Raw genomic sequence first — 64,408 nt, 5'->3', positions numbered from 1 at the left:
TGCATATAAAATTTGCTTTAATTTCTTAGTTTAAAACATGCATATTTATGATAGCACTTGTGAGGATCATGAGGATCACTTTCTAATGGAAGAATTTTTAAAATGCTTAATAAATTAGATTTAGTGGGATTCAAAGGTCTCAGATAATGCTTTTTTTGCATTGAATTTAGCATTTCTTTAATGCAATTCTTCGTGCATTATTTATTTGTTTGATTAGTGACTCAGAAAGAGTGGAGAATCATTCATTTTTATTCCATGTGCATCAATTTTTTTTATTGAACATTTTATTTGCAACTATTTTTGCAAGAATTGCAATTGCTAAAATATTTGCCATCAGTTTAAGATTTATGTGTTGGAATTGCACATAAAATTTGCTTTAATTTCTTAGTTTAAAACATGCATATTTATGATATCACTTGTGAGGATCATAAACTAAGAAAGAATTTTTAAAATTCTTAATAAATTAGATTTAGTGGGATTCAGAGGTCTCAGACAATTTTTTTTTGCATTGAATTTAGCATTTCTTGAACGCAATTTTTCATGCATTATTCATTTGTTTGATTAGTGACTCAGAAAGAGTGGAGAATCATTAATTTTTTTTCCCGTGTGCATCAGTTTTTTTATTGAACATTTTATTTGCAGCTATTTTAAAGAATTGCAATTGCTGAAATATTTGGCATCAGTTTAAGATTTATGTGTTTGAATTGCACATAAAATTTCCATGCATTTGGATTATAAACAAGTCAGATTTCTGCACTCTAAAAATCACGGTATAGTTTATGCAAGTATATGCATTTATTTATTTAATTAAATAATCAAATGTTTAAGATGCATCTATTTAAATTGCTTAGAATAAGCATAAATCTGTTGAATCAGCATAAATCTGCAAAATTGCAAGACATAAACTCAGAATTATTATTAAGACCTGATATATGTGTCAGGGCCGTGTGCAGGAATGAGCCGTAGGGATGAGGAAATAATACAAACGTGCTTTAATGGAATAATCCAACAAGGGAACAGGAACAAACAGGAAGAGCAGGGAAACCACACGCCAACACAACGTAACTAACATTAAGAATGGACCACAAACAAGGAAAAGAACCAAACTTATATAGGACAGCTAATATGACAAAGACAGGCGTGAGTGATTAACCAATGACGACATAAGAAACAGGACAGGAAAGACCAAATAAGGGCACAAGAGGGCAAAACCAACAAAACAGTCCACAGGGGTGTGACAATATGTAAGCATGTATCCACAGAATAAAAATAATAATAAGAAAGTTAATTATGACTTTTTACGTAACAATTTTGACAACTTCTTGCAATTCAGTTTATATTACACAATTCTGACTTTTTTCTTGCAATTTTGAGAAAAAAGTCAGAATTGTGAAATATAAACTGAATTGCAAGAAGGAATTGCAAGATGATTAATTTGCTAATTGCAAGATATAAACTTGCAATTCTGAAAAAAAGTGCATTTTAAGAACTAAACAAAAAATCTCAAAACTGAGTTGCAATTACAGTTGCAAAAAAAGTTGCAATTACAATTTTCAAAAAAGTTGTTTCAACTTAAAAAAGTAAGTGTTCGTGCTGCCTTAAAATTTTACGTTTAGTCAACATGAAATGTTAAGTTGTACAACATGAAAACGTGGATATTTGAGTTGAGTAAACTTAAAATTTTAGTTTTAAGTTACAGTATGTGAGAGAAACGAAAGAACATAATTGTGAGATGCAAACACAAAATTGCAAGAAAAAATTATTAAATGCATAAAAAATCTGGTGGCGAAATTAATCTTCCGTACTGCACAGAAATCTGTGTTTACAGAGCTTGTATTTGGTCCTGCTTTAGCGCGCAAGAGAGGCCTTTTGTTCTGCTGCTGTCAGTCTTGGCACAATGTGGAGCTCAGAGAGAACTGCTTTGGCACAGACTGCACTTCCAGCCTAACAATTAGCGCAGTGATAGTCTGGAGAGCGATTCACGTGCCCTGCCACTGCCATCCTCCGCTCCGGTTCACATGAGCCGGGTCTCCGGAGGGTCGAGATGTGAGATCCACACCTACAGCCCTGGACAGAAGCCAGAGACTCGATGACGCAAGTTCAGACGACTTCCTGCACGACTGTTTCCTAACTTAAGGACGCTTAATCAGGCGTCAGGAGATCCTCCCACAAACACAGCTAAATGAGCTAATTAGGTCTCTTCAAAGCTGCTGCATTTATTTAATTAAAAATACTGTAAAAATTCTAAAACATTTTTAGAATTCAAAATAATAGTTTATATTTGAATATTTGCTAAAATGTAATTTATTTCTGTGATCAAAGTTGAATTTTCAACATCATTACTCCAGTCTTCAGTGTCACATGATACTTCAGAAATCATTCTAATATGCTGATTTGCTGCTAAAAAAACATTTCTGCACATTTCTATTTGTTCATTGAATATTCTTGATGAATCCTGAAAATGAAAATTATTAAGCAGCATGACCTATTTTTTAACATCAATAATAATACCAACTATTAACAATTTAGCACCAATAACAATTTATAATATTTGAGCAGCAAATCAGCATATTAGAATGATTTCTGAAGGATCACGTGACACTGGAGACTGAAGTAATGATGCTGAAAATTCAGCATTGCATCACAAAAATAAATTACATTTTACAATATATTAAAATAGAAGACTGTTATTTTAAATTGTAATAATATTTCACTGAAAAAAATGTAATCTGGTCTCTCAGTTTATGTATGGGAAGCTTCTTACACATCGTGGTTTAATAAAGCTAAAAATAAATGAATAAATAAATCACTTATTACCTGCAATTACACTGTCTTTGTAGGATCAAGCAGAAAAAAGATTAAGGAAATATCCTTTAATTCCTTTATTGACTTAATCATCAGGATTACAGTCTGACTCATAATTCCCCGTCCGAGCCTTTATCTTCTTCTTCCAGTAATGAAGTATTTCCTACTGTCATCTTACACCACTCCTGTTTTCTTGTTAGTTTAAGTACGGAAAAGTTTGCTTTTTACTACCTCACGTTTTCAATAACATCAAGTGTCCCATTCTTTAAATGTAAATGTGTGAATTGTAACAATATATTCCTATTGCTCAAACAGAAAAAGCAGGAACTGATAAAAATGTATCATTTAAATGCAAAGTCACTTTGGATAAAAGTGTCATATATATTTTTATCAATAACTAAGTCAAATTCAAATATTATACAAAATCACTGCTTTATTTTTGTTTCATAACAACATGTTTCATACAGTATACAGCAACAGTACTGTGAACAATGATAGACCCGTTTAACAATTCAAATAAATTACACACAAACCCAGAGGCATGAAAAAACAACACAAAAACAATGGCAAATATGCTAAAAAAAGCAAGAAGAAAATGCAAGAAAAACAGAAAGGACAAATTTAAATATAGTGCAATTAAAATGTAAACAGGTGAAATATAAAAACATTCCTATTTTAAATAAAAAACATAATTTTTTAAAGTATAATCAACTTGGTTGTACAATATAAGACATTTCAGCATAAATTACATTAAACCAACTTTAAAAATTAAGTTGAATTTCAAATAACTTCTAAGTAGAAATTGCTCAATTTATTTTGATTAGTTAAATTAATGTAAAAACATAAGTCGATGTGACTTACTAATCGTATAATTTTTTCTAATTTCATTTATTTTCACAAAAAAACGTAGCTGTTATAAATTCACTGTAAACCATGGCTTCACAGGGCTTATTGCTTTTATAAAACGGTTATTCCATATACTTAGTAAGGTTTTACAAAATACAGAGCAAATCAAGTGTAATGATATTTATAAAACAATATTCTTCCGCCAAACAATGTAGTTCCTCAGAAACAGTTGTGGTCGCAAGAAAGTAGTTGCCGAGCAACACACAAACGTAAACAAAGGTGTATTCATTTTAGCTGTTATAAATTCACTGTAAACCACGGCTTTACAGGGTTTATTGCTTTTAACGGTTATTCCATATACATAGTAAAGTTTCACAAATAAAACAGAGCAAATCAAGTGTAATGATATTTATAAAACAATATTCTTCCGCCAAACAATGTAGTTCCTCAGAAACAGTTGTGGTCGCAACAAAGTAGTTGCCGAGCAACACACAAACGTAAACAAAGGTGTATGTTTGTAGAGTAATTTACAACAGCTTAGAATGTGGATAATTTCACTCATTTTAACAAAAAACATAGCTGTTATAAATTCACTGTAAACCATGGCTTCACAGGGCTTATTGCTTTTATAAAACGGTTATTCCATATACTTAGTAAGGTTTTACAAAATACAGAAAATCAGCAAATATTTATAAAACAATATTCTTCCGCCAAACAATGTAGTTCCTCAGAAACAGTTGTGGTCGCAAGAAAGTAGTTGCCGAGCAACACACAAACGTAAACAAAGGTGTATGTTTGTAGAGTAATTTACAACAGCTTAGAATGTGGATAATTTCACTCATTTTAACAAAAAACATAGCTGTTATAAATTCACTGTAAACCACGGCTTTACAGGGTTTATTGCTTTTATAAGACGGTTATTCCATATACATAGTAAAGTTTCACAAAATAAAACAGAGCAAATCAAGTGTAATGATATTTATAAAACAATATTCTTCCGCCAAACAATGTAGTTCCTCAGAAACAGTTGTGGTCGCAACAAAGTAGTTGCCGAGCAACACACAAACGTAAACAAAAGTGTAAGTTTGTAGTGCAATTTACAACAGCTTAGAATGCAGCTCAACCAATCAGAATCAAGGAACTATCCGTTTTTTAAAATTCTATTTTCAATTCCTCTCGTGTTCTGAATAGCGCTATATTTAAAGGATTTGTTGTGGACTGAGAGGAAAATGCGTTTATAGCATTTATAATGTTTGTAAATGTTTCGTTTTATTTACCGGTAGGCCTATTTTACATGATTTCTAATGGAATAAAATGTGACTATACACAGATGTGACTTACTGCATTCTTTTTCGCTCAACAATACGGTTTTGATGCAGTGCCACATAAGATCTAGTCAAATTTACCGATTTTACAAGGTGGCTAATTCGTAGGAATTTGTACGAATGACCACCCCCAAACCCGCCCCTCAGAGAAAACATACAAAATGTGAGGTTGTATGAATTTGTGCGAAATAGCCACCTCATAATATACACACGAATTGGTCGTGAAATAGCGTTGAGAGCTTCGTATTTCGCTACACTTAACATAAACGCTGCTCGGTTTGAAAATGACTTCTGCGTGAGCGGAACTATTAATAATAGACAATTAACTTTTTTGCACGCAAAATTCTGCTTAAATTTCGCCATGTGAATACAAATTGTAGTCCATTACTGACTACAAATTACATAACAGAAATTGTAGTTATTGGATTACACATATAAGGTAATGTATTCTGACTACTTCTTGATTACTCTTAGATTACTTTTGACCTAACTCGTAAAAACAGTTTCCATTCTTTGTTATCAACATCATAAAGTGCATTAAACATCACATACACTATGGTTTCTCAAACTGGGGTTCCTGAAAGAACTGCAAACATTTTGTAAGGGGATGAAAGCTTATTTTACATCATAAAAATATTGGCCTCACGTATGCTGTTCTATAACTGATTATGTAATCTAGATTACAGTGTATTTATAATACTTCATACAATTAGCTAATTCTGAGATTGAGGAGTGTTTGAACAGTTACACCAATGTTACATGAAGGGCCTCCAGGGGAACGCAGAAAAAGAACGCAGCATCCTAATTACTGATGGTGTACAGCATCACAAACTCACATCCGTCCTGAAAACAGTCTCACATGTCTTACTATGCACTTTGGAAAGCTGGATTGTCAGTTCCCTGTTGGCTTACATATGTTCCAGATGGATTTTCTCCAGGCCAAGATGGCCTCACTTTGGGCTCCAGTATGACTGGGACCCTGTAGGACAGAAAAACCAACCCGCTAAAAACCAGCAGGATGGATGCAAAAATCCCCACGATGATACCGGGTCCAACAAACTGGTTTACAGGAGCGGATGGCATGAGAAACTCTGTCGGGAACGATATAGTCTGATTATTCACGACAGAATTGAGATTCCAGCACACGGGAACTAGTGTAGAAGTTCCAGTGAGAATAAGCAAAACCCCACCTGAAGAAAACGCTAGTTTGATGGGTTTAATCTTGTTTAATCCGAAGTAAACGTTTCTGAGGGCGTAAACGACGCTGGCGTTTCCCGCCAATCCGAGAATCAGAGCCACGAGCATTAGCACCTGCGCCGCGGCGATTTCCGGTGGCGTGGATGACTCTGACAAACGAATCCTTTGACAGAACATGATCTGATTGCCAGATAAAATCGGAGCGTGGCTATAAAAACACACTCTCCAGATGCCAATCCATGCCAGTCCGGAGGTGACGACCGATAGATCGGACACTTCCCAAACTCTCCACTCCACCAGTCCCACGGTCACGATGACGAGCGTCCATCCGACCGTACCGAGCCAGAGCCCCACGAACTGTGCGTGAGCCGTGTGGACGAGGTAAGGCATGACGTCTGGTCTCAGACTGCGGTTTCCTGCTGGAAAAGGTCCATCCTGTAGAGCCTCGACCTTATTTCTGAAGCGGTTGAATGTGACTGCAGTTCTTTATGGAGTTAATTGCTTGTTGTGGGTTTAACTAACCAATGCTGTCGCCAAGAAACCTGGCAAACAAAGCTCTCAGACATCCCTCTGAGAGAAAGAGACAGAGAGAGATTTAGTTTAGAGATCACTAACTTCCTGTTGCTTATGTTATCTTATCTAAGTTGGTAAGATTTTACCAACATTTTGTCTCCTCTCTCTGGTGAAAAAAAAACAGCATATGCTGGTTAGGTATGTTTTGATGCTGGTTTATGCTGGTCTTTTGCTGGTTTAAGCTGGTCATGTTGCTGGTAAAGGACCATCTTAAACCAGCATCAAAACGTACCTAACCAGCATATGCTGGTTTTTTGTGAATCTGTGTTAAAATGTAATTTATTTCTTTGATCAAAGCTGAATTTTAGTCTCCACTGTCACATGATTCTTCAGAAATCATTCTAATATGCTGATTTGCTAATCAAGAAACATTTATGATTATTAATGTTAAAAACAGTTGTGCTGCTCAATATTTTTGTGGAAACTAAGATACATTTTTTTTTTAAGATTCTTTGATGAATAGAAAGTTTAAGTAAACATCTTTTGTAACATCATAAATGTATTTGCTGTCACTTTTGATAAATTTAATGAGTGTATGCCGGATTAAAAGTATTAAACGAGGGAACAAATTAGAACAATGCGGCTTCAATTCACTAAAACAAAGGAACGAATTAGTACAATATGGCTATGAATCACTAAAACGAGGAAACAAATTAGTACAATGCAGCTATGATTCGCTAAAACAAGGGAATGAATCAGTACAATGCGGCCACAATTTACTAACCTAAGAACCGAATTGGTACTTTGTGGCTACAATTTGCTAAAATGAGGGAAAAAATTACTACAACGTGGCTACGATTCACTAAAACAAGGGAACGAATTACAATGCGGCTACGATTCACTAAAGCGAGGGAACAAATTAGTACAACGTAGCCATCATTCATTAAACGAGGGAACGAATTGGTACTTTGTAGCTACAATTTGCTAAAGCGAGGGAACAAATTACTACAATGCGGCTACGACTTACTAAATCAAGGAAACGAATTGGTACTTTGTGGCTACGATTTGCTAAAACGAGGGAACGAATTACAATGCGGCTACGATTCACTAAAACGAGGGAACAAATTAGTACAACATAGCTACGATTCGTTAAACGAGGGAACGAATTGGTACTTTGTGGCTACAATTTGCTAAAACAAGGGAACAAATTAGTACAACGCAGCTACGACTTACTAAATCAAGGAAACAAATTAGTATTTTATGGCTACAATTTGCTAAAACGAGGGAATGAATTACAATGCGGCTACGATTCACTAAAACGAGGGAACAAATTAGTACAAAGTAGCTATGATTCATTAAACGAGGGAACGAATTGGTACTTTGTGGCTAAAATTTGCTAAAGCGAGGGAACAAATTACTACAATGCAGCTACAATTCACTAAAACAAGGGAACAAATTAGTACAACGCAGCTACGACTTACTAAATCAAGGAAACAAATTAGTATTTTATGGCTACAATTTGCTAAAGCGAGGGCATGAATTAGTACAACGCAGCTACGACTTACTAAATCAAAGAAACTAATTAGTATTTTGTGGCTACAATTTGCTAAAACGAGGGAACGAATTAGTACAACGCAGCTACGATTTACTAAATCAAGGAAACAAATAGGTTCACAAAGAGGGAACAAATTAGTATATTTTATTTACATTTTTTTAAATAAAAATTGTACTGACCCCAAACTTTTAAACAATATATTTGAGGGTGATGTGAAATGCTTTACAGATTATGGCTTGATTCATCAATGATATATGCCACTTACTACGGCAAACTGAGGTCAAACTCTTTTAGGAAGTAGACCGGCTATAAAATGTTGAAATTGAAGTATATAAACAAATAAAAATGGCTTTGTGCCTGGAAAACAAATCTGGGGCAGAATGTCTTGTGTAGATGTCATATATTTATTCTGCTTCTATAAAGAGCAGAGGAAACATTTTAGCAAATAAGACAGAATCAAGTCGCTGGGAAGAAGTTTTCAAGAAGCATTTCTGATTACTATCAGTGTTAAAAGAAACAGCTGTGCTGCTTCACATTTTTGTGAAAACTGTGATACATTATTTTTTCAGGATTCACAGATGAATAGAAAGTTCAAAAGAACAACATTCATTTGAAATAGAAATATTTTTCAACATTATAAATGTCTTTACTGTCATTTTAAATCAATTAAATATGTCCTTGATGAATTAAAGCATGAATATGATTGTTTTACATAAGCATAAGCATCACATAACTATCATATATTATAATGAGATGAGATACTTGATTGTTTTGCTTTTTATATTTACAGATCCGAAAGAAACGCAAACTGACACTACATAAAACTGACTAAAACATTGTCATTCTATTCTCAAGCTCCTGCATCAGTCAATATGCATCACATCTTAAAGTTACAAACAAATTATAATTTAAAAGTACAAAATGAAGGCATTACCACATCAGCACCAATTCCAGTGATCCGTAAAGTGAATATTCTCTCAGCGTTTCCTTCATCTTAAGCGCTTAGCGTTGGACTGGAAGCTGTCTGAAACTTGACTTCCTGCTCAGAAAAATTCAGTGTAAATGAAGCTGGTGAACATGTTTTAGTGAATGATTGACCACGGCTCATGAGCACTGTCAACATCATAAAATCAAACAATGAAGAATCTGAGATCACCTTATATTGGAAAAACAGTGTCACTCACGGTGACTCATAAAGATCATAAAGTGGGTGAGGCTTCAGAACAAGTCGTGAGATAATTTATTACTTGTATACCGTAATATTCTTGTTTACAGCTAAATGTTAATTCATTATTTCCTTACAGCAAGTGTGATATCAGACAGTCCAATGAATTGCATCCCATCCATAACTATGAAGAGCTACAACAGAAGTTGCACAATATTTTATTTTTATTCCAATTTATTGCAGAAGTGCACTGCAAGCATGTTTATGAACAGTATATCAAATTATTTTTCTGGTTCACAGGACCATATTTTAGATACAAGATGAGTTATTTTGAACTATATGGTTATTTCATGAAGTTAAAAAAACAGGAAAGTTTAAAACATTTACATCAAAATGAGTAAAACAGCTTTCAGTGTGGATCTAGTCAAGAATAAGCAGATCTAACCTTTCAGTAAATAGCACCGTTAGCTTTCAGCAGCAAAATAAATTAGCTGAACATGTATATACAGGTAGAAAAAACTTCCTTTAAAAGATCCTTTAAAAAACAGGAGAGAGTTTTATACAGCACATCCCTGAAAACGTGAGCGGATTCAAAGCATGAATGAATTCACTAAAATACTTTAAACTGGAATCAATGGAAAGCTCAAAACTGATATAAGAATGATTGTGTGTTGATTGTAATAAATCTATCCAATGCACGCAAGCAATACTTAGAGTCTAGTTTAGTCCAGTCTAGTGAAAACCAGTTCAGAGTTCAGTATAGTTCAGTACATCAGTCTCTGGTCCAGCGGCAGACTGTCCTTCAGACATTTGAGCTGCTCTTCACCCAGTTTGATCTTATCCTCCAGTTTGCGCTGCTCAATGATGAGCGCTGACTTCATTTTGACGAAGTGCCGGTAGTCTGCGAGACACTCTTCGCTGAGGTGACTGGCCAGAATCTCATAAACCAGACGTTCCCTTCGGTCCAAGTTCTCCTTCAGCTCTTTGGCGTCTTCGTGCTGGCGAATCAGCAGTTTGCGTTTCTCAATCAAAGTGTGCTGAAAGTACGACACACAAGTGTTGTTTATTGTACAGAACAAATTACTGAATTAGGACTAATTCAGTCAAACATCTCCAAGCTTTTAACTAAAATGATAAAGTTGAATTTAAACACATTAATATCAAGTTCTTTGACAATATGGCCACAATTTACTAAAATGAGGAAACAAATTAGTACAACATGGCAAAAATTTACAAAAACGAAGGAACAAATGTATTCTATGCGACTACGATTTACTGAAATGAGAGAACAAATTGGTTCAACGCAGCTGCAGTTCACTAAAACGAGAGAGCGAATTGGTACAATGCGGCTGTGATTCGTTAAAAGGAGAGAGTGAATTGGTACAAACGCAGCTGCGATTCGTTAAAACGAGAGAGCAAATTGGTACAACGCGGCTGCGGTTCGCTAAAACGAGAGAGCGAATTGGTACAATTCGGCTGTGATTCGTTAAAAGGAGAGAGTGAATTGGTACAAACGCAGCTGCGGTTCGCTAAAACGAGAGAGCGAATTGGTACAATTCGGCTGTGATTCGTTAAAAGGAGAGAGTGAATTGGTACAAACGCAGCTGCGATTCGTTAAAATGAGAGAGCGAGTTGGTACAACGCGGCTGCGATTCGTTAAAATGAGAGAGCGAATTGGTACAACGCGGCTGCGATTCGTTAAAACGAGAGAGCGAATTGGTACAAAGCGGCTGCGATTCGCTAACACGTCTACAATTTACTAAATCAAGGGAACTAATTAGTACAGCGCATATGCAATTCACTAAAATGAGAGAATAAATTAGTACAACACGGCTGCGGTTCGGTAAAACGAGAGAACGAATTGGTACAACGTGGCTGCGATTCACTAAAACAAGAGCGCGAATTGGTACAACGCAGCTGCAATTTGCTAACACATCTACGATTTACTAAATCAAGGGAACTAATTAGTTCTATGTGGCTACAATTTGCTAAAACGAGGGAACGAATTAGTACAACTCATATACAATTCGCATCTGCAGATGCATCTCATTCATACCTTCTCATCCGCTGATGTTCCCTCCTCCAGGTTGTTCAGGGCGTTTTCCACGCGTGCCAGTCGGCCGGACAGTGACAGCAGCAGACTGACCACTTTGTCCAGGTCGCCCACAAACATGCGAAACTTCTCCATCTCATTGGGTTTGCAGACGGTCTGTACGGTGGCCTCCACTTCCTCTCCCAGAACGTTATTGTCTTGCATGTCCTCCTGCAGGCTTTCACGCGCCTCTCGCAGCACCTGCAGCTTCTTACTTAAGCTGTCAATCAACTCTTGCTACAAAGAGACAGAAATGACAAAGACACACTTTAAGAATTAAAAACATATGTAACAGATATATAACAATCCTGACAGAATATGTTATTAATGCAGGGATGCTTGACTGAATAAATGTAATTATTTTCCAAATTAACAGATTTATGCAGATTTTAAGCAATGAGAATAAATAGATGCACATAATTATTTATATACTATGCCATGATTTCAAGCCTTTTTAAAGATATTTTTAGTCATATACAGTTATATACAGATTATGATCTGCACTGAAATGTAAACAGTGTAAGTGTTTGTAAATGTTGTAAATAATGTAAAATGTTTGTAAAATGAAAACAGTGTAAAATGTTTGTAAATGCTGTAAATAGCATAGAATGTTTGTAAAACATATATATATATAAGGTAAAATGTTTGTAAGACGTTGTAAATAGTGCAAAATGTTTGTAAAATGTAAATGGTGTAAAATATTTGTAAATGTTTGTAAAATGTTGTAAATGGCTTAAAATACTCAAAATGTAAAAAGCATAAAATGTTTGTTAAAAGGTAAAATGTTGCAAATAGCGTAAGCTTTGTAAAACGTAATGTAAAATCTTTGAAAATGTTGTAAATAGCATAAAATTTTTGTAAAATGTAAAATGTTGTTAATAGTGTAAACATTTTGTAAAATGTTAGTAAATGTTGTAAATGTTTGTAAAATGTGAATAATGTAAATTGTTAGTAAATGTAAATTTGTGTAAACAGTGAAAAAAGTTTGTAAAATGTAGTGTAAACTCTTTGTAGAATTTTGTAAAATGTTGTAAAATGTAAATAGCGTAAAATTGTTGTAAATTGCTGTAAATAGTTCAAAATCTTTGTAAAATGTTGTAAAATGTAAATGGCGTAAAATGTTAATGTAGTAAAGTGTTGTAAATAGTTAAAAATGTTTGTAAAATGTTAGTGTAACATGTTTGTGAAATGTTGTAAATAGTGTAAAATGTTTGTAAAATGTTGTTAAATGTAAATAGCGTAAAATGTTAGTAAATGTCGTAAATTGTTGTAAATAGTGTAAAATATTTGTAAAATTTTGTAAATAGTCTAAAATGTTAGTAAATGTTGTAAAATGTAAATACTGTAAAATGTTTGAAAAAATGTTGTAAATAGTGTAAAATGATTTAACTCAAACACCTTGAGAGCAAAAAACTTGCCTGTTTCATTTATGACTGATTATACTATATATGCAGATCATTACCAAATCAACTAATCTTTAACTATTTTTTTTCTGTTCTCACTGAATGCAAAAATTCTGAACAAAGCAACAAAGTTACAACCGAATATGTAATATGTGGAGCAGCCAATGAGAACATCTATGGGAGGGGTAACAAGAACAACACAAAGTCAAAACAAAGCAACAAAATGGACATAATCCTTGTACCTTCTTGCTGGACAGGTCATAATCGAGTTCATCCTCTGAATCCTGTTCCTCCATGTGCTCCTGCATGTCCTTCATTTTTATTAGCAGCTCTGCTTTGGGTGCAGATGTGCTATAATACGACGAACTGCTCACTAATGACACTGATGACGCCATATTGTCCTCCACCCTGCAGAAATCAAACATTCGTGTGTCAGTAAAAAGGAAAAATCTGGAGGGAAAATCAGTAGGTCAATATAGTTTAATCATTCTCAAATACGACGGTTTCAGATTTAAGGTCAAGTATGCTGTACTAGTTGTGTGTGTGTGGTGTGTATCAGTAGAGGGCAGTGGTGTATAGGTTTTCAGTCTAAAGCTGAGTAAAACAGATAACTGAACTAGGTTACGACTCCAATTGCTGTTGATGAAGAAGAAATGAGAAATGACATAACAGAAAATGTCACATAAATATCACAAATCATAATCTGGCATATACTTTAATACTCAATACCAAAAATGCAAAATAATGTCATCTATATAATATGAAGACTGAACATGTATTTGAGAGATTCTCAGGCAGTGTACCTCTGCTGTGTATTTTTGGGAGAAGTCTGTTTGGAGGATGCTTTCCTCCTCTGCTGCGCTCCCTCCAGGAGCTGCTCCCCCTGTGGAAATATTCCCTCCATCAGATCCATGGTAGTCATCATTTTACTCTGATCCAAGATGTCCACTAGACTCTTGTCCTTCCCCATGATATCCCTGGCCAGCTCCTCTCGTTTCAGATCCTCCTCAGAGTGTTCGCCCACACCATTGCTCCTCACCCGCTCTTTATTGTCTTGTACCAACTCGTCAGCCTGATGTTCTGCATTTCTGCTTGGATCCGGGCGGGTGTAGGCAATAAACGGTGACTTTGATTGCTCTGGAGAATCTAGTTTTTTTAGCTGGCCAGTTTTAGGCACCTCAGAGCATCCAGATGATTCACCCTGTGGCAGATAGTTGCGATTTTCTCTCTCTGAACCATTTTCGGTACAAACGATCTGTATGGGGACCTTCCGCCCAACAGTGTTTGGCTCTGATGTTTCCTCCTTCTTACTACTGCAAAAGGAAAAAAATGGCAATAATGATCACCTTAAAATGATCATCTTAAAAAGTATCTAAAACTCTACTTACTTCTGCACAGCTGCAGGAGGTTCATCTGTGAGCCTCTGTGGAAAGAACTGAGGAGATGGAGAACGTGTTCTGTTGGCTGAGGTTACCGTCAGATCAACGTTCTGCTTCGGAGAAATGAAGGGACCACCCAGAAGATGTGGTTTGTGAGATAATGTCCCCTCAGTGTCTGATTTCTGATTGTCCTCTGGTGCAGCGAGCTGGCTTTTGTCTTTCTCCAGATGTTCTGATGGACATGGTCCTTGAGTTGGCTCAGGGGAAGACGTCTGAACCCTAGCTTCCTGGGAGGCTCTGAAAGGGCATGTGGTTTCTGGTTGTTTGGGTTGAGCAGACCTCTGCGGTTCAGGACTTTTGTTTTTAGGAAGCAGTTGCTCTGACACGGGAACCTGGAGATGATGCGAGGAGAAAGGTGGCGGATGCCTCGTATCAAGTCTGGGATTCTGGTTGGGGGAAAGAGCCTCCATGTCACTTATCAGAACGTTCAGTGTGATGGACTCTAGAGGTTCGGAGATGTTGAGCAGACCATGCTCTCTTTCAGATACACTGTGATGTTGAAATTACAATGAAACATACATATCATTAGTCTTTACATGAACAGATCACTGAAAATATAGACCAGGGGTGCCCAAACTCGGTCCTGGAGGGCCGGTGTCCTGCAGAGTTTACACAATACAACTGCCGGGAAGTTTCTAGTATGCCTAGTAAGCTTGATTAGCTAGTTCAAGTGCGTCTAAATGGGGAGCTAAACTCTGCAGGACACCGGCCCTCTAGGAATGAGTTTCACTCCTGATACAGATGGATTGATCACCAAGATAAGGCAAAAAATCCTTACCTACTGATACGGGCCTCTTGTTGGTCCTTGGGTTCAGGTGGAGATTCCACAGGAGACTTTCTGGTTGGCAGAGGAATTTTCTGAAAGAAATGTGGATCTGTTAACACAGATGCCAAAGATTCTTCTACCTGAAGGACAGACCTATCTTCATCCACTTTGTCAGTAGCACTGACTCTTTACAGCTGTTTCCGAACAATACAACCCAATCATCTGCTTCCGCAGAGAAAACAGTGTATCTAATGAAATGTAGATACACTGTTCTTTATGAAGTTGGTACCATGTTTTGGCACCAAAGACATTATCAGTATCATGACAAAGCAAAGGATCCTCTTACCTGTCCGTAGAAGTCAGCAGAAGGAGAAGAACGGGATCTTTCATGAACACAAACTGTGCTGCTTGATTCCTCCAAGCCTGAGTCGAGGATATTTTCAGCTGAATGATATCTGCCTGTGGTTCTTCTTTCCACTGGCTTCTTCTGCATGTTCCATGTAGCTTCATATTCTGCAAATGTACCAAGTCGTTGTTGCTCCTCAGTATGAAGATCAGAATGGCTTGATTTACTCTGTTTTAAGGGAGATTGATGGATGCTTTCAGTTTCTCCAGTTAATCTAGTCTTCCTCTCATCTTGGTCTTCAGTGGGACTGAGCAGGGATTGCTTTGCAATGGGCCTTTGGTGAACTGGTTTGCAGGAACTTTCAAAGAACTTATATCGGTCCACAAAGGACCCAGCTGCCTTATCCTCTACTCCTACTTCATTGATCTTGTCTGGTTCGGAGAAGGAGTGTATCTTTTTATCCATGGGAAACCTTTTACGCCCCCCAATGCGAGTGACTTGTCCATGGACAGTCCCAGGTTTTTTAGGAGGTTGACCCAGTGCAATTTCATTCCCAGGAAGCTCCAGGTCCCTCCTCATAAATGACGTGGCCTTCAGAACTTTGGCTTGGGCTTCCTTTAGATGATCCTTGTAAGTGTTGGAGAAGGAGCCATCAGAAGATGATGTGGAGTTCTCATTGGACTTCCAAATGTCAGAGTCCTCCTCAATTTCACTTGAGCAGGTCAAGGTAGCTGCACTTCTGCTTTTCTGAAGCTGGGCCCTCTTCTGTTGGATCTCGTTGCGTAGAGTCGTGGCATAGCGGTCACTCCGTCTTCCCTGTTTGCCACCAATGGCATCAGTTGATTCTTGACTTCCTCCTTTGGCTGCCACTGATTTTTCTGCCATCTTCTTGCTCTCTTGGGCCAAAGAATGCAACAAAGGTGTCTTGTATGGACAGATCTTCTGATCCTGCTTGCTGATCCACGGATTGTCCTGGTGGTAAGTGGATGCAGAGTGCTTCTGCTCCATCTGGTGATTTGATACATGCCTGAAAGGCTGTGACTTAACTCCATCTTTCTTCTTTGGAGTCTCTCTTTCCCCAGAGCTGGACTTTGAAGTCAGATGATTTGGGGATGTAGCTTGAGATGAAGGAGGACTGATGGTCTGTTTGTTGTAACTGTTGGAGCTCTTGTTCTCAGGTACACTGAGGTACAGTTGGGGATACTTAGTCTTCACAACCTTTTGAGAACCAGCAAAGCTTCTGTCTGAGGCACCTTGGGTGGTTCCCACTTCAGACCTTCGTTCATCTTTCATCCAACCCTGCGTAGGTGATTCCAAGGATGGCTGCTGGGCAGTGATGCAGTAGTAGCGGAAATGAGCCTGGCCCTCATGGTTAGGGTCAAAGGCCATGGAGGTTCTGGCTTGGTTTCGACTGCCAGTGTTGGTGGGCAAATCTTGAAGGCTTCGGTAGTAGCTCCCAACGCTCTGGATCTTTGGTGAACATGTGGCGTTGGGGTGTGCAGAAAAGGTACTATCATCGCTGTGTTGTCTCTGATGCTGAAGTTCATATGTAAACGGGTTCTGGCCTTGTCTAACATCAGTGCTTGACTTGGAAAAGAGTTTGGTAGGGTTTAGCTGATTTGGGTAGTCCTCAACCGAAAGATATGGCTGAAGAAAGTCCTTCTTTGGAGGTGGGTTGTAGCTGTGTCTCACTTCATGCCCTCGTTCACCGTCCAACTGTTGGTCCACAGCTCTGCAGTGAGGTTTCTGTGGTGGATACACAGAAAGTCCTTCAGGGAATGATCCCACCAAGCTCTTCTCATGAACTCTGGTGGCCGTGAAACTATCACTACGCAAGGGTGGAGAAGGAGCTTGAGTAGTGGACATCTTGTTCTCAGGAATATGCCACACGGGTCTATGATTGGATCTCCCAGTGGAGGAGAATTTGGAGCTAGCTTGCTCCTCCACACTGGGACTCACTCGTCCACCGTTGCCCATAGGGATCTGCAGGTATCTATGGCAGTCAGTGGGAACTCCTAGATCACTGGGAATGCCTCTATAAAACATCCCTTCTGTATTAATGACACACCGAGGTGCACCGTGGTCAGCTGTGCCTGATAAAATCGTGTTGCATGCAGAAGTAGGTTTGCTGTTGGCGCTCTCAAGCACTGGGTGATCTGCTCCACCGTTGGGTTTGCTCGATAACGGTTGCTCTTTGGAGAAAGCGTGAGATGGGGGCTCTACACTTTCCATATTTCCCACCGAGCTGAACTGGCAGGATACTTGTCGCAGATTGGTCTGTCCCCAACAGCTAGTGAAGTCTTTCGAGGGTGACCTGATAAACGAAGCAAATTAATGATGCTGATTGAGTTGAATTTATATTACATATAAACCCTTAGAATCTCACCCTGCATCATAGTTTGTCTGCCAAGTGGGGTCAGGTACAGGGTTGGGTTCAGATTTTGGAGTGTCGCTGGTAGGGTTATCCGTGGATTTAGCGGAGTGCCACGAATGGGGTCTACATGATGATTCATTCCTCCTGAAATAAAAATAGAGTACTCTACTACTTAAAACCAATTATCTCACCATATTCAAATGCACAATAGCATCCAAGAGATCGGTTTTCTTTTTAAATATCATGAATTGTGAATAACAGTGCAATCCTTTCGTATAATAAAAGTTTCATGGTAATTACTCATTTAGCAGCAAGTGACATACCCTTTGAAGCGGTTTTTCCTGAAATGCATGTGAGGTGGAAAAGGAGGGGGAAAAATCATCAACACACGAAACACAAACGGAATATCTGTTTATTTTTGACATATGATCAACACTAAACAACAATACAGCAGGAAACACTGAAGAGGCTCACTGGATCACAGGTTCTATAGAAGCCAGTGAAAATGACACACGATAATCATCTTAAGCGTATAATCCCAGTCTTGCACGTGAACAGCACAGCTACAGCTAAGACGCCACATGGCAAAGGATGTGATATGGGGGTCCGGGCCGGGATGGACGGACTGATGGGTGATAACTACAGGGTTGTGAGGGGCTGGGGTCACGAGACAAATGTCAACAGCTGCACGATACCTCATAGAACTTCTTAAAATCTTGGTGAGAAAGTTCCTGGCCACATGTACTTCACTTTCTGCAGGCATTGTTTGCGTTACAATATCCACCATTTTAACTTTCCTGCATGACAGTGAAGAGAAAACACAGTATATACTGTAGAACAACTAGTGCATAAAAAAATATGAATTGTTGTACAATAAACATTAATTCTTGCAAAAAATATTAAATTAAATAAAATTTATTACAGAGTATTAGCCTCGTCTACTGCTATAAACTATTGCATATTGTGATGAAAGTGTACCATCATCACTTCTTCCGTATTTATCACATAAAATGAGCATGCTTCACTAATTTCCAGTCCGCTCAGGGTAACTGGGGTAAAGCTTGTTTCCGGATGGACAGAGGCCACCATATGCTGAACAACAGTGAAGTGACTACATGTGATCAATGGGAGCTTAGCCTTTCAGTCTGTCACAAAGGAAGATGAGCAGCTACACATTCCTCTCAATCTGTCGTCTGTCTGAGAGAACAATCGTCATGTCGGTTCAGAATAATGAGCGATATGTCAGATCAAGACATCAAGGTTATAGTTAACAAAGCCTGAAATGAACTTTAAAACCATTAAAAATAACTTAAACATTAACTGAAATAAAATGCAGTATATAAACTACTAAGCTACTAAAAATAACACAAAAACACAACAAAATTAACTTTAAACTTAAAGTGAAAACAGAAAATATAAACGTAAAAACAGATTCAAAATACTAATAAACCTTAAAAAACGTTATTAAAAAAATATATATTTTAGCTACTTGCCAAGGCAACGTTTCTCATTTTTATTTAGTTTAACTTTGTACTAAAATAACTAAAATGAAAATAAAAATGAATAAAAACTGTATTGAAATACATGCTAAAAATGACAAACACAAAAAATACTAAAACAAAAAAAAAAAGATTTAACATATTAATGATAACTGAAATAAACAGAAATAAAATAGAAAAAAATGTTTTATTTCGGCTAGTTGTCAACATTTAATTTTAATTTAGTTTAGCTTGATGCACTAAAATAAGTAGAATTAAAATAAACTTTGAAAAACTATTGATAAACATTGATTTAAAAAAACATTGATAAAAAAAACTACTAAAAATGTCAAAAATAAAATTACATTTTGTTCAATTTTAAAATTAATATGATGCTAATATTTAAAACTATATGCACTACTCCTACACTATGTTGTTAGAAAAATATTCAATATTGATGTAGTTTATCTAATCAGGTGAAGATGTCAGTGAGTCTTTCAGGTCAAGAAAAAACAACATCTAAACTTGAGTCTTTTGATTGCAAGTCACTATACAAATGCAAATGGCTAATGCTGAAATTGTCAGGGAGACAGAAAAAGCTGCAAGAACATCCAAAAGTCGACAGAAACATCCTGACCAGAAACAAAAAGCACTTTTTAAAAAGAGAGAGTAACTATTGCAAAACTGACTGCTTGCTGCCAATGTCAAAGCAAGTTGGAAATACAATAAAAGACTAACCTTGCAGCCTATCAAACTAAATTACAGCTTAAATTAATTTTTTTATCCTCTCAAGCAGAGGTGATCTTACTAAAAAACACTTAGGCATTTTAACTTGAACTCACTTTAGCATCATATGCAGCAGTTTTTGTAGAGAAATGCACGACAACAAACACTTAAAAATGTAAGAACTAAGCAACAATATGCTGATGGACAAACTTACCCAGTTTCTTGACAGTAAACCTGGTTTAAAGTGACAGAAGTCATTTATTTAACATCCTTGACAGCATTGACTTTTCTTGGCTGCATATTTTCCCATTAAGTCACATTCCTCTGATGCTTTTAAAAATGTGCGGACGCAAACAAACCTCTAGGAACCTTAAGGCATGTGCGCTGTGGAAAGACCTGCACCTAACAGCTAATGCAGGTCAAGCGTCCGGCCTTTAACCCACATATATATGCTCAAAAACTAGTATGATGCAAGCGAAGCACCTGAAAACAACACAAACAGTGAGTATGTGACTGACGGCGCGTCCCAGTCATCAGCAGATTTCCTTAAGAGATTATAGACGTCTGAGACGGGGAGGAGCGAGGAGTATTATAGTAACACACTCCGAAATCTGCTGATCTGATTGGCTGAAGGTTTGTCACATATCAAGTGCATATGAAAGTAGAACTGAGAACATACAGACAAATAAACTTTTTAAACAGATAAATAGTAATAACTAAAAACATTATTATAGATCATTAATAAATACAAATGATATCTAAATGATGCTAAAATGTAATATTATTTGCACTAATCCTATACTGGTGTTGTTAGAAAAATATTTAAAAATATTATGTACTTTATCTGAACTCTGTTTTGTGTATTTAAATTGCAATTTTCTTCAAAAACTGATTTGGCAAAGCCCAGACAACCAGTATTTCTGAGTGACAAATACAGCATATATTAAAGAAAGTGAAAATAAGTGATTTGCCAAACACTATCAAAACACCTTTTAGTGAGTCAGAGTGTTAATGAAGCTCTGGCTGAATTCTCGTTAGCTGAGTCAGTGTGATGATCCTGGACTGAAGCCTGAATGCAGGCAGACGGACACAACAATAGAAATGCAGGGATAATCAGCAGCGGGATTACAGTTTATACAGACACACAGAGCCCAACATACAATACACACTCGCATTTCCATGCATACTCTGTAAACATCACATTTTTAACAGTAAAAGACTGCAAAGATGCTACAGTAAGTGGTAACAGTACTGTGACGAACTTTATTAGATCTAACTGAACATTTCATGTAATTTCACACTAAAATACTGACAAATGCACAGCGTTTCAAAATGGAAAAAAGGTTTTTGTTTTTTTATAGAAATATCTGTGTTTATTCTTAGTTTTTTATTGTCAGTTTTGTACATTAGGGTTTGATGTTATATCATTCATCTTATGTTGTTAGATGAATGTTTCTTATATTATTTTAATGTTCTGTGTTTCCATGATGGCGTTTTGTATGTATCTTTAGTTTATTAATATCCTCAGCTCCTTGTGATGAACTTTGAGTCATCATGTGGTTTTCTCTTTACTGCCTGTGTTTTATGGTGTTTGTCAGTATAACATAAAGGAAAAAGGTATATCAGCATTATTTCAGTTAAGGAAATGCATGTTTTTACTGTAAATGTAAACTTAATCTGTAAAATCCTGCTACAATGTAAAAGATATGTTTAATTTTTTGTAAATAAATCAGATTACTGGACTTAAGTTCTGTTTTTAATTTAAAGTGTTACTTAAATTTACTAGCAATTTATGAGTGAAAATTGTTTCTACACCAACAGCTGCTATTTTAACCATAAATGTCATTGTTTTTCATAGTGTATTTATGATCTGAGGCAGGTTTTAGCTAATAAATATATTCCTATAAAAAGAACTGTGGCAGTACAATGATTACACCTGCTCAAAATAAAAGTTTTAATTAGCTATAACTGAAATAAAACAGTCAGTGAGTTTGATGTGAAGCTAAAAGCTAATAAGCATGAAAAAGAGACTGAGAAAAGCAACTTTTTTCACAAAACAAGTTCTGTTGAACAAGGCAAGCCAATGACAGTGAAAACAGTAGAGGAAGTGTGTTTGCACCCTGATCCTGTACAGCTGTGTGACGGAGGACACCAGCACAAACATCACACAAACACAGACTATCAAAGAAGAAAGATCTCAAGAGGAATCTCACAGCGATATGTTTAAAGCTCAAACTCCACACGACCTCCACAATCCTGAGAGCAAACATCAGCGCAACCGCTAGTTCAGAAATGACTAGAATTGAGAATGATCAAGCTTAAAACACACAAAAAAACTATAAGGCAAGACACTACAGCTTATATAGGGTAAATTGGGTTAAAAAAAATTAACAGACATCACTGCACTTCTACATTTGATTGTTTACATGGCGAACTGCAAATTTAGTATTACAAATTCTGAAATATTACATTTAAATATATAAATAAGGTATTATCTAATTAAATAAGCACTAATTTGCACATTTCCAGAAGATAAATCTAAACACTGGATAAAACCAGATTTAAAATTCTTGTTTGATTCTGTTGACATATTAGTTTTAAGGGTTTTTACTGAAGGGATTTTTCATTTCTCTTTTTATCACTTCATAAATTAGAAAACACTGTGAAACAGACCGGAAAAAATACATTTTCACTCTGTTTTTTAGGAACAAAATGTTCTACAAACCAGAGTGAATGATATATGAACAAACTCCTCAGCAAAAACCTTCAGAATATAGATAAGAATAAAACTGCTAAGTTTGGTGTTTATATATGCTGCTGAAGTAGAGGTGAAAACTTTTAAAAATATGTATTGTAACTGAAATCTACAAAGGCAAATAGACAAAGTGCAATACTAAAATCAGTCTGAATGACATATAAACAAACCCCACAGCAAAAACCTTCAGAATATAGGCAAGAATAAAACTGCTAAGTTTGGTGTTTGTACGTGCCGCTGAAGTGGTGGAGAAAACTTTTAAAGATATGTTTTTGTAAGTGAAATCTATAAACGCAAATATATAAAATGCAGTAATAATATTAGGTGAATATATATGAACAAACCCTTCAGTAAAAATCTTAAGAATACAGACAGGAATAAAACTGTAAAATTTGGTGTAAGTGTTGCTGAAGTGGAGAAAGAAACTCAATTTGAGAAAACAGCCTTTAAAAATATGTATTAAAATTTAAATGTATAAATGTAAGTAAATAAAGTGCAATAATAAAACCATGCGAATTATATATGAACAAACCCCTCAGTAAAAACTTTCAGAATACAGACAGGAATAAAACTGTAAATTTTGGTGTATGTAAGTGCTGATGAAGTGGAGGAGAAAACTTTTAAAGATACGTTTTATAACGAAAATCTATAAATACAAATAGATAAGATGCAAGAATAATCTCAGGTGAATGATATATGAACAAACCCTTCAGTAAAAATCTTAAGAACATAGACAGGAATAAAACTGTAAAATTTGGTGCATGTAAGTGCTGCTAAAGTTGAGGAAAAAACTTTTAAAGATATGTTTTGTAAGTGAAACCTATAGATGCAAATAGGTCAAATGCACTAATAATCTTAGCTGAATGATATGCGAACAAACCTCTCAGTCAAAATTTTAAGAATATAGACAGGAATGAAACTGTAAATTTTGGTGTATCTAAGTGCTACTTAAGTGGAGGAAAAAACTTGTTTAGAGAAAATACCATCAAAAACAGACGCAGATAATTAAAGTGCAATAAAATTAACATTTAAATGTATTTTGCTTTCTTTTTTCGCACTAATCTGAAACAGCATGTTATGAAAAGCCAGAAATTAAACCATAACCTCAAAATTGACCAGTGCATGAAAAAAAAACAATGGTTTTGCCTGTAGTGTCTTGCCTAAAGTTTTTGCAAAAATCATCTAATAGTAAACTCAAACATTCATTTTAAAGCTCTATACTCTTATGTTTTGTATGTCAATTCTTGTCTATTTTTAATTATTTTCTAAGGCACCAAGAACTCTTTTGAGACCCCTAATCTGTCAAAGAGCAACATATGAGTACTTACATTCCCTCTGCAAACAGCTTCTCTAACCAACTCCTGACCTATTCTGAGGACAAAACAAAACCTCCAAATCTACAATCAACAGGCTGTATGAGATCAAGTCCTGCAGTTTCTCTAAATATGGCAGCGTCTCAAATCCCTGCGCTTCACCAGCTCATGATGTAACAGGTGTCACGGCAACCGAGGACAATCCGAGACGACAACGACGACACCGCAAGACCACAAACACGTCTAATGCAGGGTTGTTATGGTTCACTACAACTTCATTTAAACCATAAAAAAATAAAAAAAAATGTTAAATGAATATATAATATAATATATTATAAATTAATTAAATTAATATATAAACAACATGTAAAATGATAAAAAATAAAAATTAATATAAACTAAAAATGTTTTATACATATATATATATATACACACACACACACACACACATACATAGATATACATATATATATATATATATATATATATATGTATATATACACACACACACACATATACATATACATATACATATATATATACCGTTCAAAAGTTTGGGGTCAGTAAGACTTGTAATAGTCTTTAAAGAAGTCTCTTATGCTCATCAAGGCTGCATTTATTTGATAAAAAAAAAACAGTAATATTGCAAAATGTTTTTACAATATAAAATAATGTTTTTTATTTTAACATACTTTAAAATAGAATTTATTCCTGTGATGAAAAGCTGAATTTTTATCAGCTGTTACTCCAGTCTTAAGTGTCACATGATCCTTCAGAAATCATTCTAATATGCGGATTTATTATTAGAATGATCAATGTTGGATAATATCAACAGTTGTGCTGCCAAATATTTTTGGAACCTGTAATTTTTTTTTTTCAGGATTCTTTCATGAATAACAAGTTTAAAAAGTACAGTGTTTATTCAAAATATAAATATTTTATAACAATGTAAATTATTTATTATTAACTTTTAATAAACTTTTAATTATTAACTTAATACATCCTTGGTGAATAAAATAATTAATTTCTTAAAAAAAAAAAAAAAAAATGTACTGACCCCAAACTTTTGAACGGTAGTGTATATATACACACACTTTTCTTTACTACAATTTAAAACTATTGTATTACTACAACTACAAAATTAAAGTGACAGCAGAAAACATAGAAACAAAGTCTAATTCCAAATATTATTTAAAAATATAATAGTATCTTAATGATAATAAAATAACACTGGTCCTAACCACATTCATTTTATTTTATACAATTTTATGTGACTTCTATTAACAAATCAGCTGGAAGTATCTGGGTATCATTAATGTAAATGAACAAATATAAACTACATCAAGTACAGGTAAAGGCGTGTAAAATGACTTAAAGAGCTTAAAGAGCAGATACCTGTTGATGTGACTCTAGCGGATCAGTGTTTGCGTCTCCATAGTGGAACGTGCCGCACGCTGATCAGAGTTCAGCCTCGTTTGTTTGCTTACTATGAACCCAGAGAAGAGCACCAAAACAATGAGCTCACGGCCAGCAGCCAATCACAGCGCAGAATAAACTCACCTAGCCAATGGACTCATCCACTTCTCTAAGCAGAGGGGGAGATTATAGTAAAACACACAGTCTTCTACAGACACCAGGACTAAAACAAACATTTGAACTGGACTTTAACAGTCTCTTATGCACAACATTGCAACAAATTAAAGCATGCAAAGCAAAGCAAATGTTTTTTTATATGGCTGCATGTAAATCTGTCTGTTTTGTTTTCTTCCTGGTAAATCTTTGCTGTAATTGGATTCAGGGTTCAGGTGGCATCGGCTCAGATCACATGAGCTGGACGTGACTCTGATGCCGTAGTAGTGATCAGACTGAGTTGATGTTTATGTTTTACTGTATTTTTGTGCATAATGTTTCATCCACTTTAAAAAGTCTGACAAAACTACTACAATCCTAACACTGTCCATAAAAAAAGTGTCAGATGTTTCAGTCTTTAGTTCAAAAACTAAAGGAAATGTGTATTTAAATTAAGATTTCTAATACAAACAAATATGCATTTTGCAAACTTTTAATGTCTATGTACATTACAGTAGTGTTAAAAAGGAATTTGACACTTAAGTCACATAAAATATCTGAATTTCAGTGCTTTAGATGCAACATATCAAAACAAATGTCATTTATTGTAAAGAAAGATGCACATTTTACAAACAAAACACTGCACTTTTTTGTCAAATGTTTATACAGTTTGTTGACAATTTAGACACAAAGTAGTTTGTGAAAGAAGGCAGAGTTATTACTGTTAACTAAAATGTATCCATTAAAAACATTTTTGTACGGAAATAAAATATATAAACATTTTATTTCAGCTAGTTGCTAAAATGTATTTTTTATGTAGTTTGACTTGAATTAAAATTAATAAAAACTATACAGACATATCAAAAAGAACAGAAATGCACTAAAATAAATCTAAACTAATCAAAATAATTAATTATTATTAATAAAAAATTATACAGACATTTATATAGTGAAAGATAGCAGTTATTATAGTTAATTAAAAATGTATCCATTAAAAAGATTTTTGTTTTTGTTAACTTAAATAAAATAATATAAAAACATTATTTATGCTAGTTGCCAAAAACTTTTTTTTTAACTTGAATTAAAATGACTAAACCTATACAGACATTTTTAAAAAAGAACAGAAATAAACCTGCTGCACTAAAATAAATCTAAAACTAATAAAATAAAAAATAAATTAATGAAAATTATATAGACAATTAAAAATATTTAAATAATAATAATTACAAATGATAACTGTAATTTATAAAGAGCTAAACTTTTTGTGCAACAACTTTAAGACATGTAGTATTGTCTATATTTCGAAGTCACTTTAAACTTAATGGCTTCAAAGGCACATGCAGATTTTACCAACACCACTAGATGGCCCTGTAGAGCCTTAAATGCTGTGATGGGCGTCTGGGTCTGTCCTGTCAAAGGAGAAGTAAGGCAGACCACTGTCTGTGTTTGTGTACAATATGCATGAACGAAAAGGACCAATTAAAGCTGCTCCATGACATTACAAACAACATAATTGGACATGTTGTACAGAATGTTTCTTGATCCTGTAAAACTGCACATTTTGGGAAAGATGCATTACACAAACTTTGCATTAAACAAATACTGGATTCTGAGTGCGGATGTTTTTACATTTCACCTGCCCATCTACAGGTTCATTAACTCATCAGGCCTCCACCGCCAGACCCACCAGGCTTAAAGGGCCAGTTCACCCAAAAATTAAAAAGTGCTGTTAAATCTACTGATTTTTATTTTTGGGTGAACTATCACTTTAAACTCAGGCGGTAGATTCCCAGAAGGCCTCTGACGACAGAAGTCTGGAGGCAAATGCGACCCAGACCTGCATATAAAGCCCAGCGGGGCCGTGATGACAGACAATAGCCGGCTCTTTGGGCTCTTTAGTGTGACGGCGTGAAGCAGCACACAATAATGATGGCCCTTTTGTTCTGCTCTGTCAAATAATGGTGTCAGCTACTCACAAACGTCACGGTGATTCTGCCATAACGCCTGTAAAACACAGAATGACGCTTCAGACCTGATCACAGTGGAGAGTGAGAGCTGTAACGGAGCTCACCGGACTGGATTCTGCTCCCGCTGCTGTTCTGTGCTACACAGAATGCAACAAACTATACGTGACAAATACAAATCACAACAGATTTAAATAAAAAAACATGAGTGGTTGGTCAGGGTGTTGCTATGCAGTTGCTAGGATGCTCAGGGTGGTTGCCAGGGTGTTACTATGTAGTGGACCTGTGTGCTTGCCAATGTGGGTTAGGGCTATGTTTATTAGATGGTTGTATATGTTTGTATAAGTTTGCTCTGGGTAGATGCCAAGGTGTTGCTATGGAGTTTATAGGATGTTTCAGGTGGTTGCAAGGGTGTTGCTATGCAGTTTCTGGGATGCTCTGGGTAGCTGCCAAGGAGTTATGTCATTGGTGGGATGTTCTGGGTAGTTGCCAGGGACAGCTGTTACTAGGACACTATGGGTGACTGCCAGGGTGTTACTATGCAGTGGTTGCCAGGGTATTGCTATGCAATTACTAGGATGTTCACAGTGGTTGCCAAGATGGTCAGGAAGGTTGCCTGGCAGTTGATATACATTAACTGGGAAGTGCTGGGCATAGTTGATGCCAGGGTTTTGCTATGCAGTTCCTAGGGTGTTTGGGGTGGTTGCCTGGGAATTTATATGTATTTACTAGAATGCTGTAAGTGATTGCCAGGGTGTTGCTATGCATTGGTTCTGAGTGGTTGCTAGGGTGTTGCTATGCATTGACTCTGAGTGGTTGCCAGGGTATTCCTATGCAATCACTACAGTGTTTTCAGTGGTTGCCAAGGTGTTCAGGAAGGTTGCCTGGGAGTTGATATACATTTACTAGGAAGTGCTGGGCTGTTGCCAGGGTGTTGCTATGGGGTTGTTAGGTTGTTCTTAGTGGTTAGCAGGGCGTTGCTATGCAGTCCCTAGGGTGTTTGGGGTGGTTGCCTAGGAGTTTATATGCATTTACTAGGATGCTGTGAGTGGTTGCCAGAGTGTTGCTATGCATTGGCTCTGAGTGGTTGCCAGGGTATTGCTATGCAACATATATATGTGTTATACATGGGCTGAATTTTTATTGGAAATTGGCTTACACCAGGTTAGGGAGTAAAACCAGGTTAAAATGTTGTCCTTTAAGGGAATATAAATGTAACTACCATATTAATCAAACCACTTGATAACTAAAGCATTCAAATCAGATCAAACGTCTAGCAAAATCTATGTGCACTTGTGTAATATTCACAGTTTGAGTGTCATTTCCAGACAGTCATACAGTGAAGCTACACCTTCCATCAGACGCTGAGGAGAAACTCGACACCGTGTGACCCAGCCCATCATTGTGGCTCAGCAACAATCTGCTCCATCTGAACACAGAGCACATATTATGGTCTGGCAAAAGTATCTGCCATAAACCTGGCAGCATAATGACAAAAAAAATCTCAGAGGAAAACTGGAATGCTTCAGTTCAGATCCAGAACGACTCTTACAATTGGTGTAACAAACAGTTATTAAAATGATTGATTAAGGTAACGATTATTTTTACATTGAATCTATTTATTATTATTTACTGATTAGTCAGTTAATCCTTACCAGTAACCAACCAAAAAATAATAACTGTAACTTCTGCCATTAATCACTTTAATTTAAACATTTCTCATAAAATACTTACTTTACAGTAAAATAATATTCCAACAATTAAAAGGCATCTATCAGTAATATAAATGTCCAGACCGCATTCACAGTTGCTAGGGTGCTCAGATTGGTTGCCAGGGTGTTGCTATGAGTGGTTGCCAGGGTTTTGACATGCATTTGCTAGGATGCTCTGGTTGGTGGCCAGGGTGTTGCTATGGGTGGTTGCTATGCATTTGCTGGAATGCTCTGGGTAGTTGCCTGGGTGTTGATATGGGAGGTTGCTATGTATTTACTAGGATGCTCTAGGTGGTTGCCAGGGTGTTGCTAAGTATTTGCTTGGATGCTCTGGTTGGATGCCTGGGTGTTGCTATGAGTGGTTGTCAGGGTGTTGCTATGCTATAGACGCTCTGAGTGGTTAGCAGGGTGTCACTATGCATTTCCTACGATGCTCTGGTTGGTTGCCAGGGTGTTGCTATGCATTTGCTAGGATGCTCAGGTTGGTTGCCTGAGTATTGCTATGAGTGGTTGTTAGGGTGTTGCTATGCATTTGCTAGGATGCTCTGGTTGGTTGCCTAGGTGTTGAAATAAGTGGTTGCTAAGGTGTTGCTAAGAGTGGTTGCTAAGCATTTGCTAGGATGCTCTGGGTGGTTGCTAGGGTGCTCTAGGTAGTTGCTATGGGTGGCTGCTAAGCATTTGCTAAGATGCTCTGGGTGGTTGCCAGGGTGTTGTTATGACTGGTTGCCAGGGTGTTGCTATGCATTTGCTTGGATGCTCTGGTTGGTTAAAGGGGTATTGCTATGCAATCACTACAGTGTTTTCAGTGGTTGCCAAGGTGTTCAGGAAGGTTGCCTGGGAGTTGATATACATTTACTAGGAAGTGCTGGGCTGTTGCCGGGGTGTTGCTATGGGGTTGTTAGGTTGTTCCTAGTGGTTAACAGGGTGTTGCTATGCAGTCCCTAGGGTGTTTGGGGTGGTTGCCTAGGACTTTATATGCATTTACTAGGATGCTGTGAGTGGTTGCCACAGTGTTGCTATGCATTGGCTGTGAGTGGTTGCTAGGGTGTTGCTATACAGTTTCTAGGGTGTTCTTAGTGATTGCCAAAGTGTGGCTATACATTGACTCTGAGTGGTTACCACAAGGGGTGTTGCTATGCTATGGATGCTCTGTTTGGTGGCCAGGGTGTTGCTATGCATTTCCTAGGATGCTCTGGTTGATTAAAGGGGTGTTGCTATGCTATGGATGCTCTGGGTGGTTGCCAGGGTGTTGCTATGCTATGGATGGTCTTTTTGGTTGCCAGGTGTTGCTATGCATTTCCTAGGATGCTCTGGTGGTTGCCAGGATGTTGCTATGCTATGGATGGTCTAGGTGGTTGCCAAGGTGTTGCTATGCATTTCCTAGGATGCTCTGGTTGGTTGCCAGGATGTTGCTATGCTATGGATGGTCTAGGTGGTTGCCAAGGTGTTGCTATGCATTTCCTAGGATGCTCTGGTTGGTTGCCAGGATGTTGCTATGCATCCTAACCCATTTGCTTTTATACTGTGACATTTTTCCAGATAAAAATAGGATATTCAAGAAGAAAACTTTGGGTGGTTTTGGAATTCAAAATGGCATATTACTTATTCTATTTCTGCTGTATATTTATAGGACACAAACAGTCTGATTCTTGTATGCGATTCTGAATTCTGCCAGGTGGTTGCCTGGGAAACCAGCAAATCGGGTCAGTTTTGATCTTGCGTGGACATCAACAGCGAATCCTACCGTTTTATTCCCAGAGAGAGCGTCTTATGTGAGCTTTTCACCAGACAAATGGCCTCCAGTCTGTAACCGCTGAGAAGTACAGAGTTCACGCTGACTATCTCGTCACCGATCTGAAGTCGACCCAGCGCCGCTCGACTCCCGTCCTCCACCTAAACAAACAAACACACACAAACAAACATCAGCACTGGGAGAAAAGCTTACAGGAACAGCTACATCTCCTTTACTGCAAAGCCCTGATAACAGACCCTGGACCAAAACCACCAGTGACAAAGCGGCCCTTTTCTGCTGGTGTTTGACATGTCTAGAGTTATATATGGAATATCTTATTGCAGCTTCCATGTTGAGATGGATGTGGTTTGTGTCTCTGCCGATTGCAGATCTGCTAGAAGTTCTGCTTAGGAATGATACATGATAGGAAAAAACACTGTTAGCATCATTTATTTCTTAAAAACAAATATATTCAACATAAAACCATATAATAAACTCAATTCACAGTTATTTTATTTGTTCAAATTGTAATAAATTATTAAATTGCTACATTTCATAAAAATTATAATAATTTATATTATTGTTGTTGTTGATGATTTCTGTATAATGTATAAGTGTATAATTTAAATGTCTGTTTTATGAACAAAATGATGAAAAAGTGTTTATATTAAATCAGAAAAACTGTAAAATACATAAAAAAATAAATTTATTAGGTTTATTGATTTATTTTGTCTAACAGATTTATATTATAGGGTGTATATATTTATTTATATAATATTCAAAGTAGTACACAAAAAATATGTATAATTATATAACTACAAAATATTTATAATACATTTTAATTACTAATATTTTATTGGAATATATTTATAAAAATATAGATATACATTTTGCTTTTTTTATTATTACATTTAATTTTTAACCATTTTATCATGATCCAAAAATATTAAAATGGAATTTAAGAAAAAAACAAAATGAATTTGAATTTGTTAAATGTCTGTTTTATAAACTAAATAATAAAAACATAAAGTGTTCATTTTTTTAATAATAATTAAATTGTACAAATTATTTAAAAAAATGCAATTTAATATAAGTGTTTTTTGATCATTATTAATTTTTATTATATTAATAATATTTATTATTTGTAATATATTTAATTTAACCTATTCTAAACACATTAAAATGAAATATATATATATATATATATATATATATATATATGAAAAATGTAATTTAATAGAAATGTTTTTGATTATTTTGATTATTATATAGTTCCTGTGTTTATTATTTTTTACTATTCCATTGTAAAAATTATTTAAGAATTGAATTTATTAGAAATATTTAAGTATTATATTTTAACTTTTTCTATTTTGTAATTATTATTATATTACTTTTTTATTTATTTATTTATTTATATTCATGTTTAATTAAATTAATAAAATAAAAAATAAAACTGTGTTTGTAGGGTCCTGTTTTAATCATATTTAGACAAATGTCAACGCATGAGTCATAAAGTCAGTTCACTGTTTGCTTCAAAGAACAATATAAGATGGAACGAGGAACACATGGGACAAGGACAGTCCAACATCGATCCTACAGGACCTTGATGAGAACAGCAGCAGGGACCAAAGCTAAGAACATGAACAAAGAACTCATCATTGAACGTGCATGAGCGCTGTGGTAAAACAAGCCTGAAAGTATCTTAGGAAACAGTATGAGCTCCTATCAGATGCCATCAGCTGCGTTTCCTTCAGAAACCCGAGCACAGCTTTAAATATTCAGCAGCTCGAAACGTTAGATTACAGCTCGTTTCACATCCCTTAAATTCACAGCAGCTGATTTCAGATCAGTTTAGAATCATTTCCTCTGTGCCGTATATAGTGCACACTCAGCAGTGCTCAGAAATGTGGATGAAGTGCAGTAATGCAGTGAACGATGAACTGAATTCAGAAACATGACAAATGTTTATTTTGGTGGATTTCTTGTGCAGCAGTGATGTCTCACATTAAACCAACAGTAAAGGACTGCACAAGAATTAAGTTACAGGAAATTACAGAAAGAAACGTTGGGAATTTCAATTAGATGCAGTTTGTTTATTTTCATGCAGCTTAATCCACAGAGACGCCAACAACAAATGCTGTAATGTGAAAAATCAACCAGCTATTTTTGGTGAAAATCCACAGGAAGTTAAAGAAAAAAAAACATGTGTCAATGTTAAACGTCAAGCGTGTTTGTGCAATAAATGAAACTTGATTTGATAGCTTGATTTCTAATGCAATGACGTTCACACATCCACACAAGTGACTTCAGTGTCCAAATAGCTTTTGGCAACCCTCTATACATTTAAATGTCTGTTTTATGAACAAAATGATAAAAAACATTATGTGTTTGTTAAGGTCAGCATGGAATGAAAATTCACCTTATATATTTTCTAAATGCATATTATAGATATTACAGTAAACAGTTCCCCCATGCACGTTTCATTTAAATAAATAAAAAAAACAGCAACATTTAATCAAAATATCATAATTGCAGTTCTTGCTCATCTGAATACACTTTTGTGAGCCACGCCCACATCTCAACATCCAATCAAAAACTGATGCACAGAACCAAGCTCCACCCCACATTTATTCTTTTTTCAAGAAAACATAAACAAATATTAAAAAGAAAACTAAATAAATATGATGTGTTTATAGAAAAACAAATAACAATAAAAACAAATAATAATAATAATAATAAAGATTAAAATATATAAAAATGAATTTTAAAACATTATTTAAATTAATAAAATGTTTTGTTTAACACATAAATAATGAAATTAAAATAAAAGAATCATTAAAAAATATAATAATAAAGATTAAAAAATAAAAGTAGAATTATATTTAAATAAATAATAAAAAAAATGTACACATAATTTGATAACCATAAATGAATCATAAAATATATTAAAATAAATAGAATAAATAATAAGTTACAAAATCTAAAACTACATAGTAGAAAAATAAATAAATAAATATTAAAAACAAAATTTAATAAACGTGTTAATTGAAAAACACATAATAATAAAAACTAATAATAATAGAGATTAAAATATTTTTAAAAACTAAATTATATAAAACAATATTAAATTAATAGCATTTTTTAAATAAATACAGAAATAATTAGATTAAAATTAAAAAGTATAATAATAATAAAGATTAAAAAATAAAAACAGAATTATCTTTAAATAACTAACAAAATTGTTTTACAATACATACTCTGATGACCATAAATGAATCACGAAATATATTCATATAACTAGATTGATCATTCATTAATTCATTCATTAATTAATGAGTTACAAAATCTAAAATTACAAAATACGTAGAAAATAACAAAATGTAATAAATAAGTGTTATTAGAAAAACTAATAATAATAATAATAATAATACAGATTCAAATAGCTTTAAAAAATTATATAAAACAATATTTAAATTAATAACATTTTTAAAATAAATACATAAATAATTAGATTAAAATAAAATAATCATTAAAATGTATAATAATAATAAAGATAGAATAAAAATAAAATTATATTTAAATAACTAACAATTAAATTGTTTTACAATACATACTTTGATAACCATAAATGAATCATAAAATATATTAAAATAAATAGATTAATTATTCATTAATTAATGAGTTACAAAATCTAAAATCACAAAATAGAAAAATAAATAAATATTAAAAAGAAAATGTAATACATATGTTTTAATAGAAAACACACACAATAATTATAATAATAATAATACAGATTAAAATAGCTTAAAAAACTAAATTATATAAAACAATATTTAAATTATTAACATTTTACATAAATTAATATATAAAATAAAAGAAGAATTAATAAAAAGTATAAAAAGTATAATAATAATAATAATTAAAAAATAAAAATAGAATTATATTTAAATAACTAAAATGATATTTTACAATACATACTTTGATAACCATAAATGAATCATGAAATACATTAAAAAAATAAATTAATTAATTAATTAGTCAATCACAAAATCTAAAATTATATAATTGAAAAAAATAAATGAATAAATAACTTTACAGTACAGTACTATAGTGAGTAGGAAAAAACTTAATGCAACTACATATTTATGTTTAAAAAAAACACTAATAATAAAAAAAAATACATATTCTTGTCAAATAATATTTATAAATATTTTTTATTAATTTTTCAGTTTATTAATTGGGTTTTTATACAAGAAAAGTTACAGCTGTCTTTGAAATGTCAGAATGGGGGTCTCTCACATTAGGATGATCATATTTGGGGGCCTTTGACATTTAAAAGACTGAAACCCCCTGCTCTACCATAAAACAAGGAATGCTTATCACCAGTATTTACTGAAACATCCTCACAAGTGTGTGATGAATGAAATACCTTGGTGATGAGCAGCGGCTCGTGATACTCCAGTCCTCCTCTGACAGTGAAACCCCACGGAGACCCGCCGGTCAGTAAGAGCTCCACAAACTCCACACCTCCATCATCATCATCCACATGCTCTCCTGACAAAACTTCACAAGACACTCTGCTGTTTACAATCTCCATGACTCCAACAACAGCTCACACAGCAGCTCCATCATACAAACTATCCAGGTAAAGCTGACAGGAGCCGCTGCTTTCTCTCATTTTCTATAATCTCGGTTTTCAAATGCGTTTCCAGCGAGAATAAAAACAAAAACACCTGCAGAAAACGATCCTAAACTAAACTCCACCAGCGCGTTTCAGCCTTCAGCGTCTTGAATGTAGTTTGGCGTCTGGTCTGCAACTGTTGAACACAATCAAACTCCATTGGGACCAGAAGAGCAGCGCCACCTGCTGACCGCTTCCGAATGCAAATTCATATCAAATATTTAACATTTATTAAACATTTTAATTAGTTTATTAATGTATTTGTCAATAAACAAACAAATAAATATTGCATGTGCGATAAAGACATAAATCCGAATCAACTTGTTGATGCTTAGTTTTCACCTATAATGCAAATGAACTGAGTTAACTTGTCATAATAATAATAAAAAATTTGTCCTATTCACCTTATTTTTCCCGTAAGAGCCGCCGCGGCCAATTTGTACATTTTATGGGCGTGATTTCCGGTCTCATCGCGTCCAGCTACTTTTAGCTGTACAAAACATCTGGTTTCGCTGCTTGATATTGAAAACTGGTGTGTCTTAGCTTATTATGTTTTAATGTAATGTATTGTCTTGATTATGAACATATACTGGTTTGTAGCGCAGAAGAGTTTTACACCTTTTTTTCTCATTATCGCTACCGCGGCTAATGAACCGGAAGTCTCGCACATTCACAGAAAACGGCGTACTTACGGTGTATTATTATTATTAAGTTGTCTTGAGAAAGTCAACTTACTGATCTACTATTTAAGATTATTATTATTATTATTCTTCTGAGCCAAATTTCGGTATCTACCTCCTCCTAGAGCTTTCAAGCTAGAAACATGCTAACAACATGCTAGTAACATGCTAATCATGCTAACAACATGCTAATTATGTTAGAAACATGCTAATCATGCTAACAACATGCTAATCATGTTAGAAACATGCTAACAAAATGCTAGTAACATGCTAATCATGTTAGAAACATGCTAGTAACATGCTAATCATGCTAGCAAAATGCTAATTATGTTAGAAACATGCTAACAAAATGCTAGTAACATGCTAATCATGATAGAAAAATGCTAACAAAACGCTAGTAACATGCTAATCATGCTAACAACATGCTAATTATGTTAGAAACATGCTAACAAAATGCTAGTAACATGCTAATCATGTTAGAAACATGCTAACAACATGCTAATCAGCTTGCAGCATGTTAGTAACTTGGTAATCATGTTAGCAACATGCTAGTAACATGCTAATCATGATAGAAAAGTGCTAACAAAATGCTAGTAACATGCTAATCATGCTAACAACATGCTAATTATGTTAGAAACATGCTAACAAAATGCTAGCAACATGCTACTAATGCTAACAACATGCTAATCATGTTAAAAACATGTTAACAACATGCTAATCAGCTTGCAGCATGCTAGTAACTTGCTAATCATGCTAACAACCTGCTAGTAACATGCTAATCATGATAGAAAAATGCTAATCATGCTAATTATGTTAGAAACATGCTAACAAAATGCTAGTAACATGCTAATCATGTTAGAAACATGCTAGTAACATGCTAATCATGCTAGCAACATGCTAGTAACATGCTAATCATGCTAGCAACATGCTAGTAACGTGGTAATCATGCTAGCAACGTGCTAGGTACATGCTAATCATACTAGAAACATGCTAACAACATGCTAGTCATGTGCTAATCATGCTAGCAACGTGCTAGTTTCATGCTAATCATACTAGAAACGTGCTAACATGTTAGTAACTTGCTAATCATGTTAGAAACATGCTAGTAACATGTTAATCATGCTAACATCATGCTAATAACTTGCTAATCATGCCAGAAACATGTTGGCAACTTGTTAATCATGCCAGAAACATGCTAGCAACTTTGCTAATCATGCTGGAAACATGTTAACAACAAGCTAGTAACATGTTAGCCATGTTAGAAACATGCTAGTAACATGCTAATCATGTGCGAAACATGCTATCAACATGTTAATCAGGCTAATCATGCTAACAACATTGTAATCAGCCTATAAAAATACAAGCAATAAGCTAATCATGCTAAAACATGTTAACAACATGTTAAATCATGTAAGCAATGTGTTAAATCATGCTAGCTGCTTCCATACTATTACAACTGCTTTAAACTTTCAGGCTAGGCTTTCTCAAGACAACTTAAAGTTTGTTTTCAAACTTTACTCATCTAGTTACTCATATTATTATTCATAATAAGACTGTCTCTAATGTGAACTTTTGCGACAATCACAATTCTCTTCTCGACCAGCAGAGGTCAGTGTGACATCATTTTTTCCCCGTGAAACTCGATTTTTTTTTTTTAATTCTTTGCTGTTTTTTTCGTTTCTCTGTAATTTTAAGTCTGTATAATAAGTGTGTCTGAGGCTGAAACTTGTATTCAGGTATTTTGGGTTGTTTGTACAGTGAAGAAATAACTAAATCAGCCCTAAATAAACTGCAGGGCAGTTTCAGGCTTAAATAATGAAGCAAATTCATTCAAACTATATTTTTCAAAGTCACAAAAGCAATATTGACCTAAAAGGACAGTAAACAGAGAATATATAGCCTACAAGGAACAAATTAGCCTATTATGACAGAGATTGAGCGTGCTATAAATAAAATCATTGCTCATTTATTTCCTAAGAATGAGGAAATTATTTCGTAATTATTTTTTGGTGTCACAAATGTTATATTGTAACAAGGGTGTAGGTTTGATTTTGACACTAAAACAGACATTTAATTGTTTGATCAAAATTATTGCTGGGTCAATTTAGTAGGGTGTGGATATTGGTAGGGACATGTCATAGCATCTCTACTAAATTCTACACCTTTGAAAATCATAATAAGCAATGTCCGAAACTGTAATGGACACTATAGTTTAACTATAGTAAAAAGCTGATGGACGTAATTGTAATATAAATCAGACACTGAAGTGATTTGCTGTTTTTGTCTCTTTTGAGGAAGATTTATTCACTTGTTTGCCAATGAACCACACAGACACATTTTGATCAGATTTTTTAAATGTGATGTGACTTTTCCTTCTGTTTTAAAGATGTGGGTGTGGATTTAACTAGGCTAGGAAAATAGGAATAAACTCATTTGTTTCCTGCTAGCTGAATATCACATGCATAATCAAACTTTTTGCTCTAATCCTCTCTTTTCTTTATTCATAGTTGATCTAGACAAGTACATGGAAAATATCCAAAGTTGTGTTCATCCTAAAGCACTGAAAACTGCATCTCTGTATCCATCCTACGTAGAATATAGATTCGCGATTCACGCTTCAAAGTACCGATCTGAATCAAATGATTCACGATTCACGCTCCAAGATCCTGATATGAATCAAATGATTTGCATTCCGCACTCTAAAAGTTCCGTTCTGAATCAAATGATTCTCAAAACCTCTCTCTGAAGCACCAAACTGAATAAAAAGATTCGGGATTCATGCTTCAAAGTATCTGAATCAAATGATTCGCGATCAGTGCTCGGAAGTTCCGATCTGAATTAAATGATTCGCGATCAGTGCTCCGAAGTTCCGATCTGAATCAAATGATTCGCGATTCATCAGTGCTCCGAAGTTCTGATCTGACACTAATGATTCACGATTCAGTCTCCAAAATCGTGATCTGAATCAAATGATTTGCATTGCGCACTCTAAAAGTTCCGTTCTGAACCAAATGATTCTCAAAACCACTCTCTGAAGCACCAAACTGAATAAAAAGATTCAGGATTCATCTGAATCAAATGATTCGCGATTCACGCTCCGAAGTTCTGATCTGAATCAAATGATTCGCGATTCACGCTCCGAAGTTCTGATCTGAATCAAATGCTTTGTGGACCATAATTTCAAATCGGGACATCGGAGTGTGGATCATCATTCAATTTACAAATCATTGAATTCGCAAAATTATTTGCAAACCCGCTCCAAAATCCTGATCTGAATCAAATGATTTGCATTGCGCACTCTAAAAATTCCGTTCTGAACCAAATGATTCTCAGAATCACTCTCTGAAGCACCAAACTGAATAAAAAGATTCAGGATTCATGCTTCAAAGTATCGATCTGAATCAAATGATTCGCGATCAGTGCTCGACAGTTCTGGTCTGAATCAAATGATTCGCAATCTGCACTCCGAAGTTCTGGTCTGAATCAAATGATTTGCAATTCACGCTCCGAAGTCCTAAATCAAATGATTCACAAACCATAATTTCAAACCAGGACATCGTAGCACATATTGCAAATCATTCTATTTGCAAAATGATTTTAAAAATCTGCTTTGAAGTTCCGATCTGAATCAAATGATTCTCGAAACCGCTTTCCGAAGTCCCAAACTGAATCAAAAGATTCACAGTTCATGCTTCGAGGTCCCGATCACAATCAAATGATTCGCCATCAGCACTCTGAAGTTCTGATCTGGATCAAATGATTTGCGATTCACGCTCCAAAGTCCCAATCTGAATCAAATGCTTTGCGAACCATCATTTCAAATCAGGACATCGGAGTACGGATCATTATTCGATTTGCTGATCATTGAATTTGCAAAATGATTCGCGAACCCACTCTGCTCTGAAGTCCCAATCTGAATCAAATGATTTGCAAATAGCACTCAGAAGTTTTGATCTGAATCAAATGATTTCAAATCGGTACATCGGAGCGCGGATCACCATTCAATTCAGGAATCATTGAATTCGCAATATGTGTTGATTCAATTCGCAAAAGTGTCAAATCAGAATCAAATGATTCGCAAAACGCAATCATTCTGATCTAAATTAAATGATTCTCAAACCTGCTCCTAAGTCCTGATCTGAATCAAATGATTCTCAAACCTGTTTAATTGATTAGTGATTCACGCTCTGAAGTCCTGGTTGTTCAAAAAGTTTAATCTGGATCAGAATGATCTGGATTTGGAAATCCCATGTTTTGCTATCCAGGATCAGGTAACCCATCTTACTTTAGTGCTGGTTTTTCAAAGCAAAATTGGATTGGATCACCCTAATACAGATACACACTTTTTTTTAGATTTCCAAATCTGGATCACTAGTGCTTTTGCATTCTACTTTCTTTTTTACAGTTAAAAAGAATCTGATGCACTGAATTTTAAAAAAATGTCAGCTAAGTGTAAATTGCAACTGGTTGCAAATAGCTATAGATTCTATTTACACTGTGTTAAAGTGGCAATTATCTGCAACTCAGTATTGTAGTACATTATAAAAGTGTAAATGATCATTTAATTCAAATTATTAAATGGATCCCACTTTATTGCGACAACATAAGCCCTCCCTACACCTACTCTAACTCTACCCTATACTTTATTTTTTTAACTTTTGGATTATTATTTTTATTTTTTCAACATCATATGAGATTTGAAAGGAGGGGACACAGAATAAACCGAGAGACCGAGCCTGATACGAATAAAGTCATTACTCATTTGAGTTCCTAAGAATGAGGAAATGATTTCACAATATGATTTAATAGAATTGAATTAACTTCTGGTGTTACAAAATTTACATTGTAAGTGGTTAATGTTACATTTGTCTTGTATGTAGTGGCTGTGATGACGTGTGTATGTGTGTGCATGAATGTTTTTTTAGAAGTGCTGTGATTTGTAAAATCGGACAATATGTCAGAAGTTCGAGGTTGTTCCTCATTTTGAGTTTGAGTGTTCTTTGGCGTTTTCCTGGGTTATTTATAATCATTCTGCTTTTTGAAGTTTTTGTATCGAGTCTTCAGTCTTCATAAGGAGACGTACACTTCTGTAAACATCATTCAAAGTAAATATCAAACCGTTTTAATTTATAATACTGAGTAAATCTGCCATGAATCTCAGATTTTCACTCATGGTGTTATTTCAGCTGTATCTGAAAGGTAAGACTATATTCAGTCAGTCATTCATTTGTTGGTCTTTATTGTGTTGTTTGTAAACCTCTAGTGCTACAAAACTAATTCGACTAAATGTAATTTAATTTAAATTAATTTTCTGTAGGTAAATTTTCACCTTTTTGACACACTTTCTGAATTGTGTTTCAGGTTTAAATGTTCAGACTGACACTGTGAGTGTTCAGACTGAATCAGTTTGTGCTCCTGCAGGATCAACTTTGTTTCTGGGGTCTGAATGTTTTCTTTCTAGATGGATGTTTCAGTCATGGATACTCAGAACAAATAATAAAGAAACTATAGTAGATCCCAGTAAGGACTCCAGATACAGATATATTAAAGATTTATTTAATTGGTGTTACCTAAAAATTGATCGTGTAAAAGAGACAGACGCTGGCACATATTACATGAGCTTCATGTACAGAGAAGGAAACGCCCAAATTGGTCTAGCAGAATTCACTGTACATGTGACAGGTAAATATTACTCAATTGTTTATTTTCACTTGATTTGAATCTTCCATTACCATTCCAGAGAGAGAGCACCTGATATACAGACAATTGTGTGTTTCATTAGATCTTCAGGTGTCTGTGGACTCTGATCATGTGACTGAAGGTCAAAACGTCACACTGACCTGTAAGACCAGCTGCCCTCAGAAACAAACCTTCATCTGGTTCAAGAACAAGGTTCCTTTGAATGTCCGCTATTCCAGCGATCAGCTGCATGTTTCTGCGGTGAGTCGTGAGGATTCAGACCGATACTCGTGCGCACTGGAACACTTTCACAGTGTCACTCGTGAGTAAAACTTGACAAAAACATTTGATCTGGGTGTTACTGTGAAGAATAAAAAATAACACAAGGTAATTACAGTGTATCTCACAATTCTGACAAAAAGTTGAAATTATGACTTACGTCATATATATTTAGAATGTCCCATTTATCATTAGACCACTAACCCATGACCAATGTGTTTATAAATGTTCATTAAGTCAGTTTGGCTTTTTGTCATAGTTTCGAATTTTTAAGTCATAATTTCAACTTTTATCTCGTAAGTATGATTTAAGTTAGTCATAACTTTGACATTTTATCTCATAATTATGACTTTTAAAGTCATATTTTCGATTTAGTAAGTCATAATTTTGACTTTTAATCTCCTAATTTTGACTTTTATCTCATAATTTCAACTTCTATCTCATAATTATGACTTAAGTTAGTCATAATTTTGACATTTTATCTCATAATTATGACTTTTAAAGTCATATTTTCGATTTAGTAAGTCATAATTTCAACTTTTTATTTCATAATTTCGACTTTTATATATAGCTATTATAATTTAAGGTATTCATAATTTTGACTTTTTAAGTCATAATTTCGATTTAGTAAATCATAATTTTGACTTTTTATCTCATAATTTCGACTTTTATCTCGTAATTACAACTGAAGCTATTCATAATTTTGACTATTTATATAATAATTTTGACTGTTTAGGTCATAATTTCAACTTTCATCTCATAATTATAACTTTATTAAGTTATTCATAATAAAGATATTCATAATTTCGACTTTTTATCTCATAATTCCAACTTTTTAAGTCATAATTTCAATTTATCTCATAATCATGACTTAAGTTAGTCATAATTTTGACATTTTGTCTTATAATTATATAACTTTGACTTTTTATCTCATATTTTTGGCTTTTTAGGTTATAATTTCAACTTTTATCTCATAATTTTGTTTTAGTAAGTCATAATTTCGACTTTTATCTCGGAATTATGACTGAAGTTAGTCATAATTTTGACATTTTATCTCATCATTTCGACTATTTAAGTAATATTTTCTACTTATCTTGTATATATGACTTAAGTTAGTCATAGTTTTGACATTTTATCTCATAATTATGAGTTTTAAAGTCATAATTTCGATTTTGTAAGTCAGAATTTTGACTTTTATCTCATAATTTCGACTTTTATCTCGTAATTATAATTTAAGCTATTCATAATTTTGACATTTTATCTCATAATTTTGATTTATTAAGTCATAATTTTGACTTTTTATCTCGTAATTATGACTTACAATAAATAAATATCACCCAATTCTGATTTTATAAATTCTTACTTTTCCCCGCAATTGTGAGTTTATATCTCAAAATTCAGTGAAAGAAAAAGTAAGAATTGTGAGGTTATATCACGACACAGGTCTCCATAAAAATCTGTGAATCTGAGTGCTTATTTTTGTTTCCAGATGTGGCGTATGAAAGCGCTGGAATCATAACGCTGTCGTCGCTCCTGATTATTGTCATGCTGCTGGTTTGTGCAGCTCTGTGGATGATGTGAGTCTGTGAACAGAAAACTGTTTAAAATATTCTGTGTAAGGCAATGGCCTTTTTGCCTGAAATATTACTTCTTATATTTGTATTTTAGTTTGACTTTTATGTGCATTCATGTATTTGTATTTTTTTTATTTACTTTTTTATTCCTTCTTCTAGGTTTGTTTATTAATGTGCATTGCCCTTGTAAACAAAATAAACTAAACTAACGTGATTGTACCTTCGTAACTGTGCTAATGTCATGTTTGTGTTTTCTTTTTCTACCTAAACAAAAGGAAAAAATACCAAAAGCTCAAAAGACCTGAAGGAAAAGAGCAAAGCAAACAGGTAAACTTAAAAAAAAATAATAATAACGACGTGTAAAACTAGTTTCAAACAAACAAACTCTTGATTTGTCATTTCTTCAGGATGAAAATGTGTATGCAAATGACACAATACTGCCTGTGACCTTTGACCTGGAGGAGAAAGGAAAGTCAGTTCACCAGGAGGAGGAAGTTCAGTACTCTCATGTTCATTTCTGCAAATTCACAAATGCCCAGTTTACTGCAACTTCTGCACAGGAAGCTGATGTTCAGTACGCTCAGATCACAGTGCAATGTCAGAACAACAGCGGTAAATGCTGACATGATGAGTAATATCAACATTTTAACCCTGCTTTAAGCCAGAGTTATGAAGTACTAGTCTGAAAAATTGAATTTTGTTAAATGGAAGAGCCTTTAGACAAATCTAAAAAACAAATGTGTTTTTTGTTGAGCATCATTTCTGATACATAAGGTTTTATGGCTCATATAGTCTGATATAGTGCAAATATAAAGGAAAAAATAGCTAAATTTTATTCAGAGACTCAAACTGAGCAAAAATATTCAATTTGGTGCAGATGCTGATATTTGATGTTTGATATTTTAAAGAAGTCTTTTCTGCTCACTAAGCCTGCATTTATTTGATCCAAAATACAGCAAAAGCTGTACAAATGTTAAATATTTTTACTATTTAAAATAACTGCTTTTTGTTTGAATATATTTTAAAATGTAATTTATTCCTGTGATTTCAAAGCTGAATTTTTAGCATCATTATTTCAGTCACATGATCCTTCAGAAATCATTCTAATATTCTGATTTGCTGCTCAAAAAACATTTATTATTATTATTATTACATTGAAAACAGCTGAGTAGAATTTTTTCAGGTTTCTTTGATAAAAAGAAAGTTCAGAAAAACAGCATTTATATGAAATAGAAATCATTTGTAACATTGTAAATGTCTTTATCATCACTTTTGAAATTAAAGCTAAAATTGATTACATGAAAATAATAAATGTTAAAATAAATAAATAAAATAAATGCTAAATAATAGTATTCATTTCTATATTTTTTTTTACCCCAAAAAATAAATAAAAAATAAAAAATTATACTGACTTCAAGGTTTTGAAAGGTATAGTGTATAATGTTACAAAAGCTTTTTATTTCAGATAAATGCTAGTCTTTAGCTCTTTCTATTCATCAAAGAATCCTGAAAAATGTACTCAGCTGTTTTAAATATTCATAATAATAATTAAAAAAATTATTGAGCAGCAAATCAGCATATTAGAATGATTTCTGAAGGATCATGTGACACTGAAGACTGGACTAATGATGCTGAAAATTCAGCTTTGATCACAGAAATAAATTACTTTTTAAAATATATTCAAATAAAAAACAGTTATTTTAAATAGTAAAAATATTTCAACATTTTACAGCTTTTGCCGTACTTTGGATCAAATAAATGCAGGCTTGGTGAACAGAAGAGACTTCTTTAAAAAGCATTAAAAATCTTACTGTTCAAAAACTTTTGACTGTAATGCACATCAGTGAGATCTTTATAGCAGTACAGCAGATACATACAAAAATTATCTAAATATCACTGACTGTATATCACCAATAATATGAAATTATCCAAATAATCCTTTATCTGCTTTATAGGGTTAATAGATGCTATTTGACAACTGTCATGCATTGCTTTTTCACTCTCATACCGTATACAGTTCTCATATAATGCAATAGGTTTAACTTCTATGATCGCTATAGTTTCTCTATCAAACTGCTGAAACTATGAGTTTATGTGCATGATGTGCATCTCTCTGGATTCCCTCTTTGCTGACGTCAGCCGCCTTTTGTGACAGTTACCACGGCAACCACTAGGCTCCCCTAGAGATATATGTAGTGATGAATTCAGCTCTGATTTTGCCTTTTGCATTTGCTGTACTGTACATACTGTATATCTGTAGCTCTTACCATGTTAAATGTCTTTCCAGCATTGCTGGCGAAAAATGTATTGAATGCCTTTTTGACAAAAATAAATTCTGTACTTTCAGAATAATGTTTTAACATTCATTTTTCAGATATTTCTTGACTGTTTTAGAAGAATTTCAGTGCACGATTGTAAATGTGCCTGTGTTTGAGACAGCAAAAGCAGGGTATCCTCTCCATATTAACACGTCTATTTATAGCCACCGCTGCATCTTTTTTTAGATCACATGCTGTTGATGTTCTGCTGTTTCTGGCGACCTGGTGTTTGTCTTCCCTTCACAGGCGTCGTGATTTTTCTAAAACATGTAGTGTTAGGAGATATTTGACGTTTATGCGAATCTGATTTTGATCATATCAATATGAGCGCAGCCGTGACCCCATCTGGCCGAAATCCTGAAGCCTTTTAAAGAGGGTAAAGCCCTGAAAGACCCCATACCATCTCTGACAGAGTACAGATCACTTTCAACTCGCTGCATCGATTCTACACCCACTGCTCACTTTCATTGATGCCATTAAATATTCAACATTTCCATGTGCGAGTGCATTATCATACATTTTGAAACTTGAGTTTTTGTTTACTGAATTGCTCTCATTAAACACAATATACAATATAATAATGTGCACAGTTTATGTTCTGTCTATGCAATGCATTTGTGTTCTTGTGTGCATGTGCAAAAATAGTGTATATACTGTAGTACTACAGCTGCATGATTAATCAAAATAAAACCAAAATCACAATATGGTTCCATTAATAATAATAATAAAAAAGCTATGATTTAATTGCATGTTTCACAATGAAGCATGGCAACGTGTTCATTTATATGCATTAGAGGGTTTATATGCCTACATTTTTCTATCAAAATAACATTTTGATGATTTAACTTTGAAAACGAAGAAATTAAGACAGGTAATATTAGTATGGTAATTTAATAGGTTTAATGTAAAATAAAAATACAATTCTATTATTAATAAATTTGTTTTTCTTAAATACTTTTTTTTTATTTTACACTGAAATATTACAACTAATATTTATTTTGTTTTGTATTTTAATTTAATATTAAATTATTTATTTAATATTTAATTAATATTATCTTGTAGCCTATTGATATAACGACAAAATGTTGTCCAATTTGTGTAGCCCCTGTCTAATAATAATATTTCTTGTTTTGTTTTTATTTAGTAATTCTTATTTATTATTATTATAATTATTATTTATAGCCATATTAATATAATCACAACATTTTGGTCAAATTGTGCAGCCTTAGTCTAATATTAATATTTCTTAATCTATTTTAATTTCTTAGTTTCAATATTTTGATGTAATTATAATTATATATTTTTTATTATTATTAATATTATTTTATAGCCATACTGATATAATGAAAATATTTTGCCCAATTTGTGCAGCCCCTGTCCAATAGTAATATTTCTTGTTTTGTTTTTATTTAGTAATTCTTATTTATTTATTATTATTATTTATAGCCATATTAATATAATCACAACATTTTGGTCAAATTGTGCAGCCTTAGTCTAATATTAATATTTTGTAATCTATTTTTATTTCTTAGTTTCAATATTTTCATTTAATATTAATTATAATAATATTTATTATTATTATTAATATTATTTTATAGCCATACTGATATAATGAAAATATTTTGTCCAATTTGTGCAGCCCCTGTCCAATAGTAATATTTCTTGTATTTATTTAGTAATTTTCATATTTGTATTTATTATTATTATTATTATTATTATTAGCCATATTAATATAATCACATTTTGGGCAGATTGTGCAATCTCAGACCAATTTTAATATTTCTTAATATTTTTTTATTTTGTAGTTTCAATATTTTATTTAATAATAATGGTTAATAATAATAATTAAATATTATATTATTATTAATATATTATTGTATAGCCATATTTATATAATTTGTGCATCTCCTGTTCAATAGTAATTCTAAAATTGTTATTTATTATTATTATTTATAGCCATATTAATATAATCACAACATTTTCGGCAGATTGTGCAGTCTCAGACCAATTTTAAAATTTCTTAACCTTTTTTTTATTTCGTAGTTTCAATATTTTATTTAATAATAATAATTATTATTATTATTAATAATAATTACATATTATATTATTATTATATAATTTGTGCATCTCCAGTTCAATAGTAATTCTAAAATTATTTATTATTATTATTATTATTAGCCATATTAATATAATAACAACATTTTTGGGGCAGATTGTGCAGCCTTAGTCCAATATTAATATTTCTTAATCTATCGGTATATTTATCAATCTTTTATTTATTATTATTAATAAATGATTATTGTTGTTGTTATTTTATAGACATAATGACATAATCGCACGATTTTGTACAAATCTGGCATCCCTACAAAAAGGCACAGAAACCCTGGATTTTTTTTTAAATTTCCAATCGCATTTTTTTCTTAAAAAATCCTCAAGTCTTTTCCCAAATCGTGCACTACTGTATATAATAAACATTATTACGACACAATATTGATCTGCCTCTTCATCCACTTCAACACACTACAGAACATATCAATAAAGTCGAAGAAATAATGTCAATGATATTCGACCAACGTATGAATGTTTCCAAGCATTTAAAAGCTAAAACGTAACTTTTACAACGACAAAACAATGTAAGTTTCCCTGTGAGACGCAAACACGTAGCGGATACGTTTCCTGTTTCTCCTACAGGCGCTTTGTTGAGGCAGCGGACGGACTGTACCATTCATCTGTAGGTGAACCCGACCGCGCTAACAACTACAGTTCTAACTCTGTTCGCGCAAAAAACATTCACTTACCACATATTTTATAGTTTTAGTACAGTTAAGTAATGTAAATCGCACTTGTGTTTTTAAACATTGATTTCAGCTTTTTGTAAACAAGCGCCGTTTGTCCGTTCACCCCTCCGCCGCGCCTGTTGCCATGTTCCCGGTTCCCTTATGGGTGTGGTGACGAGATTGCTGGCGAAAATTGACTCTCAGCTCGCGTGAGGGCTGCGTGGCCCTTTAAATGTGTTTAAAATTGACTTCCAATTACCTGTGAGGCTTTAAAATTTATCTGTGAGCTTATAAACATGCCAGGGATCTGAAAGAAGCGGAGTTTGCTCAAACCAGCCTGATCAGGTGAGGGGAAAAAAACAATCGTCCGCCGTGTTTCTCTTTTCTCGTCTATTTCCTGCTTGTAAAAAGCTCGTAAACGCGCCCGCGGGGTGATTTATTTACCCCTCTGAACTTGTTTTTACAATTTTTGGGGTCAGTGATGGGTTAAATCTCGATTTAGAAGCTAATTAGTTAAATTATAATCTGCTAGTTGTGGTTAAAAGTGACGAGGCGACAGGAGGCCCGATAAAAACAAGAGTTCAGTCTGAACTCCAACTGTTGTAACCTGCTAACAAGTGTTTCCTGACACTGGTTAATCGTCTAAACGAGCAATCTGGTTAACTGGATTTTTTGGGGGTGATAAATGAAAGATTATAAATTCAAATCTCAGTTTGGTTGTCATATTGTGTCCTTGATTGACACGCAATCTCAAGTTACTATAGTAAACATGAAGTGTTTTTCAATCAAAGTCTTACTTGGATCAATAAATGTGAATGCATTTTGCAAGTTATTATATTTAGGAGTTATATCTTCCAGCTAAGTTGAATTAAATGTTCACAGGGTTTATTTTTAAATCATATTTAGTGATTGTTTGAGAAGAAGCTGATAGTTTTACTTTCAGTTTACTTTCACTTTTCACTGCTGAAATCTCAGAGTCTGTTTTGATTTACCTTTAAGATTCAATTATTTATACAGACTTCTGATGCAATACTGTTAAATATTGTTGGTTAATTTTAATCTATTTTGAATGGTCTAGCAGGTTTTATATCTGAACTGAATCGTATCAGATTTCAGTATTTATTAGGTCATCTCAGGTGTTTGATTTTTATTGTCAGTTTGTGATTGTAAAATAATTGAGTCTGTTTTCCCAGCAGGCAAATAAGAGGCAATAATGCTTCCTGGAATTGCTTTTCAGTTGTATTTTCTGTTTTTCAACTAAAAATAAAAGCACACAGGTTCTTGTTTAATATCTCAGATACATTTCAGTTTCTCTGACTCGTCTTGAAATGGCTGTTTATGTTTTCAGAGCTGGTTTTAGTATTTTATTTTTGCACAAAAATCCATTTGAGCTAGACGTTCCACGGGCACTAAAATAAATTGGTGTAATACAGGGTTCACAATTTTTTTTATTTATTTTTTTTAGGTTGCACTAAAATATTACTTGACATCAGTAATTTAAACTTAAAATTTATCTTTTTAGGATGCATTTTATTTAGATTTATTTAATTTTAAAATGTAAAAAAAAAAGAAAATTATTTTTCATTTTACTTTTTTTTTATTTTCTGAATGTACTTAATTGTGACTTGCGCCAAAATAAATCTACTTTGTGAAACAGTCTAAAATAGAGTATTTTTAAATGTATTTTTTAGATTATTTTATTGCACTAATTTGTATGGGGCCTAAATTATTCCAGACAGTACTAGTCACAAAATTAACACTTTCAGGAAATATTTTTTGTCTGTAATCACTTTTAAAATCATGATATGGATATTTTTATTGGAAATTCAGTGAAATAGTGTCTTTTTTTAGTCATCTGTTTTTTTTTGAAAAATCATATGACACTGAATAGTGGAGTAATGATGCTGAAAATTCAGCTTTGATAGCAGGAATAAATTACATTTTACAATATTTTCTTTTAGAAAACAGTTAGTTTAAACTGTAATAATATTTCACATTTTTTGTGCTGTATTTTAAATTGTAGTAATATTTTACAATTTTTACTGTGTGATCAAATAAATACAGTCATAGTGAGCAAGAGAATTTTTTTTTCAAAAATAATTTTAAAAACTTAAATATACTAATCTTTTGCCTAGTAAAAAATCTTGAGTGACTTTTGAGTAAATATTCTGTAAATGAGCTAAATGCACATTGAAATACTATAGAAGATGATGCTTAATTTATTGGAAATTCAATGGAAAATGTTTTATTTTTTAAAAAGCATGTGGTAATGGCTTTTTTTTTTTTTTTTTTTTTAAATCATGTGACACTGAATAGTGGAGTAATGATTCAGCTTTGATCACAGGAATAAATTACATTTTACAATAATTTCTCATAGAAAACAGTTAGTTAAAACTGTAATAATATTTCACAATTTTTTGTGCTGTATTTTTGATCAAATAAATGCAGCGAAATAAATACAAAAACACTTTAAAAATCTTAAATATTGTAAACTTCTGTTTACATTCTTAGTGACTTTTGAGTAAATAATCTGTAAATGAGCTAAATGCTTATTGAAATACTATAGAAGATGATGCTGAACTTGTTAATTCTATCCATAGCAAGTTATTTTTATTGGAAATTCAGTAAAATTTCAGAAGAAGATGCTTTGTTTCCTTTTCATGTTGACTTTCGTTTCCAACTTGATAGACACAAAATAAAAGATCATCAAAAGATTATTAGTTTGTAATCATAAATAGCTAATTAAACTAGATGCCCCCCTTAGTATGACAGATGCTGTACTAGTAACCAAAACCATCAATCTAGTGTTTCTAATAATCATATTACTGTAAACTCACAGACTCTGTTTGAGTTAGTAGTGTATTTTGTAACTCTTAACGCATTCATATGGAATCAAAGGTGAGCGAAACATCAGAGACGCGTTGGTCGCCTGATTTGACGGAAAGGTCAGTGAACATATGGGTGGCATTTGGCAGCAGTCGGTGGCGTTTTGAAGAGCCTTTGAGCTCAGCGTCATTTCCCACTGCTCTCAGATCAGTCCGTGCATGTAATTAAAGTTGCTGGAATGGATTTGGCCAAAGGAAGCTGGTGCATTTGTGATTGCATTTTGAGGGATTTCACGATCACATGCATCACTAGTGCAATGTTTGATTGACAGGTGAGCACATGTGATGTAAGAATGATGTCATCGTATGATTGCAGGTCCAGCACATTGTCGTCTCAGGTGCCGGTCAAACAGGAACAATGAGTGAGTTGGAACAGTTGCGACAGGAAGCGGAACAGCTTCGCAACCAGATCCGGGTGAGTGTGATGGTTTGTCAGTGCTTGTGTTTGGACTGACATGCAACAAAAGGAAACATGTGAACTATACACTTCCTGTGCTGTTTATTTTGATTTCAAGTTTTATGTTATGACTAGTATTTGTTGTTGTTTTTCAGGATGCTAGAAAAGCCTGCAGTGACTCCACACTTTCGCAGGTACGAAACAAAAATCAAAATGTTCACGCCGACTCGCGTCATATTTCCTGAATGAAATCCAGTAGTCGTTTCATAATCATTTTGAGTTCAAAAGTTTGAGCTTTTGACATGTGACTGCTTTTATTATTTTACTAAGAGCATTAAAACTAATAATTACATTTATACAACTATGAAAAAAATTAAAATACCACTTGAAAATTCTAAGTTTCTCTGGGTTTTTTTTTTTTTTTGGTTTATGTAAAATGTATTTTTGTTTTATTCTTTAAACTTCTAATGACATTTCTTTAAAATTTTAAATACAAATGTTGACATTTAGAACTTTTTATTTTATTTATTTATTTATTTTCATAAAATGACAATAGTTTTGCCAATGCCATGTTTTCAGACATAATTTTTAGACAAAACAATATTTATGGTTTAACTTCAGAAGAGTTAAAATCAATATCTGGTGGAATAACCCTGAATTTTAATCACAACAAATGAAAACATTTTTGACCAACTGTTATTTTCTGCCCAGAAAATGCTCTAAATTGCAATATTTCCAAATTTGAAATAAAAATATGATCAGACTTTTATAGAATAAAACTAATATTAACATTTTACTCAAACACAAACATAGCAAATCCAAAGAAACTGAGAATTTTCAAGTGGTCTTTTAATATTTGATGCTAAAAATTCAGCTTTGAAATCACAGGAATAAATTACATTTTAAAATGTATTCAAATAGAAAACAATCATTTTAAATAGTAAAAATATTTTAAAAAATATTTGTGTGGGTATATATGGAAAAAAAATGAAATATTATTTGAAAATTCTCAGTTTTTCTGGATTTTTGTGTTCATGCAAAACATATCTTGTTCTATTCTTCTTTTAGACAACAATACTGATGTTTTAACTTCAGAAGAGTTAAAAAAAAATCAATATAACATTCTTATTTTGTGAAAAAATTGTATGCATTTGATATTTGATCATCATCAAATTACATAATATTGGGTCTTACACTCATATTATATCAACCAGTTCATCTACAGACATTCTAGATGATGTCAAAGAATTTTTTCCCCTGCAATTTTAGTGAGTTTGGAGTAAATATTCTTTAAATGAGCCAAACACAGATGAAAAGCTATCGAAGATGTTGCTGAATTTGCTTACTGTACCAATAACGGCTCTACACACTGTTTTAGAAAAGGTCTCTAATGCGAGCTTATGTTGTGTGATCTTTAATCTCTTGCTGTTTTGGGCTCATATGGCAGATGACAGCGAGCCTGGACTCAGTGGGGCGGATACAGATGAGAACGAGACGCACGCTCAGAGGTCATCTCGCCAAAATCTACGCCATGCACTGGGGCAGCGACTCCAGGTGTGTGTTTGATTGGAGGGTCCTTAACCGTCACCATTGGTTTAATATACAAAAAACGCTGCTTTAAACACTCTGGGCTGGTCTCCTTTCAACTGTGTGATTAATATTACATGAAATAACGCTCGGGACCCTGGTGTTCGTTTTCCGTGGAGCTGTAATAAGGCCTTTCCCACCATGTTGCTCAAATCCCATCTGTGTCCCGTATTAATTACATTTCGTTGATTGAAAAATAGACACGCCGCAGTGTGGATTTTTATAATTTCTATGCCTTTTTTTCAGGTTACTTGTCAGTGCCTCCCAAGATGGAAAACTGATCATATGGGATGGTTATACGACCAACAAGGTAATGAGATACTAGATATTAAATCAGGCTTAAAAAGAATAGTTCATGAATTGTTTCTTCATCAGAATTTGAGAAATGTCATTCCATCACTGTCTCACCAATGGATGTGAATGGGTGCCGTCAGAATGAGAGTCCAGACAGCTGATAAAAACAACACCGTAATCCACAAGCAATCCAAACCACTCCAGTCCATCAGTTAACACCTTGACAAGACAAAAGCTTAAAATCCATCGTTAAAATGTTTTTAACTAAAATACGAGTCCATAATCCATCTTAACGCTTCCTCCAGTGATAAAATGGTCTGGTCTGAATCAGGAGAGAAATCTGCACAGATCAATCACCGTTTACAAGCCAAAACAGCTCTAAACAAATGTGTGGTTGCATTTTAGAGACAACAGGAGATGGACTTTTTCAGTGGAGGAACATATATAAAGTCCTTATTTTTGTTTTCTTTCTGCACAAAAAGTAAACAAACCACAGATGTCACAAGAACTATTTTAATGATATCCGAAGTCGGTGCAAAACTGCAATAGACGCAAATTTGCGGCAAGCGTCATGAGTGATGCGAATTGGGCAAACACGCAATATTCACCTTAATGGCATCTTCACTTAATAAAGTCACACTTTTTTTCTTTGCGTGCAAAAGTTATACTCGTAGCTTTAGAAAATTTAAGGTTGAAGTACAGATGTCACAAGGACTATTTTAATGATGTCCTATGTTTTTGTTTTCTTTGCGCACAAAGTCAATGCAAAACCGCAAATAGATGTAAATTGGGCAATGCATTTGCCACAAACGTGATGCTCGCCTCTGTGGCGTCTTCACATAATAAAGTCGTTATTTTTGTTTTCTTTGCACACAAAAGGTATACTCGTAACTTCATAAAATTAAGAACTACAGATGTAACATTGACTATTTTAATGATGTCCAAAGTCAATGCAAAACCGCAAATAGACACGATTTTGTGGCAAGCGACGCAAATGACGCTAGTTGGACAGTGCATTTGCCGCAAACACGGTATTCACCTCCCGTCGCTTCTTGGAATATTATTTTTGTTTTCGTTGCACACAAAGTATACTCGTATATTCATAAAATTAAGATTGAACTACAGTTGTAACAAAGATTATTTTAACAATGTCCAAAGTCAGTGCAAAACTGCAAATAGATGCGACTTTGCGGCAAGCGATGCATTTGCCGCAAACTCATGATATTCGCCTCAATCGCGTCTTTACATAATGAAGTCGTTATTTTTGCTTTCTTTGCACACAAAAGGTTTACTTGTAGCTTCATAAAATTAAGGTTGAACCACAGGTGTCACGAGAACTATTTTAACGATATCTGTCCAAAGTCAATGCAAAACCGCAAATAGATGCGAATTTGCGGCAAACAACGCAAATTGGGAGATGCATTTGCCGCAAACACACGATATTCACCTCCGTCATGTCTTCACATAATAAATTAGTTATTTTTATTTTCTTGGGACTGGAGTGGTGTGGATTATTGTGAAGTTTTTATTGGCTGTTTGGACTCTCATTCTGACGGCACCCATTCACATCCATTGTTGAGACTGTGATGGAATGACACATTTTGCCAAATCTGATGGACAAACAAACTCATCTACATCTTGGATGGCCTGAAGGTGATTACATTTTTAGCAAATTCATTTTTGGATAACCTGTTCAGTTTTTGGTTACCACTTTTTACACCGTCACCCCATCTTGCTATTAGTTGTTTTCTTTAATCTTCAGTTTTAGCTTGTTTGACGGATGCTGTATGTTTTTACCTCTGTCTGGTAGATGCACGCTATTCCCCTGCGCTCCTCCTGGGTCATGACCTGTGCCTACGCCCCGTCGGGAAACTACGTGGCCTGCGGAGGCCTGGACAACATCTGCTCCACCTACAGCCTTAAAACCCGTGAGGGCAATGTCAGGGTCAACCGAGAGCTGGCTGGACACACAGGTAGAGTCACACTTATTTACTACTTCAGTAATGTTACCTAGTACTTCATTAAAAGCAGGGATTCCCAAACTTTTGTTTGTCAGCCGAATCATTGCGACCCAAAATATTTAATGAGATTAAGTTAATTTTTCAATAATATAACAACATAAAGTAAAGAAATAAATAGTGTTGTATTTGTACTGTTTTTATTGCAGTTGCTGCTGGGCAACAATTAATCACGATTAACCGCATCCAAAATTTTATGTACACAATATGCGTGTTTGTATTGTGTATATATAAATACACACACACGCATGTGTATATACTTAAGAAAAATTTTATGTTTATGTGTTAAATGTATTTAAATGCAAAGTAAATTAGTATGTCTTTTTATATGCATAATAAATATACACAATACACACACGTTATATACACAAACTTTTTTTTTTGGATGCGATTAATCATTGCCCAGCACTAATATTACTGTTGATGTTAAAAAATAATAATAATAATAATAATAATAATAATAATAATAATAATAATAATATCAACTGCCTGTAAAAAGTAGATAAAAATAGATTTTAAAAATTCTATCGATCTATGAAAATTCAGTTTTGCATCCAAAAAATAAATTACATTATAAAATATATTTAAATAGAATAGTTATTTTAACTTGTAATAATTTTTTACAATATTAAAGACTTTTCTGTATTTTTAAATAAATGCATACTTTGAAGAGGCTTTTCAAAAAAAAAAAAATGAAATTAATTATTGCAAACTTTCGACTGATAATTATTATTTTATAATTCTATATTTTATATGTAAATATATGCATTTAAATGTGACATTATGATTTAATTAATTAAATATTATTACCTTAGCTAACTCAGAAGCCTCAGTTTGGGAAACCCTGCTTTTAAACAATTCTTTCTGTATGGCGTTTCATACAAATACATAATTAATTAAATATTTTGTAATTGTAATTAATTAATTTTTTATGAATGATTTTGTAGGCTATCTGTCTTGCTGTCGTTTTCTTGATGACAATCAGATCATCACCAGCTCTGGTGACACCACATGGTGAGTTAATATTGCCTACAAAAATAATTATGAAACTAATTATTGTCTAGTATTAGTATGTCAAGGGATATGTGGTGTAATTTATTTGGCATGTACATATTTTGTTAATTTTTCCACATTTATGCATTTGACAGACACTTCTGCATTTATACTTCTGCAAACATCTGCATTGTTTTATTTTTTTTATTTTTCTATTGTGTATTTTATCATTAATTATTATTATTTTTTTAAATTTAAAGTGAGTATGCATTGCATTGCATTTAAGGTATATATTTTATTAGCTCATGCATTCCCTGGGATTCGAACCCATGACCTTGACGTTGCTATCTGCATGCTCTACTGACATTACAGGAATTATTGCAATGTTAACTGCATCACAAGTAGTGTTTCATGTTGTCTTTGAATTAAAAGGTTTTTTATTGAAATAAGTTACTCCTGTGTCTCTTTTGTTGCAGTGCATTGTGGGACATTGAGACGGGCCAGCAGACCACCAGTTTCACAGGACACACGGGCGACGTCATGAGTCTGTCGGTCAGTCCCGACTCAAAGACGTTCGTGTCGGGAGCCTGCGACGCCTCTGCCAAACTGTGGGACATCAGAGACGGGATGTGCAGGCAGTCCTTCACCGGCCATGTCTCGGATATAAATGCCGTCTGCGTAAGTATTTTGATCGACTTTTAAAATCCAGCTTGAGTTCTGGAAGCTATTTGAAATTGGCGGCTGTATTGAGTTGGGCCGTTTGCTTTCGCAGTTCTTCCCGAATGGAAATGCCTTCACGACGGGTTCAGACGACGCCACCTGCAGGCTGTTTGACCTCCGCGCGGATCAGGAGCTCATGATGTATTCTCACGACAACATCATCTGCGGTATCACCTCCGTGGCCTTCTCCAAGAGTGGACGCCTCCTGCTGGCCGGATACGACGACTTCAACTGCAACGTCTGGGACACTTTAAAAGGCGAACGTGCAGGTGAGAGCAAAATATTTTTTCACTGCCCTTCAGTGTGCTGTAAATGTAAGTGTGTTTTATGAATGTATAAAAATGTGTTTTATAGGGGGAGGGTTTTTGGATATTTTATTTTTTTTATTTTTTATTTTTTATTTTTTTCCTCCTGTATTGTTTATTTTATTTTTGATTTGTTTATATAGTTTGCTTTATTTATTAATTTTATTTTTTTTATATTGTGTGCCTTTATTTTATTTATAATTTTATTACCTTATTAGTTTTAATGATTTTTAACATTTGAGTATTTTATTTTTCTTATTTAATATTTGTATTTACTTATTTGTTTTTATATGGTTTGCCTTTAATTTTATTTATAGTTTGAATACCTTATTACTTTTTTTTTTTTTTTTTTGATTTTTAATTTTTTTATTTTAAGTATTTCTTTTTATTTTATTTAGATATTTTATATTTATGTATTTTTATATTTTCTTTCAATTATTTATAATTTGATTTTCGTATTACTTCTCTTTTTAATGATTCTTAAACATGTTTCATTTCATTTTTTTAATTTGTATTAACTGAATTTAGTTTATTTCGTATTTAATTTGTGTTTGTTTGCAAACAGTCTGTATTTATTATTTAATTAAATTTGATTTATTATTTTTTTTTTAAATATTGTTTTAATTTTATTTATAGTGTGATTACCTTATTACTTATTTTTAATGATTTTTAATTTTTTTTATTTTATTGGGTATTTTATTTATTATTCATAATTTTATTATTATTATTTTTTTTGTTTTTGTGTATTGTTTGCTTTTAATTTTATTATTTATAATTTGATTACCTTTTTTTAATGATTTTTTTTTTTAAATATTAGTTTTATTAATTAAATTGTATTATTGTTTTTGTTAATCTGTTTAGTAATTTACTTGTATTTGTTTGCATAGTTTTATTTACAATATTTTATTTTTGTTTTATTTTTTATTAATTTTATATATATTTATTTTCCTTTATTTTCATTTATTGGTATAAATTTGTGTTTGTTTGCTTATTTTTGATTATTATTATATAACTTTTTTTACTTTTTACTACTGTTGTTTATTTTATTTTATTTTTTACATTTATTTGTATTTTTGTTTTAATTTTATTTATTTATTTACTTTTTGCTTTTGCTCCGCATTATGGTAATCTATATCGGCCTCTCTCTTTCTCTAGGCGTCCTGGCCGGTCATGACAACAGGGTGAGCTGTTTAGGAGTAACTGATGACGGGATGGCTGTAGCCACGGGATCATGGGACAGTTTCCTTCGGATCTGGAACTGAGAGCGGTATTGAAATCTCCAGCTCCCATTTCCTCGTTCCCATTTCTACGTCTTTCCACAGCAGCAGTTCCTCTGTATTCCAGTTATTACACATGATTTTCAGTATGTAGTTCAATCCCGTGGAGAAGCCAATCATCACTGCCGGCCACAGGAATTATAGGAAGAGATTATTAAAGTGTCATTGTGTAATATGTAAATATACATGTATATGAATATAGATATGGTATATATGTACAGCATTATGTGTATGTATATACCATATAGTATATACATACATAGTGTTCATGTATATATTTTTCTAGTTGATCATTGGCCCATGACATTTTTATTAATCTTTCACTTTTTTGTATTTTATGTTTTCGTTTGTTGTACATAGAAAACAACGCTAAACTAGATGGAACATTGCAAGCAGTCTGTATTACAAAAAGTTTGTGAATTAACTGAGGTTTTCGTGTATTTCGTGCAGATTATCTTTGGAATTTTTTTTTTTTTTTTTAGACGCCACTAAATCAATCATCATTTATTGGTGCTTGAAGGTGTTTGGAAAGAAGGCACTGAATTTTCTCGCAGCCTTGAGATTGAATGTTTAATTCGAAGCATTTTGACGCCTTGTTTTTAGAGGTCTTGCTTTTGATTGATAACGAAATTCATAATTGATCTGCCCTTGAACTTTAGCCTTAAATACTAGTGATCACAATAAAACTAATCCAAGTAAATAAATTCTTATTCTTGGTGCTTACGAAAAAATCTGTGCATTGAATGAATTCATAACACTTGCTTTTTCTATTTTAAATCCGAAATGGCCACAATCCCTCCTCTTAAATTTAAAATGTCACAGTGTTACAAAGATGGAACTTATTGAAAACAGTATGTATACTTTTTTTGGTGTTCATTAAGAGTCATTGGATGCTGATACCATCTCCGTTTCAGCATATAAATGTTTGCAAACAGGTGGAAATGAAGAACACTACCTGGTCGGGACGATTAGTCACTCTATTTGGCTTTATTTTATTTCTGTGAATCAAAAATCAGATCAGAGCGATGAAGCCATTGACTCATTTTCACCATATTTAAGTGCCATCGGTTCTGACAGTATGCCTGCGTTTGTTGCGGTTGCCAGATTGGTGCTGGTTTGAGTTGCGTGTCAGTAACCTGCTTAACAAACCTGATTAAAACATGACATTTGTGCCATTGTTAACACCTCATATAACTGTGAAAACCATTTAAAATCTTTCTTTTACTTTACCTTTTGATATAAAAGGGAATCGGAAAGCAGCTTGAAATTATTTTGAGGTATTAAAACGTGTTTTTCTTTTCTGTAATAAGTCCTTTTACAGTATGAAGATGCTTTTTAGCACAATTTAAAAACCCTGCTCCAGAATGGAATTGATTTTAGGTTTATATGTTTGAGTTTTATGATGATTAACTGTGAAAAGGGATGTCTTTGGTAATAACGTCTCATTTGAGAGTTCAGTTTAAACAGGAATTTTGCTGGTATTACTAGTATTGGTTAGGATTCGAGTCAGATTTCTATTGTTGGTACTGTAGGGATTGCAAGATTGCCAATCAGTGATTCTTTTTGTGGTTGTTTTATTATGATCATGTTGAAGATTTGAGTGGTTGGATCTGGATTAGCTGAAATCGGCAGTTTAATTTATAGCTGCCGTATGCTGAAATGCTGACGTAGACTTTCAGAGCTTTAATGAAAAACCATGGATGGCTTTTTCAAATGTGTTTAGTGTTTTTTTTTTTTTTTTTAAAAAACCTTATTTCCAAACCACTCAAACTTGGCAACAAAAGAGCATTTTAGTATTACAGTACATGTTAGAAGTACCCCGATGTTTTAAGTATTCATAATATACTTTTGGCTCGATTTGTATGCTTCACAGTCTTTTTGGTTTTTTTTGTTTTTCTTTTGAGCCAATAAAACCAGGAGTGTGGTGCCTTGTGTACTTTCACAGTGCCATATTTTCAGATAATCATTTTTAATAACATTTTGTTTCTCAACTTTTTTGGTATTTGTAAAGTAACATGGTGATAACGCTGCCATACACTGATATTGTAACCAATAAAAAGACTTTTAACCATATCTTAACGTGTTCCGTTTGATTTGTCTCAAACTTTGTATTTAAACGTGGATGTTTTGAGCTGTATATCTAGAGAACCTTATATTACTTGATCTTGCAGATGTTCAACTAAAAACAAAAGACTGATCAAATCATTTATCAGTTATAATTGGTTTTTGCACATTGTTTTTACTTAAAAGTAAACTTTACTGTGTGAGTCAAGAAGGCGAGACGAAATGCATCCACTTCCGTCCACGACGATCCAAACCTCTTCCAGTTTTTCTTGTTTGCAAATAACCTACAGCTTAATATTATGTTGTCATTTAAGTTGGCTTGAGAAAGTCAACTTACTGATCTACTATTTAAGATTATTCTTCTTCTTCTTCTGAGCCAAATTTCGGTATCTGTCTCCTCCTAGAGCTTTCAAGCTAGAACCACCAAACTTGGTCCAGATCTTCAGACTGGTCTGACTCGGTGTGCTGTATCTTTTCTAACTGATCCGGCTTACGGTTTTCCTAAACTAGACTATCAAAAACACCAAAAATCCCATAGACTTACATTGACGGAATGTTCAAATGAGCCAACACTCCCAGAATCCCTTGAGGCTCAATCAAGCTTCACTTCTATGTGCTATTTCTAATCCATTTACACTCATTTAAGCTTCACTCTAATATTTCTAATATTTCTCATCTGTCTAGCTAAGTCATGCTAGTAATTTGCTAATCATGCTAGTAACATGCTAATCATGTTAGAAATATTCTAGCAACGTGCTAGTAACATGCTAATCATGCTAACAACATGCTAATTATGTTAGAAACATGTTAACAAAATGCTAGTAACATGCTAATCATGTTAAAAACATGCTAACAACATGCTAATCAGCTTGCAGCATGCTAGTAACTTGCTAATCATGTTAGCAACATGCTAGTAACATGCTAATCATGCTAGCAAAATGCTAGTAACATGCTAATCATGATAGAAAAATGTTAACAACGTGCTAGTAACTTGGTAATCATGCTAGCAACATGCTAGTTACATGCTAATCATACTAGAAACATGCTAACAACATGCTAGTAAACGTGCTAATCATGCTAGCAACGTGCTAGTTACATGCTAATCATATTAGAAAGATGGTAACAACATATTAGTAACTAGCTAATCATGTTAGAAACATGCTAACAACATGCTAGTAACATGCTAATCATGCTAACATCATGCTAATAACTTGTTAATCATGCCAGAAACATGTTAGCAACTTGTTAATCATGTCAGAAACATGCTAGAGACATGCTAATCATGCTAGAAACATGCTAGCAACTTTGCTAATCATGCTAGAAACATGTTAACAACAAGCTAGTAACATGTTAGCCATGTTAGAAACATGCTAGTAACATGCTTATCATGTGCGAAACATGCTATCAACAAGCTAATCAGGCTAACAACATTCTAGTAACTTGCAAATTATGATGCTAATCATGCTAACAACATTGTAATCAGCCTATAAAAATACAAGCAATAAGCTAATCATGCTAAAACATGTTAACAACATGTTAAATCATGTAAGCAATGTGTTAAATCATGCTAGCTACTTCCATACTATTACAGCTGCTTCAAACTTTCAGGCTAGGCTTTCTCAAGACAACTTAAAGTTTGTTCTCAAACTTTACTCATCTAGTTATAATGTGTTACTTTTAAAATCGACGGCATAAATCACTTATACCATATTCGCGAAAAATAACCTCAGAAATTCGCGCCACTTTCCCTCAGAATACCGGCGCGCCGGCGGGCGCTTGACAAAAAAGCGCGCCAACGCCCGCGCAAACGTCAACTGACAGACTTTTGACGGAAGGTTTATACGTGCGTAAGACTGTCCTGCGATCTTATAAAAATGAATCGAAAAACGACTAGTCTTGACAGCCACCTTAAAGAAAAGTCTTCAAACATGTGAAAGTGACACATTTTGGATTCAGAAAGGTGAGACGGTTGTTGCGTCACTCTTAATAACCTGTAGAATTTCTTTCCTGGGACTAAACATCTGAAATTTTGACAGGGTTCGTACAGATACTGTAAAATGAAATTCCAGAACTTACTTTTCAAGCACTACTTTTTTATTTTCAATGACTTCAGTCAGAGATTTACAATGTTTTCTCTTTAAAACTCTAAAAAAAGAAATAGATGAATAAAAATATACTAATAAAGCAAAACGGCAAAAATAAAGTGAAGCACATGTGAAGTATTACTACTGAAGTATTACAAAGTATAGGCCTGCTACAATTTTACTATAGTAAAACCACGGTTAATTTTCTTAAGGGATTTGTATTTGTGTGCATTTTTCAAAATCCAACTGTCAAAACTCCCAGAATCCCTTGAGACTCAGTCAAACTTCCCTTCTATGTACTGTATTTCTAATCCATTCAAACTCATTCATCTATCTGTCTATGGCTAGCAACCAGAATCATGCTAGTAACTTGCTAATCATGCTAGAAACATGCTAGCAACATGCTAACAACTTGCTAATCATGCTAGTAACTGACCATTACTTATCTATCTATCTGACAGACTGCATTCAAACTTTAAAACTTCAAAATATTTCAGACTGAAAACCATCCAAACTTACTGCATTCAAACTTTAAAACTTCAAAATATTTCAGACTGAAAACCATCCAAACTTAAAACTTTTTAAAACATTTTAAACTTCTCAAACTTTTTAAACTTTTCAAACTTTTTTAATCTTTCTGGTCTGGCTTTCTCAAGCCAACTTAAAGTTTGTCTTGACGAACTTTTTTATCTAGTTTAAACTGTTTTTTGCTAATGAATCG

At 33.8% G+C, this 64,408-nt stretch overlaps 4 protein-coding genes across 8 annotated transcripts; 2 read left to right on the top strand and 2 right to left on the bottom strand.

The window, feature by feature from the left end:
* Positions 1–4,342: 4,342 nt before the first annotated feature.
* Positions 4,343–9,482, bottom strand: LOC127173131 (claudin-34). The gene is made up of 2 exons (XM_051122797.1): positions 9,176–9,482; positions 4,343–6,743 (listed from the first exon to the last, which is right to left on the bottom strand). The coding sequence occupies exon 2, from the start codon at positions 6,561–6,563 to the stop codon at positions 5,844–5,846; it is 720 nt and encodes a 239-aa protein (XP_050978754.1). The 5' UTR covers positions 6,564–6,743; positions 9,176–9,482; the 3' UTR covers positions 4,343–5,843.
* Positions 9,483–9,608: 126 nt separating this feature from the next.
* shroom2b (shroom family member 2b) lies at positions 9,609–35,890 on the bottom strand. Of its 5 annotated transcripts, XM_051122791.1 has the most exons (10): positions 35,505–35,890; positions 31,088–31,236; positions 17,839–17,970; positions 15,453–17,766; positions 15,119–15,198; positions 14,290–14,829; positions 13,705–14,214; positions 13,144–13,309; positions 11,463–11,735; positions 9,609–10,443 (listed from the first exon to the last, which is right to left on the bottom strand). In XM_051122791.1, the coding sequence occupies exons 1-10, from the start codon at positions 35,670–35,672 to the stop codon at positions 10,171–10,173; spliced, it is 4,605 nt and encodes a 1,534-aa protein (XP_050978748.1). In that variant the 5' UTR covers positions 35,673–35,890; the 3' UTR covers positions 9,609–10,170. The 5 variants fall into 5 exon arrangements, with proteins under 5 accessions (XP_050978748.1, XP_050978753.1, XP_050978751.1 ...); XM_051122796.1 differs by lacking the exons at positions 31,088–31,236; positions 35,505–35,890 and adding an exon at positions 25,494–25,618; XM_051122794.1 differs by lacking the exons at positions 31,088–31,236; positions 35,505–35,890 and adding an exon at positions 24,114–24,341.
* A 5,435-nt stretch (positions 35,891–41,325) lies between these two features.
* LOC127173257 (uncharacterized) lies at positions 41,326–44,905 on the top strand. Its single transcript, XM_051123011.1, has 6 exons — positions 41,326–41,635; positions 41,798–42,118; positions 42,219–42,437; positions 43,884–43,971; positions 44,244–44,295; positions 44,376–44,905. The coding sequence occupies exons 1-6, from the start codon at positions 41,587–41,589 to the stop codon at positions 44,589–44,591; spliced, it is 945 nt and encodes a 314-aa protein (XP_050978968.1). The 5' UTR covers positions 41,326–41,586; the 3' UTR covers positions 44,592–44,905.
* A 4,311-nt stretch (positions 44,906–49,216) lies between these two features.
* gnb4b (guanine nucleotide binding protein (G protein), beta polypeptide 4b) lies at positions 49,217–61,612 on the top strand. The gene is made up of 10 exons (XM_051122735.1): positions 49,217–49,408; positions 52,265–52,363; positions 52,501–52,539; positions 53,793–53,899; positions 54,179–54,242; positions 56,037–56,199; positions 57,192–57,258; positions 57,714–57,915; positions 58,010–58,226; positions 59,418–61,612. The coding sequence occupies exons 2-10, from the start codon at positions 52,307–52,309 to the stop codon at positions 59,522–59,524; spliced, it is 1,023 nt and encodes a 340-aa protein (XP_050978692.1). The 5' UTR covers positions 49,217–49,408; positions 52,265–52,306; the 3' UTR covers positions 59,525–61,612.
* The last annotated feature ends 2,796 nt before the right edge of the window (positions 61,613–64,408 follow it).

The sequence above is a fragment of the Labeo rohita genome, chromosome 11 (genome assembly GCF_022985175.1).
Source record: "Labeo rohita strain BAU-BD-2019 chromosome 11, IGBB_LRoh.1.0, whole genome shotgun sequence".
NCBI classification, from domain to species: Eukaryota; Metazoa; Chordata; class Actinopteri; order Cypriniformes; family Cyprinidae; genus Labeo; species Labeo rohita.
This window is presented reverse-complemented; position numbering and strand designations above follow the sequence as displayed.

Bases quoted from the DNA above. Each gene is read 5' to 3' on its own strand.
- LOC127173131 (XM_051122797.1), bottom strand. From the start codon at position 6,563: ATGCCTTACCTCGTCCACACGGCTCACGCACAGTTCGTGGGGCTCTGG.
- shroom2b (XM_051122791.1), bottom strand. From the start codon at position 35,672: ATGGAGATTGTAAACAGCAGAGTGTCTTGTGAAGTTTTGTCAGGAGAG. The intron at 14,830-15,118 runs GTAAGGATTTTT...TCAACATCACAG, and splicing joins CAAGAGGCCCGTATCAGTAG to TGTATCTGAAAGAGAGCATG. The intron at 10,444-11,462 runs GTATGAATGAGA...TCGTACTTTCAG, and splicing joins GAACATCAGCGGATGAGAAG to CACACTTTGATTGAGAAACG.
- LOC127173257 (XM_051123011.1), top strand. From the start codon at position 41,587: ATGAATCTCAGATTTTCACTCATGGTGTTATTTCAGCTGTATCTGAAA. The intron at 42,438-43,883 runs GTGAGTAAAACT...TTTTGTTTCCAG, and splicing joins ACACTTTCACAGTGTCACTC to ATGTGGCGTATGAAAGCGCT. The intron at 44,296-44,375 runs GTAAACTTAAAA...TCATTTCTTCAG, and splicing joins GAAAAGAGCAAAGCAAACAG to GATGAAAATGTGTATGCAAA.
- gnb4b (XM_051122735.1), top strand. From the start codon at position 52,307: ATGAGTGAGTTGGAACAGTTGCGACAGGAAGCGGAACAGCTTCGCAAC. The intron at 53,900-54,178 runs GTGTGTGTTTGA...CCTTTTTTTCAG, and splicing joins CACTGGGGCAGCGACTCCAG to GTTACTTGTCAGTGCCTCCC. The intron at 57,916-58,009 runs GTAAGTATTTTG...TTGCTTTCGCAG, and splicing joins CGGATATAAATGCCGTCTGC to TTCTTCCCGAATGGAAATGC.